The sequence below is a fragment of the Henckelia pumila genome, chromosome 1, assembly GCF_033568475.1.
Source record: "Henckelia pumila isolate YLH828 chromosome 1, ASM3356847v2, whole genome shotgun sequence".
NCBI classification, from domain to species: domain Eukaryota; kingdom Viridiplantae; phylum Streptophyta; class Magnoliopsida; order Lamiales; family Gesneriaceae; genus Henckelia; species Henckelia pumila.
In genome coordinates, this window is record NC_133120.1 from 42106821 (window position 1) to 42178909 (window position 72089).

A 72089-nucleotide genomic window follows, 5' to 3' on the forward strand; every position below is an offset into this window, starting at 1 on the left:
ATCTACCTTGATTTATGATGAGATTTTTGGATATGTCTATGTTTTTGATTATTTCATTATAAACTTATTAGTTGTTTCTAAAGATTGATGGATCTTGATTGGAGTTTCATGTCTTGACTATTATTTAGCCTAATATTATTTGTTCTTAACAATTTATTTGTGTATTCTTGATTTGATTGTCATTCAATTACTTGATCACTAATTGAATTGTTATATTTATTTGAAATCTGGCACTCGGGAGAGGAGATTTTGAATAGGATCATAGGAAAACACAACCTAGGATTTTTGTAGAGGTCGGGAGACTTACAAGTTCCTTTGAGGTCATTGAATGAGAACCATAGAACATGATTAAATTATTTTGTTGTTTGATTTCTGATAGGGATATCGAAATTAGCATTAGAATAATAACATTTACTCGGCACTCGGGAGAGGCAGTAAATAACAATTAAGGGTTCTTGGCCTATAAATTGGAATAAATGATATAATCAATTGATATGATTTGCATGAATGAAAATCGAGTGATATCTTGTATCTAGAACCCGTCTCAGATCGTGTACCCAAAGCCATCCTTCAAATTCTAGATTCTTTATTTTATTTTAGTTTATTGAAATTTAAAACTTTGATTTTCTAAACAAAGTTGAGATTATTCTAATTACAGGACTTGGTGTGAATATAAATTTTCAATCCTCGTAGGAACGATACTCTACTCACTCTATATTAAAACTTGACACTCGTACGTTTGCGAGTATTTTTCACAACAGATACCAAACAATGTGGCGACCCCGGGCTCGTATACATAAATCCAATGACTCAACACTAAGCATTAGAACTAAGCACAAGTAATACAAAATAAATAAAAAAAAAATTTACAAATTGTACCTCCGCTCGATCGGTTAAACTTGACCTATCGAGCGACCAAGAAATCCCAAACCCTCGGGTTTGGCATTTGACATGCACCGCTCGATCGGTCAAATTACACCGATCGAGCGGCCCCTTCAGTGCAAAAATCTGCAGATTTCCTTGTGCTCTTGTGCTGCTCTTTGCTAGTGTCTTGCTATCTAACAACATGTAAATCAATGTAAACAAGGCTAAACATACTAGAACAACATGTACAAGATACATGACAACTTTATTCAAAAGCCAAGCTTACAAGACACTACAAGTATTCAAGCTAACTCCAAGTTTACATCCACTAGGTTTGTACAAACATAACCAACACATTCTATAAACATTAACTCAAGTTCTTGACAGCACTTATACATTCTTAGCCCGGAACGTCACTTCTCTAAACTTCCAATCGTTCAAGACCTTCTACGACTCGGCCCTGCATCCTCTGTTGCAATGCACACACAAAACAAAACAACAGCCGGATAAACCGGTAAGTATAAAACTTAGTATAAAACAACGGAAACATATATTGAATCATAGATAGAAAGTTCCATGAATTTTAATATAACAGACAATAAGAATTGCAAGACAATTAGCTAAACAATAAAGGTTCAAGGCCTAATGAACGACACGGTTGAGATGCTAAAACACACCACTCATCATTAGGCTCAACCTCATCACTGATGCTCTAACCGAAATCGATCTATCAATGATACATACTCGTCATTGATACTTGATATCTAAGTTTATAACTCATCGACGATATCGGCAAGGCTTGAAGAAATGTTAAGCTCACATATATAACAAGATGACATAACCACAATATAAACATATATGCCAAGTAATGTGTGATTTAAGGGAATCGAAAAGATAAACTCGTCTCAATGAACAACCCCATCTTGATCATCGTCGTATTATACCTTAGTCTTGATAAAGAACAAGCTAGATCCACAAGCTACAAAATACACAATTGCAATCACAATTCTGCTGAAGCTAAACTCAAGTATCAAAGTCTAAAGCTCACCAACTTTGATCAAATCTCTCTCGGTTCGAAACCAAAACTCCCGAAGTCGATGTACTTTGATTAAATCTGAAATGAATGGTATTCAAGGCCATAACATGACCAAGAACTCATTTATACCACAGCTCAATCATAAGGATTCAAAATCTATCAATTTCGCGAACCGGCGGCGTAACGACTGAAAATCGGTAACCGTAACCTCATCTATACCAAGTCTAACCATCATATCAACTCAATAACATACTCATACCAGCAAGAATTCATCAATAACCAACAATATCAGAGGTTAAAATTTTGAAAATAGCTTCAGAAATTCGTATAAAATGCCAAAGACACTCGTTCTTCGATTCGACCACGAATATACAATATACATAACACCAAGAACACATATTCATGCTTCAAATATGATCCATACCAACATAATTTCGAAACTAGCTGAAGCAAAGAGATTCTTACATCAAAACGAAGCCCCGCTTGCAAGGATTCCAAAACCGTATCCGAATTTGAAATCGGTTGGACGGATCTTGAGATACACAAGATTAAAGATGAAGACATAACTTGGGAGCTGAAATGAAGAAGGAATCGGTAGTTTTCTTGCGGAATCATCCAAAGAAGATGATATACACGTACAAACACAAATAAAAGACATGTGTCATACACTTATTCCAAGAAATTGCATTTTGGCCCCTCAAAACTTCACTATTTTCAATTCAGTCCTTATGAAATCTTTTCATTCAATTTCAATCCTAAATAATTTAAGAATATTAGAATTTAAATCTAAACTCTAAAAATTCTCAAATTAAATATACTCGGATTAAAATTAAATAATCTCGGGCCTTACACACCCGAACACTGACGGGCAAAGTGAGAGGACTATTCGTACTCTCGAAGATATTCTTCGAGCGACAGTTATAGATTTTGGACCAGCGTGGCATGACCATTTGGCGTTGGTAGAGTTTGATTATAATAACAGCTACAACAACAACATTGGCATGGCACCATTTGAGGCTTTATACGGACGCCGCTGTCGTACGTCTTTGTTTTGGGATGAAGTTGGCGAACGTCAAGTCAAAGGTCCACAGATGATTCAGCAGATGACCGATGCAGTGGAGATGATTCGTACGTAAGAGGATTAAGGAAGCCCAGGATCGACAGGCTAGCTACGCTAACACTCACCGCAGACCATTACATTTTGAGGTAGGGGAACATGTGTTCTTGCGAGTGTCACCTTTCCGGAAAGTGATGAGATTTGGACTCATGGGTAAGTTGTCGCCGCGATTTATTGGTCCGTACAAGATTATTGAGAAGGTTGGAGACGTGGCTTATCATTTAGCTTTGCCACCGTATCTTCCCAGTATCCATGATATGTTTCACGTGTCCTTACTGAGGCAGTACGTGGCAGATGAGTCGCAAATCTTGCATCCGACGGAGGTGAAATTGGATCAGAATTTGTCCTACATTGAGAGACCTCTTGGGATTCTTGACAAGAAGGACAAGGTGCTTCGCAACAAGCACATACCTCTAGTGATGGTGCAGTGGCAGCGTAGAGGAACTGAAGAAGCAACTTGGGATCTGTAGAGCCGGATGCGAGCTGAGCATCCAAAGTTGTTTTGATGTGTTGTAATTTTATTTGTAAGAAAGATTTGTACTTTGTAATGTTCAGTTGTAATAAAGAACATTTGCTTGATTTACCGTGTTTTCTTTTAGACATAAATTTCGAGGACGAAATTTCTTAAGTGGGGGAGAATATAGTGACCCGTACCCAAATTGAGTGATTAAGAATTAATCACTAAGTCATTATCAAGTAAACGTGATTAAAGAAGCTTCAGATGAGTCTACGAACTACAGAAACGAACTCAGGATTATCTGAAATGGCCCGGAGGGTTGGGTAGAATGGAAGCAACGTTGGGAGAACGGACGCAACGTTCTGGTCATCTGATGTCATTCGTGACGTCAGTAAGATGACGTCATTTCTTACGAACGTGATTGGACAATCGGATGCAACGATTGTCGAACGGAAGTATCGTTCGCTAACGGACGCAACGAACCCCAAACGGACGTTCTGTTCGCTGTCTATAAATAGAGGAGCCGAGATTCATTTCTAGGCGCACCGAGTTCCTCTTCTCTTTCAATTCCTTAGCCTTCTAACATAGATGTAGAGAATTCTAGGCGTCCTATTGGGAATTCAGAAGTGGCATAGCGATCCAGGCGTCGTAGCGGAGCTGTGGCCTAGTTTTGAGGCAAGCGACAACAAAGGGATGACGACGGACACAGTTATAGATTTGGCTTCCTAAAAATATTTAGGATTATGAAATAGCATAGTTAAGGCTTTTAGAGTTTAAATATTGATGCATGGATATTTGCATTGTAGACGCCATAGTGTGTACTAGTAGGCGTGGGATCTAGACCAGTGGTGCTAGGATTTGCCCGCAGTGTTAGAGGTACGTAGGTACTGACCGAGATAGCCGGCATGATATATATGCTTATATGTTGCATGAGTATGCGCTATATGTTTTCCCTGATTTACTGCTTTAGCACATGCATGTTTTATACAAGACTACATCATGTGAGATGGGTGTCATTGACAGTTTCCATAGGGAGCTTGTAACTCATCATGGACTCGAGTCAGGTATTGTCAGTTTCTTTATGAGCCTTGTGTCCAGTTTTGGATTCGCGTCTGGTTTTGGAGAGGCTCAACCCCTGGTTTTTCTATCACTAGGAGCGACCACGATGGTGGAGTAGACGCTATAGTTGATAGGGTGAATATACGAGTACCCTCGCGAATTCGATTTTTGACAAGGTACTGTATATTCGATGGCGCCTTGAGCAGACTATTTTACCCAGGATTTTAAAGTCATTTGTTTGCTGCATATTAGTCTATATATCATTGCTTTCGTATTGAGCATTGTCGCTCACGCCCTGTGTTTGGTGTTCTTGGGATACCTTGTGGAGGGGCAGGTTTGAGGCTAGACGGTCCAGGAGGCTCGCACCAGGAGTGAGGCCGGTGCCGGATGCAGCGAGAGTTAGCGGTAGTGTTATGACCCTATGAACTTTCGATTTGGTTGTATAAGTATTATACACTTTAGTTATCGTCGGTTGTATTCTACCGATTAGATTTGTTGTATTTTTTGTAATCCGCTATTCACGCTTTTAATATTATTGCATGCGCTTTATTAACTCTGATTAGGTAGTGGATCCGGGTATGGTCGCTACAAGGCAAGGAGGAAGCCAGACAGTGAGCCAACAACCAAGACAACAGGCTCGAGTCTTTGCCTTGACTGAAGAACAGGCTCAAGAAGCACGTGATGATATTATAGCAGGTAACTGTTCTATTTTTGGTCATCCTTCTTATGTTCTAGTAGATACATGTGCATCACATGCATTCATCTTTGAACAATTTGCCATATTACATGCGTTACCTGTTGAGTCATTACCTGCTGTAGTATCTATTTCTTCACCTTTGGGGAAAGGTATTGTGTCTGTGAATTATGTCAAAAATTGTATACTGCAGTATGAAGGTAATGTGATAGAGATAGATTGTATTGTGCTTGGTTTTTCAGATTTTTACTGCATTATCGGTATAGATATGTTAACCAAGTACAGGGCAACAGTTGACTATTTCCAGAAAGTTGTGAGATTCAGACCTGAGATAGCTGATTTATGGAAGTTCTATGGTAAAGGTCCGATATCTCGAATTCCTTTGATATATGTTCTATCTATGACCCGTTTATTGCAGAAAGGAGCAGAGGGATTCCTTTTTTACGCAGTAGATGTCCGGAAAACTAGCCCGAAATTGACTGATTTGCCAATGGTTAGTGAATTTGCTGATGTCTTCCCAGATGAAATTCTGGGATTACCTCCAGATCAGGAGATAGACTTTAGTATTGAACTAATTCCAGGTACGCAACCGATATCCAAAGCTCCTTACAGAATGGCACCTATTGAATTGAAGGAATTGAAGGATCAGTTGGAAGATTTACTGGCCGAAGGGTACATTGGACCGAGTGTTTCTCCCTGGGGCATTTCGGTTGTATTTGTACGGAATAAAGATGGATCAATGAGACTTTTCATTGACTATAGGCAACTGAACAAAGCAACGGTAAAGAATCGTTATCCTTTACCTCGAATAGATTATTTATTTGATCTGTTTCAGGGTTCATATATTTATTCCTTCGCCAAATAGGGGCGATCAAAAATAAGACCCGAAAGAATCTATATATCACTATAATCGGCAGGAATAGGTCGTGAGATAGCGGGTTGGATAAGGTTATGGACAAAAGGTTGGGTACAAGCACGAGTGCGTCGCCTTGGATTAGCGGGATCAACTTGGCGTCTAGAAGCCATTTTTGGAGAAATATTTCGAGCAAAATGAAGAAAGAAGGCTTGATTTGGTGTGAAAAATCTGAATGAGTTCGGCTTGTATAAAAAGGCACGGGGACAAACGGAAGCAACGTTGCACAAACAGACGCAACGTTCATCCTGGCGGGTAAAATGTGTAGGAAGTTTGAACTGGTATTTTTGAAAGTAGGCGGGAATGGGACTAACGGAATCAACGATAAACCAACGTTGCGTCCTTTGGTGACTTGGCGGTAAAATGTTCGCAGTGAATTTTGAAACTGAGGCGGGAATGCTGCAAAAGGAAGAAACGTTGCTCAATCGGACGCAACGTTGGTTCTTTTGGCGATAAAAGTTCGCGGTTAAAAATTTTAAACTGAGGCGGGAAAAGTAGGGAATGGAAGCAATGTTCTAAGAACGTTTGCAACGATGAGGCAGAGAACGGATGCAACATTCCTTGTAACGCATGCAATGTTCGGGCAGGGCAAGCAAATTTCGAATTTTTCTTCTTAGAATTATATTTTTGAAAATTTTATACCAAATAATTCACATAAAATATGAGCTTATAATTATGAGTAAATACAATTAATTTGTATTTATCCAACATTAAATTGCTCGATTTTAATATTAAGCTCCCCCTTAATATGACATTAAATTTTAATTTATGTTTACAAGCGATTACAACTCAATCATGCCAAGTTTACCACGCAAACGAATAAAAGTATTTTCATCTAGTGTTTTTGTAAAAATATCGGCAATTTGATTTTTCGTGTCAACATATTGAAGTTCAACTTCATTTCGTTCGATGTGGTCACAAATAAAATGATGACGAATATCAATATGTTTGGTGCGCGAATGTTGAATCGGATTCTTTGTTAGACATATGGCGCTAGTGTTATCACAGAAAATAGGGATTTTTAAAAAAGAGACGCTATAGTCGAGAAATTGATGATTTATCCAAAGAATTTGCGCACAACAACTGCCGGCAACCATATATTCGGCTTCGGTCGTTGACAACGATACACAATTTTGTTTCTCTGAAAACCAAGAAACTAAACAGTTTCCTAAAAAGAAACAAGTTCCACTAGTGCTTTTTCTGTCCACCTTATATCCACCAAAGTCGGCATTGCAGTAAGCTTTTAAGTCAAAAAAAGAATTTTTCGAATACCAAAAGCCGAGATTTGGAGTATTTGAAAGATATTTGAAAATGCGTTTTAAGGCGAACAAATGTGATTCCTTTGGACATGATTGAAATCGTGCACACAAACAAACACTAAATATAATGTCCGGCCTACTAGTAGTAGCATAAAGTAAGGAGCCAATCATACTACGAAAGGAAGATTGATCTACAGATTTACCATTTTCATCCTTGTCGAGTCTGATTGCTGTGCTCATCGGTGTGGATGATGATTTTGTGTTCTCCATCCCAAACTTCTTTAGAATCTCCTTGATATATTTGCTTTGGTTCACAAAGAACCCATCCTTGCACTGTTTGATTTGCAATCCAAGGAAATAGTTAAGCTCCCCCATCATGCTCATCTCGAAGTGCTCCTGCTTAAGCTTAGAGAATTCTTGACAGAGAGTTTCGTTAGTAGAACCAAAAATTATTTCATCAACATAAATTTGCACAATCAATAAATCATTTTTGACATTTTTGGTAAACAAATTAATGTCAATCTTTCCTCTCGAAAAATAATTTGAAAGAAGGAAAGTAGACAATTTTTCATGTCAAGCTCGAGGAGCTTGTTTCAAACCATACAAAGCTTTGTTTAGTATATAGACATGATCAGACAATAACGAATCAACAAAGCCATCAGGTTGTTCAATATAAACTTCCTCTTTTATTTCACCATTCAGGAATGCACTCTTAACATACATTTGAAATCACTTAAAATTTCTAGAGCAAGCAAAAGCAAGTAGCATGCGAATAGATTCAAGTCGGGCAACATGAGCATATGTTTCATCACAATCAATGCCTTCTTATTGACTATAACCTTTCGCTACAAGCCTAGCTTAATTTCTAGTAATAGTACCATGCTCATCAAGTTTGTTCCTAAAGACCTATTTAGTACCAATAATAGATCTATCATGCAGCCTAGGAACAAGACACCAAACATCATTGCGCTTGAATTCATTTAATTCATCTTGCATAGAAATTATCCAAGAATCATCTAATAAAGCATCATCAATGCACTTAGGTTCAACATGCGAAACAAAAGCAAGATGATTGAAAATATTATTAAGAGAAGAGCTAGTGGTAACTCCCTTCGAAGGACTTCCAATGATAAGATCAATAGGATGATCTTTGTGAAGCGTCCAATCTTTCGGAAGTGGTGTTTCCTCAATAGCAACATCTATATCATTTAAGCTTGAGGAGGCCATCTCTTCTTCGAGTATTTCTACATCATCATTGTTAGCGCGAGAAACTATAGACATAGATTCATCAAATACAACATGCATAGATTCTTCAACAAGTAAAGTACGTTTATTAAATACTCTTAAAGTCTTACTTGTAGTAGAATACCCGAGAAAGATGCCTTTGTCGGACTTGGCATCAAACTTACCGAGATTATCCTTACCATTATTATGGATATAGAATTTTGATCCAAAAGCCCAAAAATATGAAATGTTAGGCTTTCTCCCTCTCCATAATTCATATGGAGTTTTCTTGAGAATTGGTGTTATTGATACACGATTGATGATGTAACAGGCATTGTTCATTGCTTCAACCCAAAAATATTTTGGTAGAGAATGCTCACATATCATGGTCCTCGTAATCTCCACGAGTGTCCTATTTTTTCTTACAATGACCCCGTTTTGTTGAGGAGTCCTAGGACAAGAAAAATTGTGACCGATGTCTTTCTCTTCACAAAAATTTGTAAAACTCTCATTTTGAAATTCAGTTCCGTGGTCACTTTGGATCTGCTTTATTGAAAGATTTTTCTCATTCTCAACACGTTTGACAAAATTTTTAAAATAATCAAAGGCATCATTTTTGTGGGCTAAAAACAATGTCCACGTGAAACGTGAGAAATCATCCACAATGACAAATGCATAAAGCTTCCCTCCTAGGCTAGCGTTCCTCGAGGGACCACATAGGTCTAGGTGGAGAAGTTCAAGGGACATAGAAGTTGATACAAAATTTTTTATTTTGAAAGATTCCTTTGTATGTTTGCCAAGTTGACACGGATCACAAACAGAATCTAATTTTAAATTGTGTTTTGGCATACCAACTACTAGATCAAGTTTAAAAAGTTTTTCAATGGTAATAGGACCAACATGACCTAGTCGTCTATGCCAAAGAATGTTGTCATCAACATTCAAAGATACAAGACTTTTGATATTTGATATAGATAAATTATTTAAAGAAACATTGTATACATTTTCACTTCTATATCCTTTGAAATTTATGAATTTATCAGTCGTGAGTGATATAGTGCAGTGTTGGGGAGTGAATTTGTCTTCATAACCTCTAGCATGACCTATTTTACCACAGTAAGAGGATGTAGGGGGTGATCTCATTTTAATTTTAGCAATAAGACTAGCAAAGTCTATAGATTTCTTACCATACCCTATTTCACCCTTATCAAAGCTACATTTCTCCATGCTTAGTAAATTATTCAATTTATTACTCCTAACATTGAATTTATCAAATGATTTTTCTTAGTGAGCTATGTCATCCTTTAATCATAGGTTTTCATGCTCCTTAGTTTTTAATTCATTTTTGAGGTTTCTATTTTTCTTTATAAGTGATTTAGCCATATCAAACATATGTTTATATGCATGAAGTAATTAATCATAGGAAGGTACCTCGTCATCATCGTCAGAAACGATGTCATCACTCCTAGCCATGAGGCAGATGTTAGCTTCCTCCTCGTCATCATCGTTGTCGCTCCATGTCGCTATTAGGGCTTTCTTCTTACCTTTGTCAACCTTCTTCTTGAGGGGGCACTCATTTGCATAGTGGCCTTGTTGTTGACAGTGGTAGCATGTTACTTCCTTGTCCGTCTTCTTCTTGAAGTTGTTTCCTCGCATAAATCTTTTGAACTTTCTTGCGAATAGTGCCATATCATCATCTTCTTCTTCTTTGACTTGGGTGGATAAGGTAATCCCCTTTTCCTTGATCTTCTCATCCTCTTTCTTAGATTCTTTCCTTGTGGATACTTCCAACTCATGGGTTTTTAGGGTCTCATGGAGTTGATCAAGATCATAGAATGCGGTGTCGCCTTTGTTGGACTCAATGATGGCCGTTCTCTTGGCATCTCACTTCTTGGGTAGGGCGCGTAGAGCTCTCCTCCACACTTGCTTGGTTGGATATTGTTCTCCAAGTTGGGCTATCTCAATGATGATTTGAGAGAGCCTTCGGAACATTGTGTCTATATCTTCATTGGATTCAATCTCAAATGTCTCGTATTTGAGTTGTAGAAGATCTATCTTTGTCTCTTTGACTTGATTGGTTCCCTCGTGGCATATCTCCAATTTGTCCCAAATCTCTTTTGCGGAGGAGCACATTATGATCCGGTTGTACACGTTCATATCTAAAGAACAATGCAAAATATTCATAGTTTTAGCATTTTGAGATATTAATTTCATATCCTCCTTTGAAAAGTCGTCCATTTTCTTAGGAATTTTGACTCCCTCAACCTCTATCATAGGTATGTAGGGACCTTTCACAGTTACTTTACAAAGGTCATAATCTACGGATTGTATATATAGGGACATTCGATTTTTCCAATAGCCGTAGTTTATGCCGTTGAAAAGAAGAGGACGATTGGTTGATTGCCCTTGAGCATAATCGCTCGCTAGATTTGTCATAGAGCCTTTTTGAAAATATTTTGTAAAAAGGTGGCTCTGATACCACTTGTTAGAACCTAATGGGGGGGATTTAGGTTCTATTGACAACTTTAGCAATTTAAAGCGATTATGCAAGTACGCAAGCGGAAGACTTAAAGCAATCAAATATAAGTGCGGTAAATAAATGCGTTAAGTAAATAAAACAGTAAAAGGGATAAGAGATGTTTATGAAAGCTCGACGATAAATCGTCTACGTCTCCCCTTCTTGGTTAAGATCGATTAACCAAGGATCCACTAGCACTTCGAACGTATTGGCCTTGATGGCTTCAAGGATAGTCGTACAACTCAACACGATCACCGCGCCGATACAACTCGATACACTTGGCCTTAAGGGCTCCAAGGATAGCCTCAACAACAATTACACACTCGGGCTTCACACTCGAGAGTACAACGAAAGCTCAACAACTCACAAACAATTTCTACAATCAACTCTCTAATTGAAAGAAATATGTATGAAACTCTTGAATGAACACTTGAGAAGTAGAAAAGAAGATTGCTTGAGTTGTGTTTGAAATGGCCTTGGAATGCATCTATTTATAGCTGAAAATTCGGGCAGGTTCGTTGCGTCCGTTCTGGCCTTCGTTGCGTCCGTTCGGCGCACATTTAATTCTTCTGGCGTTGCAGACGAACGTTGTGTCCGTTACTAGGTTTGTTGCATCCGTTCGGCACAATGCAGCTTTGGTCGAGCGAATTTCTTCCTTAAAAATTGGATCATGTTTTTGGCAAGAACGTTGCGTCCGTTCGGGTTCGTTGTGGACTGCGCGATAAACTTCAAAACTTTATAACTCACAATCCGTCCGTTGGATTAACTTGAAATTTTGACAATAGATTTAAGACATCCTGAATTTCATTGTGAATGGTGAAGATTGGATTTAGATTCTTCAAACGATTCCAGTATTTTTCTGAAGTTACTTCGTCGTATTTTTGCTTCTTGTTCTGCGCGGTACTTTTGAAAAATTTATTTCTCATGATCTAGCCGTTGGATTGAGCTGATATTTGAACCGTACCTTTTGAGTATCCTAAAATTTAATATGACAGGTGGAGATCGGAATTGGATGAATAAAAAATGCTCAGTAATTTTTGCAAGTTTCTGATCCATGATTTAGCTTGTTCAACTCCATCATTAGAATATACCGCACAAGAATTTAATTGTTTGATAAGAGTCTAATCTGCAAGGTCTCACTTTAAACGATTAGAAATAATAACCAAGTTTTGTAATTATCAAAACTAAATAAGTTATCGAATTAAAAACATTAATCTCATTTAAGAGATTTGTATGCGTTTAAGGCATAATAATATAAATATATAGATAGATTCGATCACTCTCCTATATGTATATATACATATATACATCAGCTATTGCTCACGTAGTTGTCCATGGTGGTTGTCCATGTGATCGAAACTCTCTTTCTCTCTATATATATACATATATATATGCACGATTTACTCAGCTTGTAATAAAGCAAAACAATCTCTTTAGTAATGGTCTTTTGGCGAAGTCTTTTCAACCATTTCAGTATTGTCCTCCTTTGTCGTTTGATTGTTTTAATAAAGAATCGAAAACACTTGAGACGAGTTTATAGCCCAATTGGTCTCACCTTTTAGCCAATTGACGTAGATTCGAGTTCGAGTACTCCCACTCCTCTTTGTATTTAAAACGAATGAAAAACAATTAAAACTATCTCAAAAACCAAAGCATATGATAACTTTAAAATAAATTATTTATGTATTTAATATATTATAAATTTATTTAAAATAAAATATAATGCGCACATGCAACACGTTTGTGGGCCAAAGATAATATTTTTCATTTTTGATATAGATCAAGTCTGTCCATCTCACAGATATTACTCTATATGTGTGCATGTGTGTGTAAATAACTAAATTACATAAATAAAAAAGAAAAGAAACATGATAATTGACCTAATCGGAATCTCAAAAAATAGGGACAGTTTGTGTTTCCAATTTATTACCAAATAAAACCTTGAAAAGCAATGAAGAAACATGTATACATTTTCTTCCTAGCTAGCTATAAAAATGTCTTCCTCCTCTTATCTAGCATATATATACTAATTTAACAGCGAAGGTACTATGCAACCATCCAATCTTTGATCCAGCCTTCGTTATCAATGAATTTCCTGCTAATTAATCGGTTCAGCACATTTTGAGTCGCTGTATTTGCCCATTTGACCCTTCTAGAAAGGTCCGAACCCGGTCCACGACAATTGTGCTCGTCGTAAGTTAACTTGTCTCTGGAAAAAAAAAAAGCGATTTTAAATACATTAGGTTTCCAATATATATATGATATGAAATGATGAATCTTACTCATGTCCGACGCTGAACCAGGGATCCCACCCCTGGGGAACCACGATTTCTGACATAATTGAGTTGGCAAACACGACTCTGGCGAAATTCCTCCAAGGCCTCCCTAAGAAGGTTTTCCCATCTCCAGATATATTGCATCGTTTGAACACAAATCCATTTGCTTCACCCGGGCTTGATCTTCCTTGAGCTGTGATGAAGCCTGGAACTCCAAGAGATCCAGCCACCACTGAAATTATGCATTCCTATCCAATAATTTATCCAAATGCAACATAAATTATTGAACATATATACATATATAGGAGCATCGCAAGATTTATTTTATTAAATCTAGTTATGACTTTTTTTTTTTATTAAATTAATTAAGCATATTCATCCTATGATTTTTTGAATATAAAGGCAGATTACAAACAATATTAAAAGTAACACAAAAACTCTAATGAACGGTCTTACAAGTCAAATTTGTGATACAAATATCCTATTTAATAACTATTAAAAAATATTATTTCTTATGTTAAAATTATTACTTTTCATTATCGATATGTTCATAAGATACATACTCAAAAAATAAACTTCTCGGAATTAAACGTACAAAACACGTCGCTTTCATCTATGTCAATGAGTAAGTCTCTTGTGAGCTGATCTATGAATTTTTATCCGTAAGATGAGTTAACACTGTCTATATTTACATTAAAAAGTAGCACTTTGAAATAAAATATAATAATTTTTCATAATAACCTAAATAAAAGATCAGTCTAACAAAATTGACCTTTGAGATTGTTTTACGGGAGTTTTTATGTCAACCAATATATAAATTTACATAAGTACAAGGAATGAAATCTTCTGCTCAACATAAGGTTCTGGTTATGTATGTGTGCGAGTAATTGAATCTAAAACTTCAACTGCAAGACTAGTAAGGGAATGTTGGGAGAGCTTTTGTTTATTTTAAAGTGGTTCTTCTAGATATTATTTTGAAGTTAGTGATGAGTTAAAGTAGGGAGTGTTGGTTTAAAGCTAATACAAGATAAAGTTTGAAGTGTTTAGATTAGTGTTTGGCAGAGCTTCTAGAAAGTACTTAACTTTGAAACAGATTAGGAAGCTTTTCGCATCTTTTCCTTGACAAAATTTCACGAAATTTCAAAATTTTCTTGAGAAAAAACTGAGAAGTGCTTTTTAGAAGCACTCCTAAACACTGCCTTAGAGAATAATTAAGTGCTTTCAAACTTAATTTTTAGTTAAATTACAATAATATCCTTAAAATATATAAAATTGATATTTTTAATTATCTAAATTTTGATACTGACCCACCAACTATGTATTTATATAATTATATCTTTTCATAACATGAATGCTTGAAAATATATGCAAGATTAATAAATAAAAATATAAAAAATGAAAATTTGTATAAATACGCAAAAATATGTATAACAAAATTCTGGAAAATGCAAAATAATATTTAAAAAATAAATTCTTGTGCTAAAATATTATTGAAATTTATATATTCTATTAGAAATTATTAAAACTCATATAATACAATGTAACATTTTAAAAAATCTACAAAAAAATTTAGGTCAAAAGAACTAAGGGTAACTAATATGATAAATTTTTTAAGGATATACATATATAACTTGTAATTTTAATCCCTAAACAAAAAAAAAACAGAAGAAAGCAAAAGCATCACATTCTCATTTAGTTAAAAGTTTTAGAAGTTGAAGTCGAAGTTGACAGTCATAAAAAGCATTTCCATGCAGCTTGAATCTAGGAAGTGCTTCTTAGAAACTCCTCCAAGCACTATCTAATGTAGTGTTTTGAAATGTTTCTCACTACCTAAATCTTGCATAACTGAAAATGATATACTGAAAAATGTAAACTTGTTAAACATGATATATTGTCCATCATGGAGTTGACCATTAGTTTTTGAAAATTCTAATTTGGTACTATTTGGTGTTAATGATAAAATAAACATTAACTACATAACTCACACTTAACTTTACACCAAAGTGCATATTATAAACATTACACTACATCAATTATTTTTTGTACCTCGAATCACAAATCCATAATTTTAAATTATCTTTTTAATACGTATCAAACAGTATTTCCGTTAACTTTCCTATGGTTTACGAATTTTTTTTGTGAGACGGATATCTTATTTGACCCAACCTGTGAAATTTTTTTAATTTTTAAGTCAAATATATTGTTTTTTATTTCAAATATGAGTCGAGTCGACTTACATCACGAAAAACTTATTCAACTTTCAAGTACTAACCCAAGCCTAACGTCAACATTGCATTAGATTGTGGCACATTTATACTCTCAAAGCAAAAGCACATTTAAAAGACCGTTAAGTCTTTAATCTTATATTTTCATAGAATTATGAAAGAGGTTACCTATATATATATATATATATATATATATGTATGAAATAAAATATATATATATATAGTTTTGATATCATGGACAACCATATGTGCAATACCAATATGTGACGTGACAATCAGTGATTGGATGTACAAGATGTCACGCCAGCTGACATTGGTCATATAGGTGTCCATGATGGTTGTCCATGATATCAAAACTCATATATTTTTTTTCCTGTTACCTCATAAATGGATTGGCCGGAACCAAAGATAAAATCAACAGCTCCTTGAATAGTGCATGATTTGAAGTAATGCCTCCCTTGAACATCCCATAACGTATCCTGATATCCTATGAATCCACAGTCCACAAACACATATTTATCCCCTTGAAAGTTGCCTGCAACCGCGGGCTGCATCGGGTTAACGGATTTCCCCGGAGGTTGATTGTAAGAGTTCTGTACATATTACATCACACTCGAATAAACTTTTGGGTCTATCTGTCTCAATCGAAAGGAATCTAAATTGTTTTAAGGCAGGTTCTTACCACAAATTTAATGCCTCTAACAACAATGTTGTCCGCATAGGAAATGAAAGTAGAGCTTGTCTCGATAGAGTCATGGTCATCCCAAGTAACCGTAGTTCTTCTCTGCCCTTCTCCTTTAAGGTATATCAATGGCCGATCATAGGGAATTCGAATTTTCTCTCTATATATATGTAAATAAATCTACGTTTCAGAATAGAGTTTATTATGGAAATGTTGAATATATATACTTTAATGTAATGTATTAAGATAACCAAACTTGTATGACTATTTATATACGTACAAAAATTGTGATTCAAGAAATCCAGTGTGAACGAGAAAGCAAGAAAAGGACCAATTAAGTTTTTTTGAGCCGAAGCTTTACTTGTTTACTGATATGACATTGTAAAACATGATATGTTTTAGAAATTTCTATGAAAAATTATTTTCAAAAACCAATAAATTAGCAAAAAGGAAAAAAAAAAAAAAAAGAAAAGGTGCCATTAATATTGATTTTCTTTTTTTGCTTAAAAAAAAGTACCTATATGTTCCAGCCTTGATGTGAATGCAAATCCAGTTCTTGTTGTAGGATGGGACTGAATCAATGGCAGCCTGAATTCTTGTGAAATTGCCTCCGCCAGAGGGATCAACGGAAATTGTCGGGAAATATCCTTCAAATTTGCGAGTATTTGTTTCTACAGAAGCATTTGTATTTGGAAACAAACACAAAATTACCACAAAAATAATCAAACAGGCAGAAGATTGAAAAACGGACATTTTTTGAGCCTCTGAGGTGAAGATTTTTGCCATGAAATTATGGGGAAGATGGTATTTATGTGGAAGAAATATAAATCAATAATTGATGCCTTAATATTATTTGCTATTATATATGATATTCACAAAATTTGGTTACTTCATTTATATTAAGAAAATGAATGTTAGGTACATTTCGAAGGATATTTGGAATTTAATGGCACAAAAATGAGTTATATATATTTGCCTCAAATAATTTGATTATATATAGGAAAGATTCGTGATTGATTATTTATTGGGGGGAACTTTGCAAGCCAAAAGGTGAGAAAGAGGGGAATTATGATTTCATAAGTGTTGAACATGATTCTTGGAATTTGATTACACTCTTTACCATTTAAAACTCTAGTTTTGTTTTGTTTTAAATCTTTTAAAACTCTAGTTAAATAATGATTTATTCGGTTGAATTTATTTTAATTCTGTTAAGCTCTTTTATATCTTATCCGCTACGATGGGGGATTATGAATTATTAAACAATATTTGGATAAAATTAGATAACAAACTTTAAAATATCGTAATTTTTGGTATTACAATATTTTTTTTGCTATAAAAAGATATGATGTTATTGAAATAATACAAATAACTACTTTGGACATTTTGGGATCCATTGCATTGAATTTTGTTAGGATATATTTGAGATTAACGGGAATCATGGGAATAATTTTGTTGTGTTTAAAAGTTTTCAAACAGTTGTTTCAATATTAATTATGTTATATGTAAGTGCTAATTGTTTTTGCCAAAAATACACTTCACAGTGCATAAGCTCTCATACTTATAAAGTATTTTAAAGAGTTTATTTCAAAATATACTCATATATGTAATTGATGAAAATAAAAAAAAATAAATAGGTTGACATTTAAAAACATTAATTTTTTCAGAAATTTCTGTATTGTGCTGCTAAAAAGTAAAAAATTGTTTATATTTGTATGTACATGGGAAAAAATTGTTAAATCTAAATATTTTCTCAATATTATAGGTGTATAATAAAATTTACTACCGAAGTCAAAATTATGAAAATCTCAATATAAAAAAAAATAAAAATTATGAATGATATAGATTTTAGCAATATATCTTATTGTTTTTTTTGTTTTTGTTTTTGTTTTTTCTAGACGATGGAACCCACAAATCTCTGTGCGCTAATACAATAACCTGTAAATCACGTTAGTCTCGTAAATTGAATTGAACAAATCTTGTTCAACACGCTCATTAGATAAAATTGTGGTAAAGAAAATTGAAGTTCTAATTATTTATTAAGCATCACTTATTTCACAAACTCGAATAACTTCTAAGGGAATATAATTAAGTTGTTTCTTATTGATGTGTATATAACTAATTCCGTTTTTCCTTTTTAGAAAATTATAACTTTCGTCTGGCCACTACTAGAATTATGTATAAAAAAACCGCATATAGAATTAATTATATTTTGCATTCTCGTGTTTTTAAAAATCAAGAAGTTTTAACCTGTTTTTTCAAAATTCAAACACATTTAAAAGGGATTTTCAATCGGATTTAAAAAACAAGGGGTTTTAAATGCAATCAATTTAACACATGGGGTGTTTTTCACTTTTTTCAATTTTACGGAAGATGTTAATCTGATTTATCCTATAAACAGAGACCCTATTTTTGTTTTGGGATATTTTAATTTATAATTCATTTAGAAACTTAAACCTTCAAACATCATATGTTATACGTTTGTTGTTTTTATAGGTACCCAAAAGACACACGTAAGCCATTTTTTCAATCAACCAAAGAGAATTTATGTACTAAAAAGTATAAACTTATTAACAAACATATATAGCAAATAAATAACTTCAGATTTTCTTTTGAGAAAAAACAATGCATATGGTTCACCTATTGCCCCTAAATCTTTGCTACTTGCTGGGATTCTTTGCATGATTCATGTCGGGTCCTGTACCATTTATCATGTTAAAAATTGTTAAATTCCGAAATATTAATAGATCGATCCGCTAAAACTTATCGTGGTTTTGGATTAAAGAATTTGTGATTTTTTTTAATGTAAGTATTTTGCTTATATTTGAATGCCGTCGAGTTTAATGAAATCAATTATTTGAAATATTTTTGTTAAGGAATCAATTATCTAAGTATAGGTGTTTAACAAAACAACTGTACACATCAACAACAGTAACATAAACAGAAGCAGAAAAGCTTAACAACAAAAAGCAGAAGCAGAAAAACTCAAATAGCAGACAGTAAAATAAGATCAGATCAGAACGTCTTATTAATCAGTTCAAGCTATTATCCAAAAGTCTCTAATACACTGAGCAGACTCTGAATTATGAAGCCATAGTGTACTTTTCTACATTGAACTAAAAGACAAGAAAACGACTATTTATCAACGGATGTATTTGAATCAAAGAAGATCGTTATCTTTTTTTTTTTTTTTGTGACGTAGGAATCCGCAGCCGCTACCTTCGGTGCGCTTTGGGTAAATCCCCGGACTAACGCAATAGCCTGCAAACTACGTTAGCCAGGTAAACCATACTAGACAAGCCCCGTGTGACAGGCTAGTCCAAAAAGGTGTTGGCAGGGGGAATCGAACTCCTGACCTATGGCCAAGAGTTCACCTACTCCACCAACTTGGACACCCCCTTAGGGGTAAGATGATCGTTATCTTGTACATATAAATAGAGACCACAACATACAGAAGAACAGACCGTGTAAGGCCCGAGGTTATTTAATTTTAATTCGAAAATATTTAATTTTAGAATTTTGAAATTTAATTTTAAATTTTAATATTCTTAAATTATTTAGGATTGAAATTGAATTAAAAAGATTGTCCGAGGACTGATTTAAAAATAGCAAAGAGTTAAAGGACTAAACTACAAATTGGTCAATATATATCTAATTGTCGTCCAATTGCTCTATCATCTTTACTTGAATATCAGAAGAAGGAGAGGAAGAAATTAAAAACAAATCTCAAGCCATTTTTGTTCTTTTAAAGATTCGATTTTTCGTCATCCGACCGTAAGAATTCGGAATTGAATATATATCTGCGATTAACGCTCCGAGAGCTACGTTTTGGCATAAGTTTTCTTAAGTTCTATCATATTTGAATTTTGAAGGGATGATGGAATTTGATTATTATTGGATATGATGTTCTTGAACTAGCATAGATTATGTTATTCATGACGGATCGGAAAAAAGATCGTCGTTCGGATTTGTTATGAATTTTTGAAGAATTTTCAAAAATCTTCATTTCTGGTTTGCTGGTTTTGGTCGTGTATCAGCTGATATGTTGATGTATTGGATGGTGTTTGATTGTTGGATTGATATAGACATAGTTTGGATTGCCGGTTTTTAGCCATTACACCGTCGGTCCGATAATTGTCAAGATTTTCCTATAGTTACTTGAGTTAAGCATGATTTGAGTTTCAAAGTGATATTTCTAGCTTGTATACACTTCATTTAAGATTAGTATTGAAGTGGATCGAACTCGGGAATTCAGATTTCGCATCAAGAAGGATTTGAGCAAGGTTTGCTTTGTTACTAGATTGCAAGAGTTTAGATGTTTAAGCAGATTTTGATATGCCTTTCTTGTTGTAGATTTTACAGACTTGGAACCTCTAAGATTCAAAATAAAAGGTATAAATCAACATCAATTCAGATGGGACAAAACATTCGAGATAGACATGATTCTCGAATTCCCAAATCACATACTTGAATGCTTATTTGCTCTTTCTTGTTTTTAGATGTTTAGTTGTTGCTTGAATGTCTATTTGGTTGCTTGAATTATCATGTATTGTATTTATTGTTATAGACTAATTCATCAAGATTATGTTGCATTCATCTTGAGCCTATAACAAAGCATAAACGGCTGAACGACCTAGATTGTAAAAGATTTTTGGAGAGCTATAGTTGAGTAACACGAAATGTAGACTGACTTCCAAAGCTAGATGACTCACTATATTTGCACCAAAGTCAGGAGATTGAGATACTTGACGCCACCTCTATTGGTAGAGTCGGTGGTATGCTTGAGATTTTATTCCCTGGGATCCCAAGAACCAAGATTTTATTGATATCAGATGTGATAGCTCACTTTGAAAACATACATTGCATTCATGATTATTATATTGCATGTTATGTCATTTATACTGGGAATTTTATTCTCACTGGAGTTATCCAGCTATTGTTGTGTTTTTTATGTGTGTATGGTAATAGGTGGGGCAGGAGCGAGTCTGAGACGACAGGGATAGCTCGAGATCAAAATTAGCATGTGGTGACTCGGGTTTTAGCAGAAGTTATGTTCTATAGTTTTTTCCGAACATGTTAGAAGACAAGTGACTTAGTATATGTTGAAGAACGCATGTTGAACATCTTGTTGAATCTAGTTTGTTTTTCATGTATTTAGAACATTAGATGAATGTGAGGAATACATGGGATTATGCTTAGCACTTGATTTATATATATGTGTATATTTCAGATTTGAACAACTTGTTTAGAATTGGTAAACTTGTGTTCATGTATGCATTTTCAGATTTCGAATAACTTTTAAAAAATGCAGAATTTTAGCAGGGCACGGACCCTGTACATGCCTCCGTGCATGGGTCCGTGTACCTTCGCTTTTGTTTGAGAATTTATTTTGGCTATGCACGTACCCTGTGCATAGGTCCATGTGACTTCGAGTCGAGGCAGTAACTTCATAAAATTTGAGTTTTTGTGCAAGGACCTGAGCACGGAGTCCGTGTAGAAAAAAAAAACTTGATGGTTTAGTGTTATTGATTCGCACGAACCCGAACACGAAGGTGGCACGGGGTCCGTGTACTTTTCAGCCTTAGAAATTTGTCTACAGGTTAATCACTACAACAAAAACTGCTTTCCGCAGCGTGCAAATTAGCTTTCTGCAGCGCGCAGTGCATCCTGCACAATTCAAAGCTGTTGATAATAGAAGTTATTGACAGTGTGCATTGCGTGCTGCGGAAAGTAACATCCGCAGCATACGATGTACGCTACTAAAATTAACATATCAACAACATGCATTGTTTGCCGCGGAAAGAGGTATAAACAACTTGCAATGTATGCCGCGAAATACTATTGACAGCATGCGATTGCTCGCTGCGAAATGAATTATTTTCAGCATTGAAAAGTTTATTAACAGCACAAGTTCGCACGCCGCAAAAAAAATGTCGATAGATAGCCTCATATGATGTGAATGTAACAAAAACATCAATAAATAAATGAAGAAATGAAATCGAATAACTAAATAAAAACTTTCAATTTCATTCATGAAAAGGAAAGAATCAAGTCTTTACAACAACCTAAGCACAATTTCAAGTCTAATCCACTCGCAGAGTTAATACACAAGTTTTTTCATCATACTACCTAAACACAACACAAAATATCTCAACAAACTAGCTAAACATCACAACACAGACAAAAGACTACAAATATAGATAACCATGCACTTTTTTGTTCATCATACCAACATAGAAGTCGCAACACGATAAACAAAATACAAATCCATCACAAACTAGCTACACATGACCATTATTGGACTATCAATCCACGCAACTCCAAAGCCCATTCCGTAGACTCTAGCTCGAGCTTTTTCACGAATTTAGGTTGTCCACTGAATTTAGGCTGTCCACTTTTTTTGTAGCCTAAAATAATAAAAAAGAAGAAACAGAGCGACTATACACTGGTGCGAATAATAAGCAGACAAAAAAGTTAATAAAAAAATGTTGGTCAATTAGAACACTGACAACCAATAAGGATAATAGTGCAAAAATAACTACACAAAAAAAACCTCACGTGTCACGTAATCTTTACAAAGAATATATCTTCCATCCTTCGCGATCTTAATATCTGAAATCAAAGCAATTATCTCAATAAAAAACGATCTTTTGAACCATTTGCCTCCTATTCCTCGAATCTTTTCACGAATGAACATTGATATCTAATCCAAAAAAAGCACAAGAAATTATATCACAAAAATCACTATAAAGAATATGCCCTCCCACAATTCATGAAAAATTTGTAGAGTGGATGAAATGTAATAGTGGCGAAAATTCAGTACCTGCTCAATGAATTAAGTACCTGAGCATGAATCAATATGTGTCTTGCTGTTGGCATAAGGTTGTTGGAAAGACAACTCGTAAATGAAAATGTCGGAATGAAGCTCAAAGTTGATAGACAATATTAGCTTTCAATTTCAAATAACTTCCAGAATATTGAGGAAACAGTGATAACTAGCTTACCCTTGCACTGATCTGCACTGGCTGATCAGCTTGTTCCTCGATGGTTATTCTTCCATTAACACTACTACTCTGCCCTGGTGTCGAAAAAAATAAAAAAGAATTATTAACCCATGTATGACGAAAAAATCGAATTTTGTTAAGACAACACCAAAAAATAAAAAGCTTCTAACAACCATTTTCCTGCCTTAGAATATTAAAATAGCATGAGATGAGATCAAACAAACCAAGATTATTATAGGATGTACCATGGTATCATCTTCTACATTTATCATCAAGTGTACTTCAATATTCAACAACAAATAACAACCAGAGGATAGAAAAAAACATAAGAGTGAAAATTAATAAATCATAAGATTGAAAACAAGGAGGGCCTTACCAAGTTCTAACTTCTGTATGACAGTACTCATAGATTTCATCTTCTGTACTTGTACATTTAACAAATTGATAAGAGATTCAAAGAATTTGTTCTCTGAAATAAGCATAAGCAATGCCAATCATGAAGATTGCGATTTAAAATCCATTTCAATGAACACAAGAAGTCATATCCGCAAATCAATTCATACACCGCTACCTTCTCTTTTTGATACCATTATCCCCTGGCTAGAACGGGCTGCATCGCAATTTCTTTATCTGACTCCCCTCTCCTTCCAGTACAACCTTGCAAATCCAAGACTTCAATATGGGAACTACTGCCTTCTGACTCATGCAGGCACACAAAAAATTGGATGTTACTTAATAAAATTAAATACTATTATTGTGAAATTGCGAAATGAAGCCATCACAATATTTCCATTTTAGGCACACACAATCACCATCCGGGCAGCTTTTCTGAGGACAAGGTGTTTTTCATCGAGAACATTACCTTGAATAATACAATTGTCCCAAAACCTGAAGCAGCCAGAAAGCTTACGGCAAAGAGAGCATAGGACCAGTGGAATCGATATGGTGCTACGGTTGCTGAGATATTGCCCACAGGTAGAATCTGTTTAGGCTGTGTAATTTGTGTTGGAGCCTGCTGGTGAACATTTGACGAAGAGTTTATCCGGCCATCTATTTCCCGTCAGTCCGAAAAGAATGGATAAAATTAGCATTATCAGGAAGCAAAAAGCTCAAGCATTAACCTTATGACATGAAGGAAATTTAAAGCAAACAAGATTAGAAATACCTTGAGTAGTGTTAACGGGCTGAAATGTCATAGCAGTTGAGGTTGGATCCTATGATTTTTTATTCAAATTATAGTGAGATTACAAACCTTCACTTCAATACATGCTTAAGACTCTGAATAATATCAGATTCTTTCAAACAAGTGGCAAAATATCTTGTCCCAAAATTGGAAGGGGAAGGGGGTGACTTACAAGAACACGCCGAAAGGCTTCATCTATTTCCTCCTTTGTGAGTCCCTTACTCTCAAGAAATGACCTTTTGTACATGATTGGAGATCCCATAACCTTGTGATGTGAAAGAAATTTCACGGCATTTTCCACTTGATCCTCTCAAATGGTTCTGAGTTCACAAAAACTGAAGGAGGGCTCTCTCTTATAGCTGCTATCTTGGCATCTTGATGATCAACAGTTGGTTGTACCACCTGTGAAATTGCACCTCGAGAAGAAAAATTAATACAATATAAATCCATATTTTTGTTAACATGGAAACCATGAAAGAAAAATTCATTGTTAATTCTCACTCCGTGTGTGTGTGTTCATTGCCTCGAGGCTAAAAGTTAAAAAGAAAAAAAGAAAATGTTTGCAGATAGAAATGATAAAAGTTTAGAGTTGAGGTATTATACTAGACTTGGCGCTTGTATCGCATATGGACTTGTACATTAACGGAAACATTTTTTTAAAGCATTGATAGAAACATATAAGAAAAAGATGCAAGTACTAAATAGGAAGGACTGAAAGAACAGAAACACCGTTCTATCCACTTTAAGGGCCCTGTTAAAGATCAAACCGTAATCACTATTTTATATTGTGCATAAATTAATCAAAATAAAATTAACATATAATTAATTGAGCAGATGGTTAATTTTGGAACAAATGAAGTTTCTAATCAGATTTTAAGTTAAATAACTAAAAAATAGAAACATATTTTCGACAACCAGGACAGATGTATCTTGTGTATGAGCCATGAGATGCATCACTTTTTTTACTATGAAAAACCTCATTCCACTGATTTGAAAAGCCATTTTTACACAATTAACCCAAGAATATTATGATCCCGTAAATTTTAGTTACAGATCATTTCAAGTTTAAAAACATGTTTCTTGCATGAGTATAAATAAACCATTACAAACATAATCTATTTGAATATTGAGTCTCTTGACCACACAAAGTACTCATCATCTAAGATCAGTTCAGTAACCGAGACACATATCGTTCTTGCCACCACATCCAGACGACAACAAGGAAAATGCAGGACTCATCCGAAATTTCATGGCTTCAAATTAATGATTCACATTGCAGCAATCCAACAATCTGTAATAAACTGGTGACATGATAATAGACAGTAAACCGTGCCCTTGACAACTTAAACATACCAAGTTGACCCTAAAAGGCTAAAACTGCAGTCCTTAACTAAAAAATTCATCCAGTTCACCTGACCACCACAAGATAAAGTTTCACATCATTAAAATTATACTACAATTTCATTATCATTGGCACATCAGGCAAGCAAAGTTGGAATAATTTTAACATCGTTCAATCTCGAAATATTATTTAATTGTCTCGAAAAAGCACCGCAAGGCATTCTTAATAAAAATGCATTCCTCAAAACATACCCAATAAAAAACAAAAGAAATATTTAATCCAAAATCAAAGAATCTGAGGTTCATTCGTAATAAATTCGAAGGATTAACCAAAAGCCCCAAATTTCAAAACCCTAAAATTCGAGTTATACCTTCTAGGCTTCAACTAGAAAATTTTCTCCGAACCTGGATGGAGGTCAGAGATGGTAATGGGCGGCGAAACGGGCGGCTGTCGGAAATCAGGCCACCAGGATGTGCTTAAAACTTAGGAAAGTGGGTATCACTAGATAGCTATCATGAAGAGGATTCCAAATCTGCTTTTTCTTTTGAAAATTGGACACACACGAAGAAGATACGAACGATTCAAGTTGCGAAAATGTTGTTGAGAAGAAAGAAGGATGAAAAATCGAGAAGCAGAGCAAGAAATCGGACGAGAGAGAAATGATTTCATACACATCGGTATACTGGGGGGTATATCTTATTTTGTTTTATGTGAAAACATCAGCAGCAAAAAAATTGTACGCCATCAAAAATCAAATTGGAAGCGTTTTTTAACGCACGCTATAATTTATAAAATATCACCAATAACGTGCGTTTAAATGCACACTGTGGAAAGTAATATCCACAGCATGCTCTTAATGCAGGCTGTAGTTTTTTTAAGATTAGCCAATATTAATACCGCACATATTGGTGCACGTCGTAAAAACTATTATCTGCGGCGTGCTTTTAATATAGCTATTGATATCATACTGGGAAAAGTTGATTTTCTTGTAGTGATTGCACAGATTCATGCACGGACCTGTGCATGGAGTCTGTGTATTTAAACAAAAAAAAATTTATGCTTTGAGTATTTTGTATCAAGTTTTCTTCAATCTGATAATGTATTAATTGCCCTAAGATGAGATTAACAAACCCGAGGCCCCACAGACCGGCTTACAAGAACTCACACCACTTACAAAGAGAAACTGAACACTTTCAATTGTTACGTACATACAAGAAGAGTTCAACGCTTACAACAGATGATCATTTACAGAAGCCGAAGAAAACTTGCACACACATCAAGATATATCAAATCTCTGAGGATCACTTTGTGTTATGTGTTGAGTTGTACAAACTCTATAAACTAATAATTTGAGTGAACTGACCAAAACACTCTTGTAAGATCAGTCGAGAGCTGATTTGTTGAGTCTAGGTGCCTAAGTTATAGGCAGTAGAGTAAGTCCTAGCTGAGGTGGAGTGTTGCAAGGGTTGTAATACTCAAAGTATTCTAGTGGTATCTTCTAGCAGAAGCAGAAGAAGGGGTAACATATGAGCAGTTAAGTATCCGAAAATTCAGAAACAATCTACTGTGTTATTTACTATTTTATACATTCACAAACCATTAGTATCAACTGATGCATTCCAATCTCCTATTTGACCACTTTCCGTACAAGTATACTTGTTGGTCTACTTTGAAGATCTAGAAGAAAGGAGAGTTCAGTGGCTCACACTATTGAACTCACGAGCAGCAAGGAGATATTGCCTCTAAAACTCAGTATCAGAATAGTAGTAACTCACTACTTGTCTACCCAGCAGCAGTAGCAAATCAATCCTGAGAAGTGGTATCAGAGATAGGATCCCTTTCTCATTCTTGAATGAATCATCAGGACCAGAAGACACGTTATGAAAGAACAACCCATTCAGCACCTCTGACAGCTGTACTTTTCAAGAAGATTACTGCCTGCCTTACTGTTAAGAAAGTTTAACAGAACTTTGATCCAAATAGAAGAAAGCAGATGCTGAACCAAAAATAAGCACAAACAACTGAAGTTGTTTACCAGCCTGTCTAGAAGCAGATTCTGTATGAATATCAACGAGTGCCTCGAATTTACTGGAAAACAACACCACAACTAAGCTTTCTCATTCCCTATATCTTAATCTACTGCAATTTTTTTTTTTATAGGAGTAGATAATGCAAACAAAACAGGGAATGTAAATAGATTTCACTTTTGACTCCTAGCTACACATATCTCCATTAGGATAGACACTTTTCGCGAATCTATCTAGACATCCAAATCTACTAATGGATTCTCTAGGATTAATGGATCAGTAGAAATTTTGCATAGAACTTGTTTCTCTTGATGAGTGAAAGAAGGTGAATTCCTTTAGGACTAAAGACTTCTTCAGACTTTGTTGCACCTAGTATTCGCTTGTACTTCTCGTACTTGTGATGCCTCTCCTTAGGATATACGGCTAAAAGTTTTTTGGCAAACTGGATATTTACCTCCAAAAAATTTACCCTCAGTGCAACTTCTCTCTTAACATATTTTTTAAGCATGAACACGTCCATGATTAGTTATGCTGTATACAAACCTCTCTTTCTTTTAAGGATATCAATGTAATTAATATGAATTTTGGCATGCTCACATTTCCCAATGACAAAACAAAGTGTCAAGAATATGGAAGGACTTCTAGCTTGAAGAAGTCAAAGCACTCAGATACGTCAAATAAACGGAAGCAGACCAGAAGCTACATTCAGACAATGTCAAGACATCCTTGGCAGAACGAGAATAGAAGAAGAGCATCACAGTAGACTATGACAAGTTTTGAAAACTCTCTACTTAATTAACCCAAACAAGTGAAATGAGTAATATTTGAGAAAGAACAGAAGCTACAGGATCAACTACTGTTGACCATTACAGCAGATACCAGCACTAACAGAAGCAGAAGCCAACAATCAGTAGATTAGAATCCATCTCGAAAGAATAACTGAAGATAGGATTAACTTCAGCACCTAAAACGATGTTACAGACAAAAAAAATCTGGCAAACAATAATCGATCATTCAAGACTAAGCTTTCTTATCCTTAATTATATTTATTTCTTTTGTGTGTGTTTGTTTGCCTTATATTTTAATCTTTATGTGTTTGAACATTAGTAAATAACATTTTTCATAAAATGAAAAGACCATCTCGGTTAATAATAGTAGATATCATTCATAGACATTGAATTACAATCTCTATCTCCATTTCTACCACCACTCTCCAGAAATCTATCCAAGCGATCGTTTCACCTTCTTGAAATTCACCATAGGAGGAAAAGAGATTCAAAATATGAAGCTCTTCCTTCAGTATCAGCAGACGGATACATTCAGCACTTAAGAAATACTCTGTGTTTTTAATGTTAAGCCTCTACTTGTACTTCTCAAATCTTCTTCTCTCCTCTGGCCGAAGAAGTACAGCACCACATGATTGCAATGCTATTGCCTTCGCCTTGATCACCTCAATCTTCTGAAAAAGAAAATACTCAAACCCTTTCTTTCGCGCTTCGATATCAGCAGACATTTTGTACTTATCGTGTTGTGTGAATTTAATTTTCCAGTTCAAAATGTTGCTTTTATAGACACATTCACAGTATACGAAGAGTCATATATAAATATTCACTCTTTCCAGTGATGTGACATACATGCTAAGGAATATGGAGAAGCTATCCCACATTAGAAGCTGCAACAACCTACAAATTGAATTACAAAAAGATCTATTGTAATCCACATGATGGACGAGGGATAAATGCAGCAGCACATACTCAACTATTGAGAAACAACAATCGCTCACTACGATTAAGACTAAGCCTTCTTTTCCTGTACTTATTCATATCAATTTCACTTATTCATATCTTAAAATGTTCATAGTTAGTCAAGTCTTGATTAATTGCAATAAATCAAAATAGGAGAACATTAACAAGGAAACATAATTTATTTATAATTTTATCCAGCATTACAAATTTGTCCCTGAACTGCCATCTCCACAACCTTACATAGATACCAGTTCACTAGCTAAAGCCCTCTAGTATCTTGTATGCACAACAATTTTATCTAGAGAACTTAGTTGTAGTATCCCGGTTCCATTTTACAAGATTAAATTGTCTAATCATGTTAAAATTAATAAAACATGGTTAAGGAATATTATATGATCAAACAGACCAAGGAATCGGATCTAGAAGGCCCGAAAAATGGTTAATGTGCTTAATTGGGCCTGGAAAAGTTCGGAAGATCTAAACTAGGTTCGGAAGGTCCAAACAGATCAGAACAAGCAGAGCAAGACCAGAGGCTACGATCGGAGCTTTTGAAGAGGGACCGGAGCTTCCGATCCATGGTATCCCATACGTGGCATTGAAGCTTGAAAACGTAGCTGCTGCATGCTGGATTTCGGAGCATCCGAAGTGCATATCGGAGCTTTTGATCGTGCTCTATAAATAGGGGTCGATAGGCTCATTTGAAAATTGCTCAAAATCCTATCCTATCCCATGATGGCTAGATTTTAAGGGTTTGGGACTCTTTTATAAAGATTTGGATTAGGTATTATTATATTTTTATATAACGGACAGTGTCCGTAATAGTAGCCAAGCAGCGGAGCTTTGGAGAGGTGTCCTGAGGTGTAGCAGGACTATGCCCAAGATCTGGGGCATTCGACATCAGCGGGCTGTCGACGGACAAAGGTATAGCTCTAGCTCCTTATAGAAAATAGGGAGTATGCTATAGTTTAATTAAGACTTTTAGAGCATGTTAGATGATGAATGTTTATTTTGAATTGTAGTGCCGGATGGTAGGATTGGAACCTAGATGGATGCCTTTAGGACTGCCTGGTAGAATTAAGGTAAGAAAGTACTATTCGAGATACCCTAACTGAGTATGCATGTATTATGTGTTGCATTGTTTATATGACATGATTTTTATCTGCATATATTATGACATGGTATTATGCTGCATGCATGATCATCTTGAGCTTGTATCCTTGTGATATCCTGTAGTAGGGTGTTTACCCTATCTTTTCAGTAGATGGTTGGACACATAGGCTCGTGTCAGGTCATCAATATTGGTTGGACACATAGGCTCGTAGGTCACCTCCTGAAGTGACGACACATTGTGCTATATACCCAGGGCCCTAGTATGTTCTTGATCATGCAAGTATGTGATTTAGGAAACTCGAGAATGAATTCGAATTCGAGTGTTCGTCCCTTTTCAACTCGATGTCATCTTATACCTTATTCTCGATCAAAGGCTCCAACACAGGACAAGCTACAATAACAAGATATTCAATCAAAATCCATTCAATCTCAAGCAAAACAAACAAGGTGTTTGCACACAAAAATTGGCTCGAGCGGTTTGATTGCAGGCGTGCCAGGTACGTGAGTGCCAAATGAAAATAAAAAATGAAAAATAAAAATCTAACTTCTAAAACCAAGAGAAAGTGAGTCCCGGTTTTGTTGTCGGTCTCAAGTTCACGGTAAAATGCTAAACAACTAAAATAAAGTAAAAGAAGAATTATTAATAGCAATCGAATATTGATTCTTTGCTATTGAAAATTCCAAATGACAAGTGTTTTCCATACTAATCACAAAAGAAAGTGCTGTAATAATTCAAGGAACCCAGCAAAAATAAGCTAAACATGTACGCTAAAATGTCTAGAAAATGATAAGATGAGGATACGAAATTTTAAGCAGAAAGATTGCTGAAAATACAGAGCTTTTTGAGAGCTATGTTTGTTGATGAGATGATGTCGGCCTTTTTCTTTTTTCCGATGGTTCTTTTGTTTTCGATTCCATAACTTCCCACCCCACTAGTTCTCAAAATAGGCCACGTTCACTTCTTCTTTCTTCAAAATTGTTTCTGACTTGGTCACCCTTTTCAAATGTAACTTCCACCTCATTTCTTGCCGCTTGATTTTCATTTTTTGGGTCTTGTTCCTGATGGGCCGAAATAATCGGGCTGCACAATTTTCAGGAGCTAGGCCAAGGAACTTGAATTCCTAAAATATTTTATTTTATGGACTAACAATTGTCCCCTACAGGTTGATGGCCCGTTGGGCCATCAAAACTGGATGATGAACTCCCTCCTAACTGTTGGGCCACGCAACCTTACTAAAGTGGCTTTGAATTGGATAAGCCTTGTGATTTGTTCAAAAAGAACCTCAATGATCATGTTCTTCAAATTTTGAATCACTTGATCACGTCATCTCAGCATTATCATTATTGTTCCTCCGATATTGGCGTCTCTCTTTCTCTCTCCTTAGGGCTCTTCATCTTCACCGAGTAATTACTTTGAGCTGACTTTGAATTTCATCTCTTTGCTCCTTGTAAAGCCTCGATAGCCTAGGGTTCGGTCTGACATCCTGCTGCATCTCCGACCAGTAAGCTTATACCCTTTTGTTTGTTCATCCGTTAAAACCTGCACACACAACAAAAAATACCATTCAATGGGTTAATTTACCTTTTATTTGTGCAGTAGTTCCTCCTTTTCCATGGCTTCTACTCCTGCCAGCTCATCAGTCTCTCTTGAGGAAATGGAGGTCATCAGGTATGTTCACTCTCCTCGAGCTCACGGATAATATTATCGTTGTTTTGATTGCTTGGCACCCTTGTTTTCTTAATTCAATTTTTGTTCTTATCAGGCCTCCAAATCCCCTTTCTATTAAGCCTAACTGTGTTGAGGTTTTAGCTACAATAAATCATGCTCCCTATGTAGAGGTTCCCTTACCACCAATAGTTTTTTCCAAACTATTTCCTCTTGATTCTTTATCGGCCTCCTCATTACTTTTGACCAGTTCTGTACAACCCCCTGCCAAAGAGGCTAAATTCAAATCCTGGCCCTATTTTTCCCCATAACGGGTGAATTGGATAGACAAACTGGAACCCTATTTTGGTGATATCTGGAAATCTCAAGGGTTATATTATTTCATTCAGCTTACAAAAGGCCTGTTTCCACTGCAAACAAATTTGCTAGAATCCGCACTCCATTTCTAGTCTCCCTCTTGTAATTCCTTCATATTTGCTTGTGGACCAATTACCATTATCCTTCATGACATCCTTCGTTTACTAAGGATTCCAGTCATTGGTCTAGAGTTGATAGGTGTCATCTCAATGACGGATGTTCCCAACCTTCCAGATGAGTATCTGAACTACACCTCCTATGCCTCTATAATTGGAACTTGGCATACCTCCTCTGAGACCCCTAATGCTGAGGAACATATCTTGTTTATGTGGGTACTCATTTGCAAATTCTTGTTCTGTTCTGCTTCTGGTCGTCCATCCACAGAGTACTTGTCCCTTGCACGTCTGTTGAGTATCGGGAACATTGTTAATCTAGGGGTCATGTTCTTAGGGTCTATCTACCGAGGGTTGAGTAAAAGTGTACTCGATACTCCCCTCCGTAAACTTCAAGGTGTGTGCTGGTTCTTGCAGTTGTGGCTCTTTTCATATTTTTCGGACATTAGGAACCTTCCGTTTACTAGCATTAATCCTTCTGACAGTAATGCTCTATCCTACTGCATCACCACAGTTTCTAAGGATTTCTTGATGACTTTTTTCAATACCCATGGGGAGGGGCGTTGTTACTATTTGCCAGTGTTTCTCAACACGGCAAATTATCCTTGGATCTTGCATTTCATGTCTCACCAAAACAGGTCTTTTCCACAAGTTGTTGATGACATACGAATTGCTTGCCTTCATTTAAATATTTTGGTTAGCAGTGGTGCCTTTACCAATGATAATGTCATTCTCCCTTCTGAGATATATAATCCCTTGATCGTGGACCAACAGTTTGGTTTTCCCCCTACTGTACTCGGGAACCACTTTTTCTTCCCTCAACAGTTACCTGAGAACATTTGGGATGAGTTAGTTGATCGCCGTTTCTCTTTGGCAACTGCCAAATTAAACTTAGTGTGGGGATACTCTTTCAAGCTTCAATTCAAGAAGAGGCTCGAGATAGCATTGTTCCTTTTATGTCATGGTGGACTCCCAAATACCAAGCTCTCACTGCTGCTTTGACAGTTCCTCCTGGTAACTTTACAATCTCTGAATTGGAATTTAGAATTAGTTTGCATACATATCATTACCTTCTTTTCTTTAGCAGTTCAAACCTCTGTCAAAAAGTTGAAAACTATGGGTGGTCGAGCACCAAAAGAATCTCCCCCAGCCAAAATCAGAAAAAGTACTCGTGTATCGCGCAGATTGGTCATGCAACCCTCACGTAGTTCTGAGGTTCCTGCTGATGCAGAAGAATATGATACCATATATGTTTCTTCAATTCCCTTCAACGTTGATGCTCCTGGATCAACTGTTGAACTAGTTTAGCCGCCGAGTTCTATGCCATTGAAAGATGCAGCGTCCCCCACAAAGCACCCAACGCCTGCTGATGTTGCTGAGAACATCATTTCGGCACAAATCATCACTGAAATATCCTCAAAAGTTCCTCCTCCCAAACTAAGTGTTCCTGGTCATGCATCCCATGTTGAAAAAGTCTCCAATACAGTCACTGCCTCAATTGTTGTCGCGGTAATAATTTGCTTATGACTGTATTCTTGTGCCTATTGTCAGTATTTCACTAACTCCTGGTACCTTATTGCAGGATTATTCCTCTCGGCGGATCCAAATGTGCACTCTTCCTTCTGTCACGATGGACTTAGAATTCAGCTTTATGCAAGACATTAAAAGTGAACCCATTCCAGAAGTTCAACCATATCCCAGCATAGAGTCCGTCAGTCATGCTATGGCCACCATCAAATCTTTAATCATTCAAGATTTATTCACATTAACAGAGCAACAATATCAAGAGCTTCTGACGGCTTTTCACTTACTTCAAAGTTCCCAGGGATTTTCTGAATCTCCTTTAGGTATGACTTCTCACTCTTTGCCTTCTATCCTTTCACAGGCCCGAGATGCTGTGAGCAAACATACAGAATTCTCGGCCAAATTGGAGACTTTCAAGGCCTCTAAAGAGATTGTGGATAATCTCAAGAGAGCGAGAGAAAGCAATGTCAACAAACTGATTGAGGTAGATCAAAATTTTGATACTGTGGAAGAACAAATATTACATTTCAAGAAGGAACTGGCTACTTGTGAAGTCAAGAAAGTGAAACTACTTGAGGAGGGTGAATCTCTCAAAGCACAAATATTGTCGGCCGACCAGGAGATTGGTAACACTGGGAACCAATTGGTGAATCAAAAAGCTGAATACCAAGGATGGAACACAATTCTGAATGAATCCATGTCTACGCAGCTAGAATGTAAGCAAAAGTGGGAAGCATTGGTGGCCGCACTGGGTTAATTTTAGCATTTTATGGAGAAAACAATGATTATTTTTGTTGTTAGAACCTTTTCGAACGCATGCTTTTGAACACTTTGGTTTCTTTTATATTTCAGACTAATGGTCTGATTGACCATTTATCGTTGATTATTTTACGCAATCTTTCCTGAAAATTCTCAACTGTTTTATTTATTCACAAACACTTGGTCATAATTTAGCCTAATAATTACAAATGTGGCTTTTACAGCCACTTAGAGATCATGTTCCTCTCGCATACTAGGAATATGTTGCTTCAAATATCTATCACTGATGCATCGTTTGTGGGGTTCCCCTTCTACACTAGCTAGCCAATAATCGTTCTCGTCCATAACTCGATGAACTTTAAATGGTCCCTCCCAAATTAGAGACCATTTTCCCAATTCCCTGTCCTTAACTCCCACAGGTAGTATGACTTTTCAAACCAGGTCTCCTTCATGGAACGACTTCTTTCTAACCCGTTTATTGTAACTCCGAGCCACCTTTTCATTTTGAAGCATGAGGCTATTGAGAGCTTGCATTCGTGTATCATCGAGATCCTCTAACTCTGTGATCATGGCTTCATTGTACATTTCCGGAATCAAATGATTTTGCATAGCTATTTGTAATGACGGAACCATGATTTCCATAGGCAACACAACTTCATGACTATAAGCTAATGCAAAAGGACTTACCCCGGTTGCAGTTCTCTTTGATGTTCTGTATGCCCATAATGTTTTGGATAATAGTCTAGGCCAATCTCTTGGATTGTCTTCCATCATTTTCTGCAAGATTTGAATCAGCACTTTATTAGAAGATTCTGCCTGCCCATTGGCCTGAGGGTAATACGGTGAAGAGAAATGTAGCTTAATGCCATAATCAGTTTCAAAATCTTTCACTTCCGACCCTACAAACATGGTTCCTTGATCTGTACTAATAGATTTTGGTATACCAAATCGATGTATGATGTGTTCCTTGATAAAATTGATCACATCTTTTTGTTCCACCTTTTTCAATGGTATGACCTCCACCGATTTAGTAAAGAATTCGGTAGCCACAATAATGAAATTATGGCCTTTAGATGAAGACGGATAAATTTTCTTGATTAAATCCATAGCCCAACCTCAAAATGGCCATGGTTTTATAATAGCATACATTTCATCAGCAGGAACCCGTTGTATATTGCCATGTTTTTGGCAAGGCTGACATCCTTTAGAGTATCTAATGCAATACTTCAACACTGATGGCCAATAATACCCATGTCTCCTCACGAGCCATCTCATCTTAATTCCTGATTGATGTGCACTGATACTCCTTCATGAACCTGTTTCATGACTTCCATTGCCTCAGGGAACCCAATTCATCGCAACAACAAACCTGTTGGAAAATTCGTTTTCAGATCAATTAAGAATTGATACCCGGTGCAGCGGAAGTTTAAAAATTTTATTTTTATATATGGAACGATTCCATATCATGGATATCAAAACTTTACGAATAAATTATGCAAGTAAAAATAAAATAACAATTAAATTTTTACCTCTTCAAGCAACGGCTTGATTATGGACACCAACAGAATTTAATCTGCTCTTCTTGTATATCCCGGGAACCGATGGCTTCACGATCAATCTCCGGAATAAGGTCCACGAACAGAAAACAGAAACCCTCTGATTGATTGCACTAGAAATCAATCAGATGTTTATCGATGAGAATAAACAGATTTGATCTGTTAATTCAGAAAGTGATTTTTCGGAAAAATCACAGACCGAATTTTCTCAAAAGGGAGAAGGGAATTTTCGAAAAACCCCTTAGAAATTTTTGTGTAGTGTTCGAAAATTGCTAGGAGGAAATCTTGAGAATTTCGAACCCTACATATGTATATATATATATAATTTCTAGACTACATTAAGTTATAATTATGTTAGGACTCTAACTCCTTAGGGCCCATAATCCATAACTTAAGCCCAACAAGACAAGCCCGTTATTATAGAAATTAATATAAAATTCATCATGACTCCGATTGATAAACCGATTTCACCAATGCGCACAGAAACCATTTCTGCACCTTCTAAAGTCAAGATAATTTTTCTGAATCCGAATTCAGTGATTTTCAAAAATGCCCATCCCTATGTCATTTTAGGAAATTTCACTCCCTTTTAGTTAAGAAGTCCAACTTCTCTTTCATTAAATTTAACTCTTTAAATTTAACTATCTCAACGGGGTTTAGTAATTCATTACTTATGTGACCCTCAATGGTTCAGGGATACAGCTAGACGTGGGCTCACAACTCCTTGTGACTCGGAACAACAATTTTCGATTTGCCCAACGAATCATGGTAAGAGCGTCTAGCAACATCGCCCCATGATTCCCTAGGTATCACTGATAGTGCCTGCAAGAACCAGTAGATTTTGGTTAGCGTACAGTACGGTCCCTTCATCCATATATCCCGATCGAATCAACAACCATTGGTGCATCGAGAGTCGTTCGAGATTCGATAACTATGCATTAAATCTTGGAGATCAAATAGTGACATCGCATGTGTTACTAGGAAAACCGAGTAACCTAAAACACATCATGTACTCTGGCCAGAGATTTGTCACACTAATATCTCCTCAGATCGCATAGGATATCCATACTCGCAAGTATGTGGTGAATCCTTGACAACAAAGCATCGACTCCTATATGTGTCGTAACTGTACCCAATCCCGACACCTGATGACCCCAATAGAGTCGGTAAACGAGTCAAAGTACAGTACTAGCATATAGAGTCTTAATGATGTTTTAAGTAGTAAGGACTAATGGTGTACAACCAAAACCGCGAACTTTATCCACTCGATAAGTGATAACCACTTGGAAAGTTCGAATAGGGTAGTTCGATCATTCATCATATGAATATCTATTTGCATGCTTTGAACATCTCCATGTCCATTACCAATGAAACGTGGTACTTGGCATCACAAATGCTAGTCTCAATCTCGAGCAATCCTTATCCTTATTAGCGGACGGCTCAATTGGCTAGGAACTATTTAGAATATACAATGACTATAAGATGTGTTTCATAATAGTGATCTCTCTTTATTCACTATCTCATCTTACTTACACTATAATATATTCAAGGTCTTTATCAAAACATCAATAGTATATCACAATATAACAATATGAAGAAAGACAAAGATAATGCCATTAATGAATGTAAATTATATTAAACAAAGATTGTTTATACATAGAGTCACAAAAGCCCTTAGCCACAAGTTGGCTAACCGGGCACCCACTCTTTCAATCTCCCACTTGCCCTAAAGCCAACTAGTCATACAACGTAATCCCATTGCTTCGCGATGTTGGTCAAACAATGGTCCTGACAAGGGCTTAGTAAGTGGATCTGCGATATTGTCTGTAGAGGCCACTCTCTCGACTGTGATGTCTCCTCTTTCCACAATCTCCCGGATGATGTGGTATTTCCTCAGTACGTGTTTGGATCTTTGATGAGACCTTGGTTCCTTTGCCTGAGCAATGGCACCAGTGTTGTCGCAGTACACCGGAACTGGACCAACAGCTTCAGGAATTACGCCCAACTTTTGGACGAAATTCCTCATCCAAACGGCCTCTTTAGCAGCAGCTGATGCTGCAATGTATTCTGCCTCAGTGGTGGAATCCGCTGTGGTGTCTTGCTTGGAACTCTTTCAAGAGACAGCAATGCCATTGAGCATGAATACAAATCCAGAGGTTGACTTCGAGTCATCCACGTCGCTTTGGAAGATAGAGTCGGTATAGCCTTCCAATTTCAATTTTCTTCCTCCATAAACCATGAATATATTCTTAGTCCTTCTCAAGTACTTAAAAATATCTTTCACGGCTTTCCAATGCATTTGACCGGGGTTGGCCTGATATCTGCTCGTGACACTCAGAGCAAAGGCCACATCCGATCTGGTAGATATCATCCCATACATAATACTACCTATGGCTGATGCATATGGTATGTGTGTCATTTTCTCTATCTCTTCGTCAGTCTTGGGACACATAGACTTGGATAGAGAAACTCTATGACACATAGGTAGATGTCCTCTCTTGGACTCATCCAAATAAAACCTTTTTAATATGGTGTCGATGTAGGTTGCTTGAGTGAGTCCTATCATTCTCTTAGATCTATCTCTATAGATCTGTATCCCTAGAATATAGGATGCCTCAGCCAAATCCTTCATCGAGAATCTACCTGATAACCATATCTTTGTTGACTGCAACATCCCTACGTCATTCCCAATGAGTAGGATGTCATCAACATAAAGCACTAAGAACGTCACCGCATCCTTAACTACTTTCTTGTACACGCACGGTTCCTTCGGGTTTTTGATGAAACTAAAGTCCTTTATTGTTTCATCAAATTTCTGGTTCCAACTTCTTGATGCTTGTTTGAGACCATAAATTGATCTCTGAAGCTTGCATACCTTATGCTCGCTTCCCATGGATGTGAATCCCTCGGGCTGCATCATATAGATTTTTTTCTTAATGTTTCCATTAAGAAATGCAGTCTTCACATCCATTTGCCATATCTCATAGTCATACCATGCTGCTATGGCAATAAGGATTCTTATGGACTTGAACATTGCGACTGGTGAAAAGGTTTCATCATAGTCAACTCCTTGTCTTTGAGTATAACCTTTTGCTACCAATCGTGCCTTGTAGGTAAGTACCTTACCATCAGGCCCAAGTTTTTTCTTGTAGATCCATTTACACCCTATTGGAACAATTCCATCGGAAGGATCTACTAAAGACCAAACTTGGTTTGTATGCATCGAGTCTATTTCCGACTGCATAGCTTCAAGCCATAAATTAGAATCCACATCAAAAATTGCTTCCTTGAAGTTTCTTGGATCACATCCAATTTCGGGTTCACTTTGATCCCCTTCAAGAAGAAGACCATATCGAATAGGAGGTCTAGAAGTCCTCTCGGATCTCCTAGATATATGCGTGTCCGTTGAAGGTTCTTGAGGTGTGTGGTCGTTATTTTGTATCTCGGGTTCTTCTCGAATTTCTTCGAGTTCCATCATCTTGCCTTTATTATCTAATAAGAACTCCTTCTCCATGAAGGTGGCATTCCTCGAAACAAACACTTTTGTCTCATAAGGATGATAGAAATAATATCCGATTGAATTCTTCGGATATCCTACAAAATAACATAAGGTGGATCGACTATCCAACTTATCTCCCACTATCTGCTTCACGTAAGCAGGACATCCCCAAATCCTTAAGTACGAATACTTAGGAGCTTTGCCATTCCATAACTCGTATGGAGTTTTATCTACTGCTTTAGTGTGGACATTGTTCAACAACAATACCGCTGTTTCAAGCGCATAGCCCCAAAATGAAGGTGGGAGCTCAGTGAAGCTCATCATAGATCGAACCATGTCCAACAAAGTTCGATTGCGACGCTCTGAGACACCATTCAGCTGAGGTGTCATAGGAGGAGTCCACTGAGAGAGAATCCCATTCTCTTTTAGATAGCTCAAAAACTCGGTACTTAAGTATTCTCCACCTCGATCCGATCGAAGTGCTTTAATACTTCTACCTTGTATGTTTTCTACTTCAGCCTTGAATTTTTTGAACTTTTCAAATGATTCAAACTTATATTTCATTAAATATAAATACCCATACCTTGAATAATCATCAGTAAAGGTAATGAAGTAGTGTGTCCAAATTTAGTACCGATACTAAATGGTCCACAAACATCTGTATGGATCAAATCCAACAGGTTTTGACTACGCTCAGGCTTCCCTTTGAAAGGAGATTTAGTCATTTTTCCTTTTAGGCAGGACTCACAAGTAGGTAGAGAGTTAATATCAGACATATCAAACATGCCCTCTCCCACTAGCTTGTTCATCCTCCTTGAGGAAATATGACCTAGCCTAGCATGCCAAAGGTTTGCCGGGTTTTGGCTATCATTTTTCCTTTTATTTGTTTTTACCGGTTTATCAACATAATTAATTGGAACGTCTTTTAATTTTAAGTTATATAGATCGTTTTCAAGTTGTCCATTTCCAATCAAACATTCATTCTTGTAAATATTGCAAATCACATTCACAAAATTACAAGAAAAACCATCTCTATCAAGCATAGAAACAGAAATAATGTTTTTAACTAAATCTGGCACAAATAAAACATCTCTCAAAAATAACTTAAAATTGTTCTGCAAAACTAAATAAACGTCTCCCACTTCTTTGGCTTCAACTCTGGAACCATTTCCAAGCCTCAGCTGGGTCTCACCCATCCTAAGCTTACGACTTCTTGTCATCACCTGCAAATCATTGCAAATGTGAGATCTACATCCGGTATCCAATACCCAAGAAGTAGTATTAAGTGAAACATTTATTTCAATGTAAAACGTATCCTTTGCAGTTCGCAACTGCTCGAGGTATTCCTTGCAGTTACGTTTCCAATGACCGGGTTTCTTGCAGTGATGGCAAACATCTCCAGATATGTTCACGTTTGAAGATTTTTTCTTGGCCTTCTTTTGTGGTACAATTTTCTTGGGTGGGGCAGAACGTTTCTTACCCTTTCCACTTGGCCCCTTCTTGGAGTAAGAAGAGGAGCCAACCAAGAGTACCGGTTTATCCTTCTTTAATGTGGCCTCATAAGACACAAGCATATTGACCATCTCTTCAAGGGTGGCCTCTATCTTGTTCATATTGAAGTTCACCACAAATCCGTCAAACGTCGAAGGAAGGGAAAGAAGCAACAAGTCCGCGTTTAGTTCATGCTCCAAAGTCAAATCGAGTGTTACCAATTTTTCAATGAGCCCAATCATGTGTACCCCATGCTCACGGACCGAAGTCCCATCTTGCATGCGGCATGTCATGAGCTCTTTGACGGTGGCATACCTCTCCGACCTTGACTGAGCTCCAAAAAGTTCCTTGAGGTGCATGTGTATGTCAGCAGCATTCACGACATCCTCAAATCACCTCTGGAGTTCATCAGACATTGAAGCTTGCATATAGCACTTGGCCTTGACATCATGGTCCCACCATTGATCAAGTTTTGCCAATTCTTCCGGACTTATATTAGCCGGTGCTTCTTTGGAGGATTCTTTTCTAACACGTAGAAAATTTTCTCCGAGTTTAGAACAATCTTTAATTTATGGAACCATTCCGTATAGTTTGCGCTAGTCAATTTGTTTTGTTCAAGAATTGAGTATAGTGAATTGCGCGAATTCATTGTAATGAAATACTGAAAAGAAACAGACAATAATCAGTGATTGTTTAATTAATTTACTAAGACATAAAATATGGCAAAATTTAATTTTATGAATTTCACTACCCTCTAGTGAAAACGGGAAACTTGTTTTCTTAGTGGGAACATGGAGTCCAATTGACAAACTATAGTTATTGCCCAATTGCTTCCAAAGCAACCCCCATGTTTTTACCTCATGTCTAATAAGGGCCCAATAATATGACGCCGTTTAATGTGACATGTCAAGATGACCCATCAATATTAAGTTGTGATGGACGGTCGCCATGTGGATCCCCAATAATATGAGCCAATCCCATGGGAGTTACACCCAACTTACAACATGTGTCGATCCAATGTACAGCTTTCCGACGAACGGGCCCCCTCAATAATATGAGCCGGACCATGCCCGCGGGTAGCATCTCATACATTGATCGTTGATGGAAGGTAGGAACATTTAAACAATATTTAAATTCCCTTTTGTTTATCTTGATATCAATTTTAAATCATATTTAAAATGAGGAATTTTTAATTTTTGAAAATCTGTCTCATCATGCAATTTATGTATGCTTGCGGGATTCATACAATTTAGTCTAAACATGCATACATCAATAATATCATATATTATTTAAGGATGATCGATCTCATTATCTAATCGACCCGTGGTTGCCAATCACGAATCTAAGTCCAATCCTAGGTGATATGCAAGTATGCAATGCAATCCTATTACATTGAGTTTCCATTTACATTTCTTCGGTCTTTATCGTCTGCTAGGCCCACCATTGTTTTCAAATCTTTATATCCCACTAAGTCTAACAAATTTATAATAAATTTTGATGACAAGTAGGGGATACATATTTAAGGGGTGGGAACGGGCCATAAACCAAGCCCACTTTTAATTACAAATGACAATTCAAATTGGGCTATAAACCAAGCCTATTAATAAAACCCAACAACAATAAAACCAAATGTAAATTACCTAACATACACCTAAAACATTGGTCATGGCAATCGATCATTCTTTTATCCAATAATTAATTCAATAAATAAAACATTGGATAACATGCAATGACATCATAATTAAAAGATAAAATCATATTTTATCTAATACTTTCATAAGATCATATCTTATCATCAATTGTACCAAAATAATTAATTTTATAAAATCTAATTTAACGGATAAGATTTACAAATTTTTCAAAAATTCAAATTTATCCAAAAATCAATTTTAAAAATTTCGGACTCAAACAATTCGATCCGATGCCTCGTGAACCAATCAAAAACAATTTTCGATCGGACCAAAAACTAGAATTTCAAAATTTCAAAATTTTAATTAAAAATTGAATTTTAATTTTTCCCGGACTGCCCGGGAAATTCCCGGGCAGCCCCCTCCTCCACGTGGGACAGGGCTGCCCACGTGGAGGCGGGCAACTTCGTCGCTGCCCGTGGGCAGCGACGATCGCTGCCCCGATGCCCCTGTTCCGTCAAAATTTTAATTTTTAAAATTTGTTTTGTTTTCAAAAAACCGAGGCCAAATATTTTGTACAATCGATTAATTTAATCGTTTGATCTGAGCAACCTGTCTCTGACGCCACTGTTGGAAAATCCGTGTTCAGATCAATTAAGAATTGATACCCGGTGCAGCGGAAGTTTGAAAATTTTATTTTTATATATGGAACGATTCCATATCATGGATATCAAAACTTTACGATTAAATTATGCTCCATAATCAAGCTGTTGTTTGAAGAGGTAAAAATTTAATTGTGATTTTATTTTTATATATGGAACGATTCCATATCATGGATATCAAAACTTTACGATTAAATTATGCAAGTAAAAATAAAATCACAATTAAATTTTTACCTCTTCAAGCAACAGCTTGATTATGGACACCAACAGAATTTAATCTGCTCTTCTTGTATATCTCGGGAACCGATGGCTTCACGATCAATCTCCGGAATAAGGTCCACAAACAGAAAACAGAAACCCTCTGATTGATTGCACTAGAAATCAATCAGATGTTTATTGATGAGAATAAACAGATTTGATCTGTTAATTCAGAAAGTGATTTTTCGAAAAAAATCACAGACCGAATTTTCTCAAAAGGGAGAAGGGAATTTTCGAAAAATCCCTTAGAAATTTTTGTGTAGTGTTCGAAAATTGCTAGGAGGAAATCTTGAGAATTTTGAACCCTACATATGTATATATATATATAATTTCTAGACTAGATTAAGTTATAATTATGTTAGGACTCTAACTCCTTAGGGCCCATAATCCATAACTTAAGCCCAACAAGACAAGCCCGTTATTATAGAAATTAATATAAAATTCATCATGACTCCGATTGATAAACCGATTTCACCAATGCGCACAGAAACCATTTCTGCACCTTTTAAAGTCAAGATAATTTTTCTGAATCCGAATTCAGTGATTTCCAAAAATGCCCATCCCTATGTCATTTTAGGAAATTCCACTCCCTTTTAGTTAAGTAGTCCAACTTATATTTCATTAAATTTAACTCTTTAAATTTAACTATCTCAATGGGGTTTAGTAATCCATTACTTGTGTGACCCTTAATGGTTAAGGTATACAACTAGCCGTGGACTCACAACTCCTTGTGACTCGGAACAACAATTTCCGACTTGCCCAACGAATCATGGTAAGAGCGTCTAGCAACATCGCCCCATGATTCCCTAGGTATCACTGATAGTGCCTGCAAGAACCAGTAGATTTTGGTTAGCGTACAGTACGGTCCCTTCATCCATATATCCCGATCGAATAAACAACCATTGGTGCATCGAGAGTCGTTCGAGATTCGATAACGATGCATTACATCTTGGAGATCAAATAGTGACATCGCATGTGTTACTAGGAAATCCGAGTAACCTAAAACACATCATGTACTCTGGCAAGAGATTTGTCACACTAATATCTCCTCAGATCGCATAGGATATCCACACTCGCAAGTATGTGGTGAATCCTTGATAACAAAGCATCGACTCCTATATGTGTCATAACTGTACCCAATCCCGACACCTGATGACCCCAATAGAGTCGGTAAACGAGTCAAAGTACAGTTCTAGCATATAGAGTCTCAATGATGCTTCAAGTAGTAAGGACTAATGGTGTACAACCAAAAACGCGGACTTTATCCACTCGATAAGTGATAACCACTTGGAAAGTTCGAATAAGGTAGTTCGATAATTCATCATATGAATATCCATTTGCATGCTTTGAACATTTCCATGTCTATTACCAATGAAACGTGGTACTTGGCATCACAAATTCTAGTCTCAATCTCGAGCGATCCTTATCCTTATTAACGGACGGCTCAATTGGCTAGGAACTATTTAGAATATACAGTGACTATAAAATGTGTTTCATAATAGTGATCTCTCTTTATTCACTATCTCATCTTACTTACACTATAGTATATTCAAGGTCTTTATCAAAACATCAATAGTATATCACAATATAACAATATGAAGAAAGACAAAGATAATGCCATTAATGAATGTAAATTATATTAAACAAAGATTGTTTATACATAGAGTCGCAAAAGCCCTTAGCCACAAGTTGGCTAACCGGGCACCCAATCTTTCAAAACCATCCATTCCTTTCCTATATAAATCACCCTCCACCAATATATATTTAAGGACTTTCATCTTTAGACCATAAGGGACTAATTTCTCAGGGAATTGTAAAGCTTCTTTTAGTTCCTCTCTCCAATCACCTGCCAAATTAACATCCACATTAAAAGTCTCAATTTGTAATCCCCTGTGTATGATGGAGGGATGATTCTTTTTTTGAATTAACACCAGTCTATGGGTGAGTTCCTCGGACAATCTCAACCCTGAAGCAATTTGAGCTAATTCATTGGCCTCCCAGTTTTGCTGTCTTGGTACATACTGAAAATTTATTTCCTCAAAATCATCAGCCAGCTGGGAAGCGGCTGCAAAATATGGGATCAATGATAAGCTAGTACATTTGTATTCTTCGGCTACTTGCTGAAGTACCAACTGTGAGTCCCCAATTACATGGATGTTCTTTGCTTGTAAATCTTTGAGAATCTCCAATCCAATCACCAATGCTTCAAACTCTGCTTGGTAGTTAGTACAAGGAAAATCCAGATTAAAGGATAAGACTGTTTTCACTCCGGTTGGAGATATAATCACTATGCCTACACCTGCAGTTCCTTCAGTACTGGACCCATCAAATTTCAATGTCCATGGTGGTTGTTCGATCCCATACACAAGGATTTCCACCTCCTCCGGTATTGATTCATCAGAACCAGGATGATGAGCTAAGAAATCTGCGATAGCCTGTCCCTTTATGGACTTTTGAGCACAATAAATCAATGTAAACTCTGTTAACGCTAATGACCATTTACCAATTCGACCTGATAACACCGGTCTATTAAGCATGTATTTGACCAAATCAGTTTTTGACACAACAAATACAGTTGACTGAATTAAATAATGCCTCAATTTGGTACATGCATAAAACAAAGTTAAACACAATTTTTCAATAGCAGAGTATTTACATTCCACTTCATGTAGTGAACAACATAAATAATATATAGCCTGCTCCTTATTTTCTTCATTGTTTTGGGCTAGTAGGTACCCTATTAATTCCGAAGCGGCTGCAATATATAATTTCAAAGGAACTCCATACCTTGGAGGCATCAATATTGGTGGTTTAGATAAGTACTGTTTTATCCTTTCAAAATATTCTTGATGGTGAGCCTCCCACATGAATTCATCAGACTCCTTGAGCTTCAATAGCTGAGAGAACTCTTTAGTTTTACCTTCCAAGTTCGAAATTTACCTTCTTAAGTAATTTACCTGGCCCAAGAACCTTTGTAGTTCCTTTTTACTCTTCGGTGGCCTAGCCTCTATTATGGATTTGGACTTATTTTGATCCACTTCAACACCACGCTGGTACACCAAAAAACCTAGGAAGTTCCCAGCTTTAACTCCAAAGGCACATTTCATTGGATTTAACTTTAGATTATGTTTCCGCATCCGTTCAAAAATCTTTCTCAAATGCTCCACATGATCTTCAAATTTTCTTTACTTCACCACAATATCATCGATATATACTTCAATGAAGTGGTTAATCATATCATGAAAGATTGCCTTCATTTCCCTTTGATAAGTTGCACCAGCGTTCTTTAATCCAAATGACATCACAAGCCATTCAAAAGTGCCAATAGCACCTGGACATCTAAAGGCAGTCTTTGATGTATCTCTTTCATCAATTTTTATTTGGTTATACCCAGAGTAACCATCAATAAATGAAAATAATTCATTGTTGGCTACTGAGTCAACGAACATATCCATTATTGGCATCACATATACATCTTTTGGAGTGGCTCTATTAAGATCCCTGAAATCAATACAAACTCTTAGTTTCCCATTCTTTTTTATTACAAAAACTACATTTGAGAGCCATTCTGCATATCTGATTGGTCAATTGAACCCTACTTTCACAAATTTCTCTATTTCATCCTTCACCTTTGCTTCCACTTCTTTAGACATTCGCCTTGATGGTTGTTTGCATGGCTTGAAATTGTCTTTGATAGGAAGAGGATGTTCTACCAAGTGCCGATCCAAACCAGGCATGTCTTCATAACTCCAAGCAAAACAATATTTGAATTCTGCCAATAATTTCTTCATCTTGATTTTCAATTCATCCTTGAGCAAAGCACTAATATACACAGTCTTCGGATTATCCAAGTCTCCCAAATTCATTTCCTCTAAAGGATCTTGAACCTGGGGTTGGTGATCTTCTAACTGTGATGGTGCATATGCGAGATCTCCCAACTGTAATTCCTCAAAATAATCAGGTTCCTCTTCAAAAATAATCTCCGACCCATTTACTTCCCATAGTAAACTATCCCGTATCAAGTCAATTGTTTGCTGCACCTGGGTTTTCCTGATGGAGGTTGCAGCCACCTCTAGTTCAACTTGATGGAACTCAATCATCAATACCTTCAATGAGTGGCTGGATCATCGGCCTAGGAGGCGCAATGGCAGTAGTCTTGAGAACTCTACTGGACATTTTATTGGTTTCTAGTGTCTCCATATACACGGATTTGGGTTGGCCACTTTTGTTCTTCCCATAGAACTTAATTGGTCCAAAATCACCATTGTAATATCTGGATTCAACTACACTGGAACTTGCTTGAAAGGGTTGGGAGTCCTCTTGTACAATTTCCACATCGTCTCCTATCCAAAACATCAGGAACTGATGCATTGATGAAGGTATGCAATGATTTGCATGGATCCAATCTCGGCCTAACAAAGCCTGAAAATTGGCAGAAGAATTTACCACAAAGAATGTTGAAATTGACGTTTTACTTCCCACCAAAACTTCTACAGGAAATACCCCGATAGTCTTAGTAGCTTCACCAGTGAATGCTGTTACAGAAACCTACGTAGGGATAAGATCAGATTCTACTTTTCCAAGGTTCTTGAACACCCTTAATGGTAAAATATTCACTACAGAACCATTATCAATTAAAACCCTTGATATTGGATGAACATTTACATGTGCCTTGATATACAGAGGTCTGATATGCTTGGTCATATCAATAGCAGGCTTTTCAATAACCACTCTCTTTGGTTTATGTGGTTCCTCTTCAATAGTAACCCCATGGCATGGTTCTCTAGAAACATCCTCCTGCATTAAATCCACTCGATCAGCAGGCTCTTCCTTGGACTTAAAAAAATCAGGCACAATCAAAGATCCCGTGGCACAAACCACCGATATGGTGAATTCGCCTACTTGGAAACTAACTTGTTTCTTGCTATTTGGTTCCTCATCAGACAACAAATCATCATCCTCAAATTCTTTGTCTTCCGTTGCTTTTCTACCAAATTTACTTTTATTTGGTATAGATGGTCCTTCTTCAGCTCTGCGTTCCCTTGCCTTCTCTTTTAAAAGCCTTCTTTTTTGAGTTCTTGTAAGTGGCAAGGGAAATTTTTTGTGACGCAATAACTGCCACACCCCTTCATGTTGCACATTAGGTGGAACAAAAAATCTTGGTTTATCCTTCCGCGAATCTCGAGTTCCTTGACCATGGTTCACTTTCCTGGACAATGGTCCATTGGTTTTATGATGTACTCTTATCTGTTGTGGAACCCACTTGTTGCCTCCTGAGCATGTCCGTTTGGAACTATCAAAAGAATTCCTTGGCCCATAGGCCATGGTTCTTTCTTTATGTTCCTGAATCCTATCATTATTTCTACACCGAGTGGGCTTATCTCTGTAATTCTCCGCTTTGACCTCAAACGACATATATTTGGAAGCGCAAACCTTGCTTCACTGGTTTCCTCATATGCACCTCTCTTTCTCATCGAAACTCCCTTTTTTTGGTTAATAATGTTTCTGAGATCCGAAGTAATGACATTCACTTGAGCCATTGGAGAGAAAGGATCTTCGTCTATCAACATGGTATCTTTCTTTTCAGGGAACTTCAGTATTCCTTTTGTAATCTTGTCTTGGACGATGTTCCTGAAAGCTCAACAAGCATTGGTGATATGATTAAAAGAATTATGATACTTACAATATTATTTTCCTCTCAATTCCTCTTTATTTGGGATATGATGATCTGTTGGAAAGGTGATAAACTTTTCCTTGATGAAGAAATAAAAAATCTCCTCTGTTTTTGACACATCAAATGTGTACTGTATGAAATTCTGACCTTGCATCATTGAGGAACCTGGTTTCATTGTTTCTCCTGCCTTGTGCTTTAAAGACGGGCATACAAAGGATCCCGATTTACCCACCTCTGCCAATGCAACAATCTCCACGTCTTGATAATAAGAACCAACAGTAGTTTTCTTTCTTCGGGACTCTTCCTGCAGGAGCTCTTCATACTCAGCCACTTTTGCGGCCATTTCATAGAAATCACGGAATTCAGTTCCCTGGAACTTCTTCCTCAACTCAAATTCCAATCCTTTTTGAGCCAATTTGACGAATTCAGGTTCTGGAAGGAACACCTTACAACGACTTTTTAATTTCTTGAACCGTTCAATGAACAACCATGCTGTTTCTCTAGATTTTTGAGTTAATTAGGATAAATCAGCAATGCTAGTCTTTGGTTTCGTTCGGTAGAACTGAGAATGAAACAATTTTTCCAACTCATGCCAGGTAAAAATAGAGTTCCTTGGCAACTGAGTGTACCACGTAAAAGGTGTTCCGGTAAGAGTATTCGGGAACAACCTCATTTTAAAAAATGGGAAATTTTCATAGTTAGCCAACATGCGACATCAAATAGTGAACCGTGCTATGTGTTCTGTAGAAGATTGATCATCATCCCCTGAGAACAATGTAAAATCAGGTACCTTGAAACATTTGGGATAAGGATTATTAATGTCGATAATCTTTGGATAAGGCTTGTGGAACTCTGGTCTAACCATTAGTCTAATCCCAGGTCCATATAGATCCTGCACCATTTCCCTCAACAGATCCTGATCCATTGGTGCTGGCCCATTCAAAGGGTGATGATAAGTGTTTGCCCCCCGAGCATTCATCATGGGATAAGGGCAAACAAATGGTTCCTCGTACAATCCAGACTGAGCTCCTGGATTTGTGACTGCAAAGCATTGAATAACAAGTCCTTTTCTATTGGTTCGTGGATTTGGAGGAACTCTACCCCACTGTTCTTCTTCCCTTCTATGAGGAGGATTATACCTTTCATTTTGATGAACAAAACCAGAGTACCCAGGGCGGCGAAAATCACCTGCCGGGGACCCTCCATTTGAACCACCACCTTCATTTGGTTTGTGGCTTTCTTCAGCAACTTTCTTTGGATTCACTGTTGGTTCCTGAGTTACAGTGATCTTAGGAACAGATTCTACACCAGACTTAATTTTGCTCATCTCACCTCGCATAAAACCCATGGCCGATATCACCAGCCTATGAGCCTCTTCCAGACGTTCCATGGTGCTAGAGACCACCATATCCATATCTTCAAAATTTTTCGAAATAATGGAATCAACCTTCTCGGTAGGAACCAACAACATTTCTGGAATGGTGCTAGGTCTCCCATCCTCGTTAATTCGTTGGGTTTTTTCAACATTTTCACCCTTTATCTGCATAATAATTTCTGCATCACCGACTTGTGAAACAAAAACTCCAGCACCATCTCCTTGCGATGACTTGCTATCACCTTTCTCTTGATATCTACGGTTCTTCGACGCCATAAAGGTCCCACTAGGCATGCCAAAATTATGTTTGCACACAAAAATTGGCTCGAGCGGGTTGATTGAAGGCGTGCCAGGCACGTGAGTGCCAAATGAAAATAAAAAATGAAAAATAAAAATCTAACTTCTAAAACCAAGCAAAAATGAGTCTCGGTTTCGTTGTCGGTCTCAAGTTCACCGGTAAAACGCTAAAGAACTAAAATATAGTAAAAGAAGAATTATTAATAGCAACCGAATATTGATTCTTTGCTACTAAAAATTCAAAATGACAAGTGTTTGCCATACTAATAACAAAAGAAAGTGATGTAATAGTTCAAGGAACCCAGCAAAAATAAGCTAAAAATGTACGCTAAAATGTCTAGAAAATGATAAGATGAGGATACGAAATTTTATGCAGAAAGATTGCTGAAAATATAGAGCTTTTTGAGAGCTATGTATGTTGATGAGATGATGTCTGTTTTTTTCTTTTTTCCGATTGTTCTTTTGTTTCCAATTCCATAACTTCCCACCCCACTACTTCTCAAAATGGGCCACGTTCACGTCATCCTTCTTCAAAATTGTTTCTGACTTGGTTACCCTTTTCAAATTTAACTTCCACCTCATTTCTTGCCGCTTGATTTTAATTTTTTGGGTCTTGTTTCTGATGGGCCGAAATAATCGGGCTTCACAATTTTCAGGAGCTGTGCCAAGGAACTTGAATTCCTAAAATATTTTATTTTATGGGATAACACAAGGTAAACTCGTTATCAATCTCGATAAACTCTCTATCGATTGAAATTTTGAAACCTCTGAGTCCAACGACGCTCAAACAAATCTGAAAGGAGATGAATATTTCTCAATATCAATCATTCAATTCAAATCAATTCCAAAACTCATTCAAACTTCCAAATTCATAATTTCTCAAACCGGCGGCATAACGGCTAACCGAAAAACCACAGATAACAACACAACTCTCCAAATCAATTCATAACAACATCAATACATCCAAATTACATAAAAACGTGGCAATATACAAAATCCCAAAAATTTACATTTTTTAATTATCTTCCAAAACTCATAACAAATCCAAACGCTGCTATTTTTTCGATCCGTCTAAGATATACTATTGTGACTAGCTCAAGAACACGTATATCCAATAAAACCATAATCCATCAACAACCCAAAATCGAAATATTTTGGATCGAAATAAAACTTATGGTAGAACGAAGCCCTTGTAGCTGTGATCGCGGATATACGATAAAATCTGAATTCTGCCAGACGGATCGAGCGAATCAAAAAATCCAAAAGTATGGAGAAAGCAAAAATGGAGGTCCTCGCTTGGAAGAGAAGAAGAAGGAGAAGAAATACACTCCTACATGCCTACACATATAAATATCAAGCCAAGACTAAGTCAAAATAGGAAATTGCACTTTAGTCCCCAAATTCTTCAAAAATTGCAATCCAGTCCCTGATCAAAGAGTTCAAAACTTCCAATTCAATCCTCAAATTTCATAATCTCGGAATATCAATATCAATCTCAATTAAGATAATTTTAGGGCGTTACAGATTAGGTTAGCAAGATGACGACAACAGTGATGTCATCGCCAGAACGGACGCAAAGTTCCAGGTCAGGGAAAAGTGTGCGGTTTGCATATAATTTGATTGACATGTGGCAGGTAAGGTGGAGAATGGACACAACTTTCCCAGAACGGACGCAAAGTTCTCCGCCTATAAATAGGGGTTCCGAGGGCCACATTTCTCACACCAAATTCCAACTTCTCTCTCGGTCTTCAGTGTATTCTAGGGGTTTTGGGGTGTTTTCAGCCTTCTTAGGCTTTTTCTGGAGATTGTCAAGGCACTACGGGGTTGCTGCGGAGAGGATCCCAAGTTTTGGGACAGTCGCCATCAAAGGGCTGACGACGAACGCAGGTATAGCTCTGGCTCCTTATAGTAAATAGGGAGTATGCTATAGTCTAGTTAAAGCTTTTAGAATAAGATTATAATGCATGAATACTTTGCATTGTAATACGAACGATAGGCTTGGACATAAAGCTGGTTTAGCATTTCTTATTATATGAGGTACGCAAGTATTATTCGAGATATCCAGATTGTGTATGCATGTATTATGTGTTTGCATGGATTATGTGATTTCATGTTTTATATGCCTTTATATACAATATGTCATGATTGTATGTTGCATACATGAGCATATTGAGCATTTACTTTAGAGGTATCCTATAGTAGGGCACTCACCCTACGAGTTGTGGATGGTTGGATACGTAATTCTTGTGTCAGGTCATCGTTATGGTTGGACACTTGTACTAGAATCTGGTCACCATTATCCACTGGATATAGGAGCCACCTGCTGAGGCTATGGCGCAGCGTGCTATATACCATGAGCTCGGTCTATGAGCTTGTTTCTTGACCTGAGTGTCTTGGTACCCAGTTCACTTGCATACATGCACATATAATACCATATACTCATACTCTCGTACTGAGCCTATCATGCTCAAGTCCCGTACTTTGTTGTATATTGACACCCTATTCCATGGAGCAGGTCTGCGGCTGGATGAGGCGGGTGGTTCAAGAGGGCTTAGGCAATGGATGGCCAGCAGGGTTTTGTCTAGGCTTTTGTTTATGATGTATTTGAGTTGATAAATGTTTCTATATGGTTGTATCATAATTATTTGGGATTTATTTATGCTTTTTTGCTGATAATTTTTTGATGATTTATTTAATTAAGTTAAATGCATGCTAAAGATTCTGATTAGTAGGTGATCACGATGCGGGTCACTACACTTGTTGTGCTCTAAAAGCCTTAACTAAGGTATTACATACTCCCTAATATCTATAGGGATCCAAAGTTATAACTGCTTCCGTAGTCAGCCCGTTGATGGCGACTGCCTCAAAACATAGGCACAGCTCCGTTGTTATCCCCGAAGCGCTCCGCCACTCCCTGCTTTCCAATAAGACTCCTAGAAACCCCAAAAATCGACTAGAAAGATCTGAGAACAAGAGAGAGAAGAGGAAAATGGGAAAGGGAAAATGAGGCTCGACACCCCTTTAAAGAGACATCGATCGGAACCTCCGATCGCACGATCGGAGCTTCCGACCCCTCTCAGCAACCCACGTGTCAAACAATGGCTGGTTGTCGACAGCCCGATCGGAGCTTCCGATCTCCCTGACATCATTGCTTACATATTCTTTTGGACAGTTAGCCCTGGTGATGATCGGAGCCTCCGATCTGAGTTCGGAGATTCCGATCTCAACGGAGCTTCCGAACCCTATTCGGAGCTTTCGTTCTCTTCGAAGCTTGAATCTCTTATCGGACCATTCTTGATCGTTCTGAATCCATTTTTCAACTCCTTAGACTAATTTGGAAATCCTTTAATCATGTTTTAGCCAATTTAAAAATATATAGGCACTTGATTAACTTAATTTAGAGACGGGTTACTACATACTCCCCCACTTAAGAGATTTTGTCCTCGAAATCAGGACTAAGATAACAGAATACAATGCTAAAAAATCTTATTACAATACTGTAGTTTCAATTACAACTTAAATGAGGAAATAAAATACAATCAAAACAACTCTGGATGTTCAGAACTCATACGACTGATAGCGCTAAGTCATGTCGCGCCCAAATTAACCCAACTCAAATTAACTAAATAAACATGTAGTAGCGATAGTAGGGATCATTCCCACGAGGAAGGTGAAATTTATTTGTGTTCTTAAAAATACTGAAAATAATTAAAAAGGGGTTTTTGGATTGAAATTTTCTACTATTAATTAGCAATTTAAAATGAAATTCTATCAACTATCATGCAAGATTAAATTATAACGAAGAAATCAATTAGAAACAAGCCTTGGTATCGATCGACTACACCCTTGAAATTATTCATTCGATCATCGATTATCTAAAAATAATTAATTATCATTGAATATTCATCTTTGAAAACTTAATTCCTATTTTACCTTAATCTTAGTTAACTAGACACAAGCGTTCTAAATTAACCCTTACCAATGAATTAACCCAATACAAGCGATTAGATTTAAATCCAAGATATCATGCAAACTAGTGAAACTGATGAATTTAGACAACACATACACAAGCGGTTGTATTTAATCTAGTCAATAGTTGTTCTTACAATTTAATAAACTCACAAGCGGACGATTATTAATTTCAATTGCTTCACAAATTAGATGATTCAAACAATTACAGATTTGAATTCTAATTTAGCAGTAGATTGTATGAAAAAATCATCGGTGATCAATCTAATAATCAAACACACAAGCATGACAATCAATTTCAAACAACTCTTGATACTCAATTGGAATTAAACAATGAAAAACTGAATCTCACAAATAAATAAATCAAGGGATTGTCTTCCTCAACCAAGTTCTAAATCCTAGACACAAAGATTCATGAAATTCTAAAGAAAATTCAAAACAAGAGAAGAAATTTAAGAATATTAAGGAGAAAACCTAGCCGCCAAAGAATTTCTTCACGTTCTTGTTTACAAGTCTGATTTTCCAGTTATTAAAATCGGAAATAAAAGTCTTAAATATAGACTAGAGCCTTTAAAAATAAAGTTTCCTAATATAAAATATTTTCCCGAACTGCGCAGCTCGCTCGATTGGTAGAAAATAACCGATCGAGCGAGAAAAACTCTGTCTCAAATCCTGCTTTTCTTCTTCTGGCCGCTCGATCGGTATGTTTATGCAGATCGAGCGGAAATAACTTTTGACTCCATTTTCCAGCTAAAAAATCATCGGTGATCAATCTAATAATCAAACACACAAGCATTACAATCAATTTCAAACAACTCTTGATACTCAATTGGAATTAAACAATGAAAAACTGAATCTCACAAATAAATAAATCAAGGGATTGTCTTCCTCAATCATGTTCTAAAACCTAGACACAAAGATTCATGTAATTCTAAAGAAAATTCAAAAGAAGAGAAAAAATTTAAGAATATTAAGGAGAAAACCTAGCCGCCAAAGAATTTCTTCACGTTCTTGCTTCCAAGTCTGATTTTCCAGTTATGAAAATCGAAAATAAAGTCTTAAATATAGACTAGAGCCCTTAAAAATAAAGTTTTCTAATTTAAAATATTTTCCCGAACTGCGCAGCTCGCTCGATTGGTAGAAAATAACTGATCGAGCGAGAAAAACTCTGTCTCAAATCCTGCTTTTCTTCTTCTGGCCGCTCGATCGGTATTTTTATGCAGATCGAGCGGAAATAACTTTTGACTCCATTTTCCAGCCAAAATGTTACATCCTACACAATAAACCCGAAAGCATGTTATGAAGATAGGATGCATGAAATATGAACCAAATACTTAACTAAAACATATAAATGCATGCAAAACAACAACAGAATAATATTAAAATATGCAATACAAACACGACTATCAAATTACCACCCACTTAATCCTTGCTCGCCCTCGAGCAAGTCATGCAAAAAACAATACGTCAACATAACAAAAACATAAGCAAGGACGAATCATGAATATCATAGCCTCAACGAAGTTTCTCCCACAAAAACAAGCTTACGAATACTCTCAATTTTCCATGATACACCTCCAGTCGAATGTAAATGTGTGTGTGTGTCATGTTATCCCAGCTACATGCAACTTCAAAAGACATGTTTTCAAGACTGTTTGCCGACCTAGGACACTTCAGTGTAAGTTTCACAATCAATTGTGGGGACCCGGGTTGCTAATCTTATCTTAGGGCAATTTATTAGAATTAACAATTAATCAAATACACAAAGGATATAAAGAACCAAGAGCTAAAATTTTTTTTTTTTTTAAAATTACACTGTCTCGCTCGATCGGCAAAAGTTGCCCGATCGAGCGAGCTCAAACTTGAAGCTCTCGGGTCCAGGACATACTTGGCCTCGCTCGATCGGTGAATTTCTACCGATCGAGCGGGCACAAAACTTGATTTCTCGTCCTTGCAAAATAAGGGCCTCGCTCGATCGGTGAACTTCAACCGATCGAGCGGGCTCCAAACTCAGAAAATTCTGCTGCTAACAAAGTGCTGTCAAAGATAGAAACAATAACCATAATCTCTTGTACAATCTACCAAATAAGATACATGCTATCTCATAATATCTAATAAGCTTCCATACACAAGCTAAGACATATTCAACTACTTATACAACATTATTGTATCTATTCTAACATGGTTCATCAACTCAAAGTACATGTAATGCTGCTAACACCCGTGTCCTCACATTCTAAAACTCTATCTTGAGCCATCACTGTCTCTTCTGACTAGCTCCTGCCCCACCTATTGCCATGCACACATACAAAACAAAGAAATAGCCGGATACCTCTGGTGAGAATAAAATCCCAGTATAAATAACAAAACATGCAATAACAATAGCATCTCATCTAATGCTATAAAATAAATGCAATGCATGTTTGAAGAATAGGCTATCAAAGCTGATATCAATAAAGCTTGGTTCTTTGGGATCCCGAGGAATAAAATAACTATCAAACCGCCGACACTCCCAATCGAGGCGGCATCAAGTATTTTAATCCTCTGACTTTGGTGCAATTATAGAGAGTCTTCTGGCTCTGAAAGCTAAGGCTGCAATCCATGCCACTCAACTATAATTCTCCAAATGTCATTTCGCACTCTAGGCTAATCTGCCCTTTTTTCTTTACAGGCTGGAGTTCAAGATGAATGCAACATAAGCTGTATGCATTAAGACTGTAAAACATCTTGAACATGTAATCACATAATCAAACAAAGCATCAATACTCATATAAATCACATAGAAGCACATAACAAAACAATAGCAAGAACGTATGTGATTTACTCGAGAATAATGGCTATCTTGAGGGTTCTATCCCATCTGGATAGCTGTCATTTATACCTTTCGATGTCGAGTTTGAAAGTACTTCAAATCTGTAAATACAATCAACAACAACATGTCAAAATCTGCTCAGCTTCTCAACTTCATTTCAAATACAATACTAGCAAACCTTGCTTCAACTCTTTCTGGGTTCGAATCGGGATTCTCGAATCGTCAATCTTCGAATGAAAGCTGAGAAATAACATATCAAATAACTAATAATATCAGATGCAACTCAAACCATGCTCCTTTTAATCAATCATATCAAAGTCTTGACATTTTGCGTATCAACGGCATAACGGCTACAAACCGGCAATCCAAACAATATCCAAAACAATCCAACAATCAAGATCACTTATAATCTCATATCAATATCATCAAAAACATCATAATCAGATAGGGTAGGGTTCGAATTTTGCTTCATAAAATCATATAAAATCCGAACGATAGTTTTTTTCCGAACCGTCTGCGAATACGTAATCGGTACAGCTCATAATTGCTTATATCTTAAAATCATAAATTTCTATCTTCAACATACAAATAAAGTCTGAGAAATATGAATGAAACTTGTACCAAAACAAAGGTCTCGGAGCGATGATCGCAGATATATATTATCTGGAGTTTCTGACAACCGAAGCACGAGTTATCGAAGCTTTTCAAGAGAAAAAATGGAGTCTTAGGGTTTTCAGCCGTTCTTCCTTTTCTTCTGATGCTTCACGTTGGAATCAGATATATTAAAGGTGAGTTGAGATATATATTAGCCAAATTACAGTTTAGTCCCTGAACTTTTGGCTATTTGCAATTCAGTCCCCAGAGAAGCGATTTAATTCAATTTCAATCCTTTTCAATTTAAGAATATTAGAATTTAATTCTAAACTCTAAATATTCCCAAATTAAATATTCTCGGATTAAAATTAAATAATTCCGGGCCTTACATTTCTCCCCCACTAAGACATGAGTTCGTCCTCGAAATCATAAGCAAGCTGTATAGACAATCTGTATACACATAAGAGAATGAAAGAACATAAAGCAGAATAAGAACTCACATCAATGAAATAGCTCTGGAAATCTTTGTCTCATGTCTGACTCAGTCTCCCAAGTCGCTTCTTCAGTTCCATGTCGACTCCACTGAACTTTGACTAGTTGAATTGTCTTGTTTCTGAGCTGTTTGTCTTTGCGATCAAGAATCTGAATAGGCTGTTCAAAATAACTGAGAGTCTCGTCAATTTCAGCTTCATCAGGCTGAAGAATATGGGAAGGATCAGGCTGATACTTCCGCAGCATAGAGACATGGAATACGTCATGAATACCAGACAAAGATGGAGGAAGAGGGAGTCGATAAGCAAGATCGCCTATCTTCTCGATAATCTCATACGGACCAATAAAACGCGGAGATAATTTCCCTCTCTTGCCAAATCTGACTGTACCTTTAAACGGAGAAATTTTCAAGAAAACTCTGTCTCCCTGATCAAAAGATAGAGGTCGTCGTCTGGAATTTGCATATTTTGCTTGTCTGTCTTGAGCTGTTTTCATTCTTTTCTGTATAAGCTTCACTTTTTCAGTCATTTCTCGGATCATATCTGGCCCAACATCTGGAACGTCTGATATATCATCCCAATATAACGGTGATCTGCATTTCTTTCCGTACAGTGCTTCAAAAGAGCCATTTCAATGCTCGTTTGATAGCTGTTATTATAAGAGAATTCTGCAAGTGGTAATGAATCTTGCCAACTAGTACCAAAATCTAGTACCACAGCTCTCAACATATCCTCAAGTGTCTAGATATTCCACTCTGACTGTCCATCTGTTTGAGGATGATAAGCTGTACTCAGATGCAATTGAGTACCAAGAGCTTGTTGCAAGCTATGCCAAAAGTGTGATGTAAATCTAGGGTCCCGATCTGAAACGATAGATTTAGGCACACCATGTAATCTTACCACTTCTCTGACGTAGATTTCTGCCATCTGATCATGTTTGTACGTCATTCTGTACGTAATAAAACATGCTGATTTTGTCAAACGATCAATAATCACCCAAATGGCATCGCACCCTCTGGATGAACGTGGTAGTTGTGTAACGAAATCCATGGAAATGTGATCTCATTTCCATTCTGGAACGGATAGACTCTGCAATAGACCACCTGGTTTCTTTCTTTCTGCTTTTACCTGTTGGCAATTCAAACATTTAGACACAAAATCTGTGACATTAGCTTTCATCTGTTTCCACCAATACTGTGTCTTTAGATCATTATACATTTTTCTGCCACCAGGATGAATACTGAATCGACTGTTGTGAGCCTCTTTCAATATCTGTTGTTTCAAGTCTGAAACATCTGGAACAACAAGTCTGTTATTCACATATAACATATCATCAGCACTGACCTGATATTCAGATTGATGTCCAGATCTGAAAATAGCAATCGAATTCTGAATAGTCTGATCCTCTTTCTGTGCTTCTTTGATTCTCATTAACAGTTATGGCTCAGCTCTTATAGCACAAACACGAATAGGTCGCATATCTTTCTACTTAAGGCGTCTGCAGCTGCATTAGATTTTTCTGGATAATATTTAATCTCGCAATCTAAATCTTTTAGTAAATCAAGCCATCTACGATGTCTCATATTCAATTCTGATTGCGAAAACAGATATTTCAAACTTTTGTGATCCGAAAAGATGTCAAACTTCTCACCATAAAGATAATGTCGCCATAGCTTCAATGCAAAGATAATAGCGGCAAGCTCCAAATCATGGATAGGATATCGAGTCTCGTGTGGCTTTAACTGTCTCGAAGCATAAGCAATAACATAAACTTTCTGCATAAGCACACAAACCAGACCCTTGTGAGAAGCATCACAATATACAACAAAATCACCCGTACCTGATGGAATCGTCAAGACAGGTGCACTTGTAAGCCTTCTCTTCAACTCCAAGAAACTAGTTTCACAAGCTTCAGTCCAGACATACGGCTTATTTTTCTGAGTCAATTGCGTAATAGGCTTCGCAATGCTGGAGAAATCTCTGATAAAGCTTCTATAATAACCTGCCAAGCCCATAAAACTCCGTATTTCTGGCACTGATGTAGGTCTAGGCCAATTGAGTACCGCCTCGACCTTGCTTGGATCCACTGAAATCCCATCACCTGAAATAATATGCCCAAGAAACACAACTTACTGCAACCAAAATTCACATTTCGATAACTTGACATATAATTTCTCATTTCTCAAAGTCTGTAAAATGATTCTGAGATGTTCAGCATGATCATCCACATTCTTGGAATATATCAAGATATCATCAATGAAGATAATGACAAAGTCATCTAAATATTTCTGAAATACCTGATTCATCAATCCCATAAATACTGCAGAGCATTGGTTAAACCAAAAGGCATGACGATAAATTCATAATGTTCATACCTTGTTCTAAAAGCAGTTTTTGGAATATCTTTATCTCTTACTCTCAGCTGATGATATCCAGATCGCAAATCAATCTTAGAATAGATGCTCGAACCCTGTAGTTGATCAAACAAATCATCTATTCTAGGCAATGGATATTTATTCTTGATTGTTGTCTTGTTCCATTGCCGATAATCAATTCATAAACGCATTGAACCATCTTTCTTTCGTACAAATAGTACCGAAGCGCCCCAAGATGAAATGCTCGGCCTAATGTACCCTTTGGCCAATAAATCTTCCAGTTGATCCTTCAACTCCTTCAATTCAATACGTGCCATTCTGTAAGGAGCTTTGGATATTGGTTGCGTACCTGGCATTAAATCAATACTGAAATCTATCTCTCGGGCTGGAGGTAAACCAGGAATTTCATCAGGAAATACATCAGCAAATTCATGTACAACTGGAATATCTGTTACTGCTGGACTGGATTTCAATACATTGACTGCATAAATAAGAAATCCTTCCGCCCCTCTCTGTAATAACCGGGTCATAGATAATACAGATATCAAAGGGATCTTGGCTCGAGAACCCTTACCGTAGAATTTCCATTCAGATGCCGTTTCTGGTTTAAAGCGAACCACTTTCTGGAAACAATCTACATTTGCCCTATACTTGGTTAACATGTCTATACCAACAATACAATCGAAATATAATAATCCAAGTACTATACAATCTATATCAATCATATTCCCGTCATATTGCAATGCACAATTTCGAATCATTCGAACAGAGATAATACCTTCACCCAAAGGTGAAGAAATAGAAACAATAGTAGGCAATGGCTCAGACGATAAAGAATGCATCATAACAAATTTTTTAGAGATGAATGTATGTGACGCACCTGTATCTATCAAAACATAGGCTGGATAACCATAAATAAAGCAGTTACCTGCTATGACATCATCAGGTGCTGCCTGAGCCTGTTCCTCAGTAAGTGCAAAAACTCGAGCCTGTTGTCTAGGAGGTTGAGTCACAGTCTGGCTTCCTCCTGCTCTGGTCTATTGCTGAGGGTGAAATAAATGCACTGATTGCCTTTCTGCCTGCGGTGCTGGTCGAGAAGAACTTTCACCCATAGCTCATTGGGGACATACTTTGGCATAGTGACCTGGTTGGCGACAAATATTGCAATTACCTGATACAACTTTGCACTGATCGATAGCATGTCGTCCACCACACTTACCACAAAACACTCCTGATTCACCAGTTCTCTGACCTATACCAAACTGTCGCTGTCCACTAGAACTGGAAGAACTACTACCTGCCCGCTTGAATTGCTTCCCTTTCGGCCTAAATCTAGAATCCTTTCTGCCACTGCTTCCTCCCACAACTCTGAGAGATGGTTGCTGAAACTGTGGCGGATTCTGTGGAACTGATGCTGATACAAGCTGTGGAAATGGCTGGGGAATGAACGGTGTTCCTCGTTGTCGTAATAACCCCGCTTCTGCTCCCTTAGCTTTATTCAAGGCGTCAGCAAAAGTATTTGGTCTTCCACTATTCACCAATGTAAACACATCGGGATTAAGGCCATTGATAAACTGATCTGCCATTACTTCATCAATTGCTGCTATATGTGGAGCAAACTTCAAAAGACTTGAAAATTTGGCCACATATTCCTCAATATTCAAGTTGCCTTGCCTTAGATTGGCAAATTCAGCACCCTTATCCTTCCTGTATGAGACTGGAAAGAAACGTTGATAGAACTCAGTTTTAAAGACAGTCCAGGTGATAATCGTACCTCGTTGTTCCAATGCCCGTTTTGTTGTAATCCACCAACTTTTGGCAACTTCATGAAGTTGATGAATTACCAGTCGGATACGACGATCATCTGTATAGTCGAGTGATTCAAACAGCTGTTCTATATCTTCAAGCCAATTCTCACAATCCACTGAGTTTTCTGTTCCTTTCAATTTTGGCGGTTTGAATGACTGAAATCGCTTCAACAAAGTCTCCATTGGAGTAGCAGTAGGATCCAAAAGATCAGCAGATGTACTACCCTATGCATTCTGGGGTTCAACCGTTGGCAGTGGTACTAGTGCTGGTTCAGCTGGAGGAACCACTAATGGATGTCTAATGGCCGGTGCTTTACGGGGAGGCATATCTGATTGTCAAACAGATTAGTGCATAAACAATATCATATGCAGCAATTTATTCTATCCTTCTCTGATAAGCATTCTCATGCATTCTCATGAGAATTCAGGTTCTGACTGAGGATAATCTGGAATACAATTGCATATATAGCATGCAGTAGCAATAAAAGCACATAATCATGCAATCACATAGTTATTGCAATATAAAGCATGCTAGCATGTAGTGCACATAATCAAATACAACAAGTCATCTCATGTCATAAGATCAAACAATCAGACAGACTCAATCTACCCCGCTCATTAACTTTTAACTAAATCCAGAAACATAGGCTCTGATACCACCTGTTGTGGGGACCCGGGTTGCTAATCTTATCTTAGGACAATTTATTAGAATTAATAATTAATCAAGTACAAAAAGGATATAAAGAACCAAGAGCTAAAAAAAAATATATATATATTTTTTAAAATTACACTGTCTCGCTCGATCGGCAAAAGTTGCCCGATCGAGCGAGCTCAAACTTGAAGCTCTCGGGTCCAGGACATATTTGGCCTCGCTCGATCGATGAATTTCTACCGATCGAGCGGGCACAAAACTTGATTTCTCTTCCTTGCAAAATAAGGGCCTCGCTCGATCGGTGAACTTCAACCGATCGAGCGGGCTCCAAACTTAGAAAATTCTGCTGCTAACAAAGTGCTGTCAAAGGTAGAAACAATAACCATAATCTCTTGTACAATCTACCAAATAAGATACATGCTATCTCATAATATCTAATAAGCTTCCATACACAAGCTAAGACATATTCAACTACTTATACAACATTCTTGTATCTATTCTAACATGGTTCATCAACTCAAAGTACATGTAATGCTGCTAACACCCGTGTCCTCACATGCTACAACTCTATCTCGAGCCATCACTGTCTCTTCTGACTAGCTCCTGCCCCACCTATTGCCATGCACACATACAAAACAAAGCAATAGCCGGATACCTCCGGTGAGAATAAAATCCCAGTATAAATAACAAAACATGCAATAACAATAGCATCTCATCTAATGCTATAAAATAAATGCAATGCATGTTAGAAGAATAGGCTATCAAAGCTGATATCAATAAAGCTTGGTTCTTTGGGATCACGAGGAATAAAATAACTATCAAACCGCCGACACTCCCAATCGAAGCGGCATCAAATATTTTAATCCTCTGACTTTGGTGCAATTATAGAGAGTCTTCTGGCTCTGAAAGCTAAGGCTGCAATCCATGCCACTCAACTATAATTCTCCAAACGTCATTTCGCACTCTAGTCTAATCTGCCCTTTTTGCTTTACAGGCTGGAGTTCAAGATGAATGCAACATAAGCTGTATGCATTAAGACTGTAAAACATCTTGAACATGTAATCACATAATCAAACAAAGCATCAATACTCATATAAATCACATAGAAGCACATAACAAAACAATAGCAAGAACGTATGTGATTTACTCGAGAATAATGGCTATCTCGAGGGTTCTATCCCATCTGGATAGCTGTCATTTATACCTTTCGATGTCGAGTCTGAAAGTACTTCAAATCTGTAAATACAATCAACAACAACATGTCAAAATCTGCTCAGCTTCTCAACTTCATTTCAAATACAATACTAGCAAATCTTCGAATGAAAGCTGAGAAATAACATATCAAATAACTAACAATATCAGATGCAACTCAAACCATGCTCCTTTTAATCAATCATATCAAAGTCTTGACATTTTGCGAATCGACGACATAACGGCTACAAACCGGCAATCCAAACAATATCCAAAACAATCCAACAATCAAGATCACTTATAATCTCATATCAATATCATCAAAAACATCATAATCAGATAGGGTAGGGTTCTAATTTTGCTTCATAAAATCATATAAAATCCGAACGATAGTCTTTTTCCAAACCGTCTGCGAATACGTAATCGGTACAACTCATAATTGCTTATATCTTAAAATCATAAATTTCTATCTTCAACATACAAATAAAGTCTGAGAAAGATGAATGAAACTTGTACCAAAACGAAGGTCTCGGAGCGGTGATTGCAGATATATATTTATCTGGAATTTCTGACAACCGGAGCGCGAGTTATCGAAGCTTTTCAAGAGCAAAAATGGAGTCTTGGGGTTTTCAGCCGTTCTTCCTTTTCTTTTGATGCTTCACGTTGGAATCAGATATATTAAAGGTGAGTTGAGATATATTATCCAAATTGCAGTTTAGTCCCTGAACTTTTGGCTATTTGTAATTCAGTCCCCGGAGAAGCGATTTAATTCAATTTCAATCCTTTTCAATTTAAGAATATTAGAATTTAATTCTAAACTCAAAATATTCTCAAATTAAATATTCTCGAATTAAAATTAAATAATCCCGGGCCTTACACAAACAATCCATTAACACAACACAACTTTCTTGAGATAAAATTACGCACCGTCGGATTTTGCACCCGACAAATTTAAAGTCCAAATAATTACTCGCATACTTAGCTATATCTTTGATAGGTTAGAATTTCAACCCCCTCGTCTATAGCCCGGATGGAACTACAATCCCATTGGTTCCGCAAACTTAGCTATAGAACATGATAATTAGGATTTCAATCTTCTTGCTCATAACCCGGATGGAGTTAATTGGATTTTCATAAAATTTCTAAAAAATAAGATATTTTAACAGGTGCTCCCAAGATCGTATATGCCATGTCAAAAAGATTATCAAGATTCAAGAAAATATCAAGCTCCACAGACACCTATTGTCATGCAATGGCCCAACAAACATCAAGATCATCTAATACATCGCTACAATTCACCGGTTAAACATGCGTGCTTAAAGTATTCACTAATCAACTTATGGTTTCTCATGTCCAATCAAGAGTAAAAAATTTTCAAAAATTTCATTATTTTTTTACTTCATCATCATAGGCAAGAAATGATCCTCTACTTATGCAAACTAAACAAACAAGAAACAAAAACAAAACAATGCATGAACTATATGCAGATATGCAATAAAACAAATGCAAAACAAAATGCACCCCCCACACTTATCTAAAGCATTGCCCTCAAAACTTTAGAACACAAAAACATCCACCCAAATAACAAAAGGACACTGATATGCAAATGTAAAACAGAACTCCCCTGGTTCAAGTTTTGACGGTGTTGTCCTCTTCGATGTCTGACGAAATAGCGGAAGAATCACATTGAAACTTGGACTGTGCAGTTGGCGGCACTCGGTTCTGAAACGTAAAAACTAAATGAAAGGAAAGAACACTTGGTTGCCTCCCAGCCAGCGCCTCTATTTATAGTCTTCGGCCCGACTATATTCTTCTGATGCTCATGGTGGTTCATATCTAATTCCCTTGTCCACCTTCACCCATTTGAGCACTTTCACAGTTAATTTTGGTCTTCTCTTTGAATTCCTAGAAATCCTAGGCTCTTCAGCTTTGGGTGCCTGCATATCAGAAAGAGAAATTGTAACATGTCGTGCCATTAATTCCTTCAAATTACCCTAATTCACAACTTTCTTGTGTTCTTGTGACAAGTAATCATTGATATCAAGATTATTAACATCACTTTCACAACTAGGAAAATTCAGGTTATCAAAAATATTAAACTTGACAATCTACCCATCGAATTCCATAATGAGAGTACCATTATTAACATTTATAACAGGCTTTGAAGTTTTAATAAATGGTCTTCCTAGCAAAATTGGGGTCTTCTAATCAATGTTTTTCATGTTAAGCACATAAAAATCAGCAGAAAAAACCAAATTACCAACTTACACAAGAACATCCTCTATCACACCCCTAGGGTAAATAGTAGATCTATCAGCCATCTGGATAATAGTTGCAGTTTCATTCAAATGACTTAGTTTTAAGGAAGCATAAACAGAGTACATCATGACATTAATCGATGCTCCTAAGTCTAACATGACCGTATCAAGATGAACATCTCCTATTTTACAAGGAATCGAAAACATACATGGATACTTGCATTTTGTGGGTAATTTTCTTTGAATCACATCAGAAATTTGTTCTCCTAATTCAACTTTCTGGCATCCCTTCAGTTTGTGTTTTCTTTTCGCAGTACACAATTCTTTTAGAAATTTAGCATAACGAGGTACTTGCTTAATAGCATCTAACAATGGAATGTTTACCTCACATCTACAAAAAGTTTCATACAACCCCTTAATACCTTCATCCTTCCTAGACTATTTCAATGCAAGGGGAAAATGAGATACATGTTTATACTCAGAAAGGGGAGGAAACTTACCTCTTGGTGCTTCCTTTTGAATAGGTTCACTCTCTTCTACCTTGGATCTTCACATCTTCATTCTGTACTGGTTCTTTCACCACTTCTTCATGAACCTTCAACTCTCTTCCACTCCTCAAGGTGATTGCACTTACATTTTCTTTTGGATTCAGCACAGTCTAAGATGGTAAACTGTTAGAATGTTGTGCTTCCAACCTGTTAGCTGCGGTTGCCAACTGTCCCACCTCAGTGTTCAAGTGTTGGATACTTTCTCTCATTTCCTGTTGAAAATTTAAAGTATTAGTTGCAAGATCCTTAACAATGTTTTCTAGAAACTCACCAGGCGCTGGAATTTGAGGATGTTGCGGTGGAGGATGATACGTTTGCCTGTATTCTTGATTATTCAGTTGCACGTGAGGTGGAGGGTGATTCACCAGAGGGTTTTTCGAATCTAAGATTGGGATGATCCTTCCAACCTGGATTGTATGTGTTGGAATAAGGATCATACTTATGTTGTGCTGGCCCGGGGAATCCTCCAGTGGCATTAACTTGTTCGACCGTTTCCTCTTGAAGTGTGGGACACATGTCAGTTGAATGCCACATCGCAGCACAAATTTCACACTTTTTCAAATTTTTTCCATTCCCTACAGCCATTTGATGCACAAGAGATGTCAGATCAAACAGTTGTTGTTCAAGAGAAGAAGCATTTACCTCATTACTCCTTCTGGGTGCAGAATCACTTCTATTGGTGCCAAATTGTTGAGAATTGGCAGCCACGTTCTCGATCAAATTCTTGGCCTGTATTGGATTTTTGTCCACGAAAACTCCTCCATTGGCCGCATCTAGCATACTCCTGTCATGAGGTAACAAACCTTCATAGCAATATTGAATTATCAGGTTTTCATTTATCTGATGTTGCGGATAGCTAGCACACAACTTTTTGAACCGCTCCCTGTATTCGTGCAGTGATTCCCCCGTAATTTGCTTGATTCCATATATCTCCTTCCTGATATTCGCTGCTCTAGAAGCTGGGAAGTATTTCTTCAGAAAAATCCTCTTCATTTCAGTCCAGGTTGTGATGGATCCAGAGGGTAAATAGTATAGCTAATCCTTTGCAGCACTCTTCAAAGAGAAAGGGAAGGCTCTCAGTTCGATCTGCTCCTCTGTTACTCCATGAGGTTTCATAATCGTGCATATCACATGGAATTCCATAAATTGTTTGTGGGGATCCTTGCCTGCAAGACCATGAAATGAAGGTAATAAGTGAATTAATCCGGATTTTAACTCAAATGTAACATTAGCTTCCAGAGTGGGAAAAGTGATGCATAAAGGCTTCTGGTTTAAATCAGGAGTTCGCAGTTGTCTCAAGCTCAAATTTGCAGCCATCTCCTCTCTAGCCTCTTCAAGTAGAACTTCGTCTTCTTCTTCTAATTTCCTTCGAGCCCCCTTATTTCTTCTATGAAGTGTTCTCTCTATCTCCGAATCTTACGGGAATTCTTCTTTAGAAGTTTCTCCTGTAAGCATTAACAAACCCGAGAAACACTGGAGGAAAGAAAATAAACAAAATAATGAAAATAAAAAAATAAAAGATTACAATCAAATTAAACGCCTTCCCCGGATACGACGCCAAAATTTGTTAGCGCTAAGTCGTGTCGCTCCCAAATTAACCCAACTCAGATTAACTAAATAAACATGTAGTAGCAAGATTAAGGATCATTCCCACGAGGAAGGTGAAATTTATTTGTGTTCTTAAAAATACTGAAAATAATTAAAAAGGGGTTTTTGGATTGAAATTAACTACTATTAACTAAAAGCAATTAAAAATGAAATTCTATCAAATATCATGCAAGATTAAATTATAACGAAGAAATCAATTAGAAACAAGCATTGGTATCGGTCGACTACACCCTTGAAATTATTCATTCGATAATCGATTATCTAAAAATAATTAATTATCATTGAATATTCATCATTAAAAACTTAATTCCTATTTCACCTTAATCTTATTTAACTAGACACAAGAATTCTAAATTAACCCTTACCAATTAATTAACACAATAAAAGAGATTAGATTTAAATCCAAGATAGCGTGCAAAATAGTAAAACTGATGAATCTAGACAACACATACACAAGCGGTTGTATTTAATCTAGTCAATCGTTTTTCCTACAATTTAATAAACTCACATGCGGACGATTATTAATTGCAGTTTCTTCACAAATTAGATGATTCAAACAATTACAGATTTGAATTCTAATTTAGCAGTAGATTGTTTGAAAAAATAATCAGGTGATCAATCTAATAATCAAACACACAAGCATGGCAATCAATTCCAAACAACTCTTGATACTCAATTGGAATTAAACAATGAAAAACTGAATCTCACAAATAAATAAATCAAGGGCTTGTCTTCCTCAACCAAGTTCTAAAACCTAGCCACAACGATTCATGAAATTCTAAAGAAAATTCAAAAGAAGAGAATAAATTTAAGAATATTAAGGAGAACACCTAGCCGCCAAAGAAGTTCATCACGTTCTTGTGTCCAAGTCTAATTTTCCAGTCATGAAAATCCGAAATAAAAGTCTTAAATATATACTAGAGCACTTAAAAATAAAGTTTCCTAATTTAAAATATTTTCCCGAACTACGCGGCTCGCTTGATCGATAGAAAATAACCAATTGAGCGAGCAAAACTCTGTCTCAAATCATGCTTTTCTTATTCTGGCCGCTCGATTAGTATGTTTATGCAGATCGAGCGGAAATAACTTCTAACTCCATTTTCCAGCCAAAATGTTACATCCTACACAATAAACACGGGAGCATGTTATGAAGACAGGAATGCATGAAATATGAACAAAATACTTAATTAAAACATATAAATGCATGCAAAACAACAACAGAATAATATTAAAATATGCAACACAAACATGACTATCAACGACTCTCGAGCTCCAAAGTATCCTCCTCGGTACCTCGACACTGCCAAAGAACCATGACTAATTATTCCGAAGCACTTTGTCTTTCTTGTCAAGGATTCTTAGCGGTCTTTCCACATATGACAAATCAGGCTCTAGCTGAACCTCCGTTGGGTGCAGAATGTGTGACTCGTCTACTACGTAGTGACGAAGTAGCGACACATGAAACAAGTTATGAATACTGGAAAGATACGGTGGTAACGTCAAAGATAGGCCACATCCCCGACTTTATCTAAGATCTCAAATGGACCAATGAATCTCGGCGCTAGCTTTTCCTTTAGACCAAACCTCATCACCTTCCTGAAAGGTGAAACTCGCAAGAAGACATGTTCCCCTGTCTCAAAATTCAAAGGTCCGCGCTTGGTGTTGGCGTAACTGACCTGTCTATCCTGTGCAGTCTTGATCATCTTCTTGATCAATTCAACTTAATACAAAATCTGCTGAATCAACTCCGGTCCCTCAACTTTTCTTTCCTGACTTCGTCCAAGAATAATTGTGTTCGACAACGGCGACCATAAAGAGCCTCAAGCGGTTCCATGCCAATGCTGCGATGGTTGCTATTGTTATATGTGAACTTTATCATCGTTAAATGATCCTTCCATGATAATCCAAAGTCCATCATTAAAGTCCACAACATTTCCTCCAATGTCCGAATAGTCCTCTTAGATTGACCATCAGTCTTCGGATGATACGCAATGCTGAGACTTAAGATAGTACCCAAGGCTCGCTGAAAACTACCCCAAAAACGTGAGGTGAACTTTGGATCTTTATCACTGACAATGCTCAACGACACTCCATGAAAATGAACAATCTCCTGAATGTACAATCTCGTCATTTGTTCAAAACTAAACTCGCGATTATACGGGAGAAAATGAGCATAATTCAACAATCTGCCC

The 72089-nt window shown here is 36.8% G+C and overlaps 4 protein-coding genes across 4 annotated transcripts; all 4 read right to left on the bottom strand.

The window, feature by feature from the left end:
* Positions 1-13022: 13022 nt before the first annotated feature.
* Positions 13023-17126, bottom strand: LOC140876128 (probable pectinesterase 29). The gene is made up of 5 exons (XM_073280006.1): positions 16842-17126; positions 16325-16484; positions 16023-16235; positions 13424-13665; positions 13023-13350 (listed from the first exon to the last, which is right to left on the bottom strand). The coding sequence occupies exons 1-5, from the start codon at positions 17108-17110 to the stop codon at positions 13188-13190; spliced, it is 1047 nt and encodes a 348-aa protein (XP_073136107.1). The 5' UTR covers positions 17111-17126; the 3' UTR covers positions 13023-13187.
* Positions 17127-23925: 6799 nt separating this feature from the next.
* On the bottom strand, positions 23926-24770 carry LOC140861573 (peroxisomal membrane protein PEX14-like). Its single transcript, XM_073264598.1, has 4 exons — positions 24681-24770; positions 24491-24539; positions 24188-24375; positions 23926-24021 (listed from the first exon to the last, which is right to left on the bottom strand). The coding sequence occupies exons 1-4, from the start codon at positions 24768-24770 to the stop codon at positions 23926-23928; spliced, it is 423 nt and encodes a 140-aa protein (XP_073120699.1).
* A 21300-nt stretch (positions 24771-46070) lies between these two features.
* LOC140861586 (uncharacterized) lies at positions 46071-47382 on the bottom strand. The gene is made up of 3 exons (XM_073264610.1): positions 47203-47382; positions 46177-46824; positions 46071-46091 (listed from the first exon to the last, which is right to left on the bottom strand). The coding sequence occupies exons 1-3, from the start codon at positions 47380-47382 to the stop codon at positions 46071-46073; spliced, it is 849 nt and encodes a 282-aa protein (XP_073120711.1).
* A 19921-nt stretch (positions 47383-67303) lies between these two features.
* LOC140861591 (uncharacterized) lies at positions 67304-69282 on the bottom strand. The gene is made up of 5 exons (XM_073264615.1): positions 68770-69282; positions 68437-68696; positions 67959-68132; positions 67487-67550; positions 67304-67420 (listed from the first exon to the last, which is right to left on the bottom strand). Exons 1-5 carry the CDS (start codon positions 69280-69282, stop codon positions 67304-67306), a joined length of 1128 nt encoding a protein of 375 aa, XP_073120716.1.
* Between the last annotated feature and the right edge of the window lie 2807 nt (positions 69283-72089).

What these genes read in the sequence shown, in the direction of transcription:
- LOC140861586 (XM_073264610.1), bottom strand. Translation starts at nt 47,382, where the DNA reads ATGCGGAAACATAATCTAAAGTTAAATCCAATGAAATGTGCCTTTGGA. An exon ending in TACAAAGGTTCTTGGGCCAG is followed by an intron (nt 46,825 to 47,202) that starts GTAAATTACTTA and finishes TATTTAATTCAG; the next exon opens with TCAACTGTATTTGTTGTGTC. An exon ending in AGGAACTCACCCATAGACTG is followed by an intron (nt 46,092 to 46,176) that starts GTGTTAATTCAA and finishes TTAATTTGGCAG; the next exon opens with GTGATTGGAGAGAGGAACTA.
- LOC140876128 (XM_073280006.1), bottom strand. Translation starts at nt 17,110, where the DNA reads ATGGCAAAAATCTTCACCTCAGAGGCTCAAAAAATGTCCGTTTTTCAA. An exon ending in CCGGCCAATCCATTTATGAG is followed by an intron (nt 13,666 to 16,022) that starts GTAACAGGAAAA and finishes ATTATTGGATAG; the next exon opens with GAATGCATAATTTCAGTGGT. An exon ending in TGGTTCAGCGTCGGACATGA is followed by an intron (nt 13,351 to 13,423) that starts GTAAGATTCATC and finishes TTTTTTTTCCAG; the next exon opens with AGACAAGTTAACTTACGACG.
- LOC140861573 (XM_073264598.1), bottom strand. Translation starts at nt 24,770, where the DNA reads ATGGGATCTCCAATCATGTACAAAAGGTCATTTCTTGAGAGTAAGGGA. An exon ending in AAGCCTTTCGGCGTGTTCTT is followed by an intron (nt 24,540 to 24,680) that starts GTAAGTCACCCC and finishes AAAAAATCATAG; the next exon opens with GATCCAACCTCAACTGCTAT. An exon ending in GCCCGTTAACACTACTCAAG is followed by an intron (nt 24,376 to 24,490) that starts GTATTTCTAATC and finishes GACGGGAAATAG; the next exon opens with ATGGCCGGATAAACTCTTCG.
- LOC140861591 (XM_073264615.1), bottom strand. Translation starts at nt 69,282, where the DNA reads ATGAAGAGGATTTTTCTGAAGAAATACTTCCCAGCTTCTAGAGCAGCG. An exon ending in AAGAGGAAACGGTCGAACAA is followed by an intron (nt 68,697 to 68,769) that starts GTTAATGCCACT and finishes CATACAATCCAG; the next exon opens with GTTGGAAGGATCATCCCAAT. An exon ending in CACAAGAACACAAGAAAGTT is followed by an intron (nt 67,421 to 67,486) that starts GTGAATTAGGGT and finishes TCTGATATGCAG; the next exon opens with GCACCCAAAGCTGAAGAGCC.